This window comes from Dipteris shenzhenensis, chromosome 3 (genome assembly GCF_047967505.1).
Source record: "Dipteris shenzhenensis isolate YYH24624 ecotype China chromosome 3, Dip_SZ_1.0, whole genome shotgun sequence".
Lineage (NCBI taxonomy): Eukaryota > Viridiplantae > Streptophyta > Polypodiopsida > Gleicheniales > Dipteridaceae > Dipteris > Dipteris shenzhenensis.
Genome location: NC_141598.1, coordinates 15,228,942 through 15,301,030, shown reverse-complemented (window position 1 = coordinate 15,301,030; position 72,089 = coordinate 15,228,942). Strand labels below are relative to the sequence as shown.

The window sequence follows — 72,089 nt, the reverse complement described above, 5'->3', positions numbered from 1 at the left end:
CTACAAACATGAAATGAAATTCCATTATAAGCGATTATTACTACTTACCTCAATGAATGCAATATTATTCAATGTACCTCTACCATTTCTAGTATGGCCTCCATTTCTCCAATGCTTTTTGAGTATGGAAATATATGTATGTGTGCCTCCAAGATAATTTGTGACCATACGTTGAATAGCTAGTGCTTAAGGTGCTGTATTTTTCTCTTACATGGTGAGTACCTTGGTCCATGTCAGATAACTCTCAAGGGAAAACATTGCCTCTCCAAATTAGCTATGCCTACTTCACCAAAAACCCTGCTAGAGTGGAAGTAAGCACACAAACAGATGCTCAAGATGACATTTTCCACGATCCTGATTACACACCTAGTGGAACCAATTCTTCCAACAATTCTGTGCATGGCACAGATGTAAGTGAAGTACAGCTCAAACTTACCCAATTGATGGTGCAATCACCTGCTGAAGAATTAATCAAGAGGAGTATTGTGACAAATTTCACAGCACGCTTATTTGTACAAGCTCAAAGGAAACTCAACTTCAATCCACTACCTCCACTTCCAAAAAGAGGACAAGAAGTTCCACCTCAAAGACAACAACAACAACCAAGGATGCAGAATCCCTTGGTGAAATTAGCTAAACTCATAGGCAAGAAAAGACAAGATCCAGACAGTCATGTTGGACAGTTTGAGACAAGATGGGCTGCAAGCCAGATTCGGGCAATTGCCAGACCTCACCAAAAAAGAGCAGTTTGCACCAACATTTAATGGTAAGGCAATGAATTGGCTTATGCAATATGGTGGAGCTCATTCTCAAACTTATGAGATGAATTGAAATTTGCATTTTTAAGTCTTTTTCATAAAGAAAAAACTCCAGAAGACATACTCAAGAAGCTTTGAAATATAAAGCAAAAACATCTGCTGTTAGTTAAAGACTATGCACAAATGTTTCAAGAAGACTTGGCACTAAGTCAAGGTCCAAAAGACAAAAGACGAAAAGACATTCTGACTTTGACACAAATTCTCAATCAGAAATAGATACTGATGCAGAAGAAGAGGAAAGTGATGCAATAGCATATGACACATCAGATGAAGAGAGTGATGAGGAAGAGACCTCCAAGAAGAAGAAAAGACAGCAGAGCAAGGACAAAGACAAATCAAAAGGCAAGAAGAAAATAGACAAGCTCTCTAAGCTAGAGCAAATGATCAAGGAGCAATTGGAAACTTTGAAAATGCCCCCACCTTCACCTAAAATTTCTTGTGCATTTTGTGGGAAGGGCAATCATGAGAAAGAAATATGTTGGTATAATCCAAATTACAGGGGAAGGGTTCCTCCTCATGTACAAAACTCAAACAACCAAGCCCCACCTGTGGTAGCCAATCAGATTGTAGTAGGCAACCAAGGACCACAGAGATTCAACAATCCACAACCAAGAAGACCCAATTAACAGAATTGGGGAAATCAACAAGGGCAAAACCAGAATCAACCATGCACATACTATGGCATGGAAGGACACATACAGGGTCCTCAATGTGAACTTTGGTGCAAGCACCAAGGAGAAAGAGGAATCCCCATTATCAACTATAATGCACGAGGTAATCAGAATCAACAACAACAGCCACCACCAGGTGTGCATATGGTGTACTTGGATCCTATCAATGAGGATTACAATAAACAAACTCAAAGAAGTCATAGTAATATACAAGCACTGGCAGTGACCAAATCTAAAGGTACAAAGCCCATGCCCGGCCTTGGAGATGCACCAAGAATGACAACAAAGCCAATGAATTGGCCCAATCAGGCATAGGTAAGAAATCAAGCTCTACAGTAAATATTAGAGAATAATGCAGCATCAGAAGCAAGAAGATCACAACTCCAAAACAAAGGTAAGACTAAGCTCGACCTTAAAAAACTCCAAACATAGTCCGACAGTCTTTTGACAAAAGACGTCCAACATCCAGCTACAGCTAGTCATCTTCAACATGACAACATACAACAATTTAACAAGACCCTAGACACACATAGAAAAGTACAAGCCTCCCAGAAATATATTCCAAAAGATAGACAAGATTTGGTGGTCCCAGAAATATATTCCAAAAGATAGTGGTGACAAAATCAAGATAACAAAAATCAAAGAGGAACAGACAGTTCCAATTCCAGAAACCACACTCAAAAATAGAAGTCAAATACAACAAAAGGACAAGTAGGAACAGGAAGATCCCACACTCTTCTTTCAAGAGCTTTTGGATTCCAAAGTGCAATAACATTGGATCAACTTCCAAATCTTGTTCGAGCCTTTAAGCATCAATTATGTCAGAATATGCAGTTTACAGACCATCCTATGCCCACAAATCAACCTCAGAGTGATGATTAAGAGGAAACCCCTGACATCTACACATCCAATATTGAAGATGTGGATTATCAAGTCCCACTCATAGATGTGGATTATAAAAGGCAAAGGATCCCTTAGGTACTAGTTGATGGAGGGTCAGGGGTGAATATCCTATCTGAGGATCTATTTAAAAAATTTTGATGAACTTGCACCAGCGCCATTTCAGGTTAGAATGGTTGACCAAAGGAGGATACAACCTCTTGGAATACTACGAGGACAGGAAATTACTATTATGGGACTCTCCTTCACACTTACATTTGTGGTACTCAGTATGGAGGAAAGAGATTGTGCATCTTCCATGTTATTGGGTAGGCTGTGGTGGTTGAGAGCTGCAAAAGTGAAACAAGACTGGGGTTTAGGAAGAATCACAATCAGGAAAGGCAAAAAGAAGTTCAAAATCAATCTCTCTTCAATTAGAAGCTTCCCAAAATAAGCTAAGCCACTACAAGCAGAAGGCATTAATATGATAGCAGAATTTAATGAGGATGAGGAGGAAATTTTCCTTAGGAGGAATCCTACAGTATTTCCCATCTTTGAAATTGATGTAATCAAAATTCTTTATCGGTATACATGCTCCAATCAACAAACAGAGCCATCCGACCTACATCCGACCATGGCAAAACCAAACATAGATGGAAACAATCGGAACCAGATCCTATCAGCACCAGCATCCAAAGTGACAAGCAGGCCCAGTGGGGAGCTCATAGCCTAAAAAGTTCAACAAAGGACACTTCAACAATGAGCTCATAGCTTGGAAAATTCTTCAAGTAGGTCTATGGTAGAGGATTCTATTTCAAGATGTCCATGCTCAATCACCTGTGATGTATGTTAAAGGATAAGGACACTATTTCCTTGACATCACATGATCCCCAATCCAAGATAGCCTTGGTAAGTCCTTTAGCATTAGGGCTTGGATTTCAACGATCTTGGACTCGATCATGCCTATCTATTGCACGAACCCAACATGGCTTCCAAGGGATAGTCTACACCTCTGCACCAACATGGCCTCACAACCACCAACCCATTTCGACAATGCTGCATGTCCAACCCATGCAACCCTCCATGGGCATACCTTTGTGAACCCCAGTTTTGAAGCCCAATTGGTACACACCAACCCTTGACCTAAGCATCCTCCAGGGTTAAAAATTGCAAGGACTCCATCAAAGCTTAAGTTCAGGTGATGTTGAGCATCGGTAGCCACAAGAATAGACCATGGACGAGTTGATGTGCTGAGCTAGCAGCAAGGACAAGACGGCCAAGGTGGAAAAGGTAGTGTTAACACCCATAGAGTATAGTCGTAGAATGGATGGTAATGATTGATTAGAGGTGATTAGGCTTCATGAAGGGAATACAGTTATAGACTTTATGGGGTTTGAGCCACAAATAACCCAAGTGGTTACAAACCTTACGGGGTTTGAGCTACAAATGGCTCAAGATCGGCCTCACTGACTCCAAGTTTTGAGCATCGTATATAGGTTTTGAGCCTCAAATGGCTTAGGACTCAGAGGCATGAGGTCAATACAAGTGCTATTTGGTGCTCTTATATGGTTAACACAAGTGCAATTTCTAACACACGAGAGCGGAATAATACAGGAGAGATGGAAAGGATAGTAAAGATGCCTTGGCACCCCATGGGCCCAAGAGCCTTATGAATGTAAAGAAAGGGAGAGTGCAAAAAGGAAAAGGGTTGGCCCTCCCTTCAAAAGCTGACATGTATAAAAGGCCAAATGGCTAACTTTGGTCTTCATCGCTCTATGCACAAGTTTGGAATACAAGCTCCCTCTTTTCTTCCAAGAGTGACTTTGGGTGTTCTCTTGTCCCCTCTCTTCTCCCTTCTCCCCCTTCCCTCTTTCTCTCATGGAAACACATTGCAACAATCCGAGAGCCGCTTAAGTGACACATGCAGATGGCTCGTGCTTGGCATTTCTCTTACAAGGAGTAGCTTGGAGTGGAGGCTCGTGCTTGGCATTTCTCTTACAAGGAGTAGCTTGGAGTGATGGCTCGTGCTTGGCATTTCTCTTACAAGGAGTAGCTTGGAGTGGAGGCTCCATCGGCATTCCTTCAAGATACACATCTTTGGCACTGCTGTCGGGGAGTTCAAGGTATGCTTTTGCATAGCATTTGCTTTCTCTCGTCATCTACCCATGGGACATGGTTTCAAGCTTAACTTGGAGCTTTGTTAGTGGAGTTGTAGGAGAGGAGTGAGGATGGAAGTGTGAGTTTGGACAGAAAAGTGAGGAAAACTATCATTTTCTGTTGGAAAGACTTTTTTATCATTTGAAGCTTGTTTTTTATGTTTTTTAGTGTTTTGAGTTGGTAGGAAGATAGTTTGGAATCTTGCTAAGGAGTGCATGGTGTTAAATCTCACAAAAAATGACCAAGAATGATGAATCATGCTAAAAATCAAAGTGGTTTTGAGTGCTGACAGTCACCTCTTTGAGAAATCTCTCACTTTCATTCAAATGTTGCTTTTCTTCCTTGTTTTTTGCATTGAGTAGGTAGACTAGCATCTTCCTTGTGTTTTTGCATTGAGTAGGTAAACCATGATGTGGCTAGAAGAACCTGGTTAACCACCACCACTCTGGATACCAAGTCAAGTTTGGTTGAGCTCCAGAAAAGGAGCTTTCTTCTTATGCTCTCCAACACTAGAGCAAACTGTTGTGAAGGAGAGATGCCCACCCCAACTTGGCAGCCCAAATATCTGACAGAGACACCCCTCTGTACCCAAGTAAAACTAATATCATTACCCCAATCTGGGGTGTCATCATCGCAAATCCAAAAACCATTAGATTTTTGCCAATTAATGTGTGCACTTGCAGGTAGTTTAGCATCCCCCCATCATAGAAAACCTTGAGCAGAAACTCCAAATTTGTCAAGAATCATCAAAAACCAGTCGAGGACACCATGTATTCCTATTCCCACAGATCGTCACCTTTGGCAACCATCACTCAAATGAGTGTCCTCACCTTAGGGCAAGGCCAACCCTCTACTACGCACACTGTCACAGATGGGGAAACCATGATACATCCCAATGCCGATTCCCAAGGGCCCTACCCCAACATACTATATCAAGTGAGACCCCCACTAGACTTGACGGCTCCTCCTAACCCTATAACACACAAGGTGCCCCTTTGGCTAGCCTAGGGCAGTACAGAGCACAATAGGCTCCCTTACCACTGCCCTTACAATAGGCCCATACTAGGTCCCCAACCCAATATAACTCCCATCAATCAAGTATTGGTAGAGGAAGTGCCGAATGATTGGGAGGAAGTGGATCCAGACCACAGACACCTTACGAAGAAGGGAGTGACACCCTAAGTCACTACCTCCTGCAAGAGGATTAGCAAGTACTAGTGTTCTAGATAGCCCCCTTGACTGCAAGGGCGAGAGACATGAGCTCTGTTGCTCAAAGGCCCCTGATCCAATGTTATACCTGCCAGGGCCTGCACCATAGGTCAAGTGAGTGCTCCTATATGGGCACCTCAAACCCTCCGATGTCATGCTTCAAGTGTCAGGGGCCGCATTTCTTAAAGGATTGCCCTTACATGGATCTTACCCTTGCTGTTCCACCCACAACACGCACTACAGCTTTGTGTGCTAGGTGCGGAACAGAACATTTATTCAAAGATTGTCCCTTGAGAAGACCAACAACTCCGGTCACCTTGCCTAAGACACCAGCCTTAACTTGCTAAGTATTGAACAGGGCTAGGTGGCATTGCTACCCTTGAAGGTCATCACAAGGATGTAGACCAAAGCCATAGGCAAGGCAATGAAGAAACATGCAAGGAAGGATAAAGAGCCCCTACCGCAAAACCATGAGGTGCCTCAACCCCTGCAAACCCGGTCCGATAAGGCCATACGAGTAGGTGAGGGAGCCGACCAGGTGCTCATTCAAGATGGTTCTGATGAGGAGACAGCCGCCCTTGCTACCTCCTCTACCTCAAACTTCCACCCAGGGTGACCCGGGTGTCCCTCCATACTCAGATGTAAACAAGCCAGTGCAAGCCGAGGCCTTGCACCCCCGCCTTCATATAAGGAAACCTATCCGGACCAACCCTAGAAAAACAATATGTAATAGAGGCTCAAAGCTTGGTACAGGATTGCCAGGAAAATTTCAAGCATAGACTCAAGGCTAGTAGAGGGTTGGATACCATCCACCTAGTCCACTTGACCATTCACCGAGGGGCAAAGGCACTCAGGGTGCCAGAAAGGATAGAAGAAGAGGAATGTTCTAGCTTCGGTAAGTCAGAGGCTCCAGATTTGATGCAGTGCATGTTCCAAGAGGACCCAATATTGCAAAGCCTACAGGAATAAGGAGACCTTTACGGTTTTGAGGATCTGCTATCAATAGGTACGGAGACCTCACAGGAACCCTATGATAGTGCCAAGTTGGCGGCCTTCTCTTGACTGAAGTAAAAATGCTGACCGCCTCCTTGTTAAGAGGGAATCTCGTCCTTTAGTGAGACCTATCCAACTAGATGAATGGAAGATTCCTACCCCCAGGACCTGCTAGCCCTAAGGCCACCAATCAATCACTAGAGGAGGGACAAAACTTACCCAAGGTCCCCATCAATAAGTTACGCCAATACTTCGAAGGTGATGACACTAATGCGGCTATTCCCATAACCTACCAGCACCAAAACATTGATGCCATCCAGGATGGGGAAGTGGGAGTGAGTGTCTGTACCAAGGGATGCTAGGTGAAGTGGGGAAAACCTACGGTCGAGCAAACCCATCTGGTGGTGAAATTAGCTGATGTGGCAGAAGTGCAAAACCCTTGGGAGTCCTCACCGATATTAACATCAAAGTATTTGGTTTCATGTACCTCATCATGTTCGTAGTAGTCATGGACTTTACCCTGGCAGCTAGGATATGAAGCCATCCTAGGCAGGCCCTTCTTGCAAATGTCCAGGCTTGTACATGACTAGCATACCAACAACATCTATTTGTGGCATGAGGAGCAAATCATGCGGATGGACTTGTGCACCTACAAGGTCCACCCATTGTCAGGACAACTCTTCGCCGGAATCTAACACAACCATTCGGAAAGCATCCCTAAAGTTGTTCTAACCCTGTGAGAGGGAAGAGGATGAAAAAGAGTCCGATGAATTTTGGTATGCACCTCTCCCCAAGCCAGAATTCTCTCAAGACTGGATGCACATTTTGGCCAACATTGATGTCCCAAAGAAAATAGGGTTCCAAGTTACAATGCTCGAACTCAAGAGGTTGAACTTAGTGGTTCCCTTTAGGATGTTCAACATGCTCAAACCTCATGAGGTGAGCAAGGGGACCATAAGGGTCAAATCAGACCTCCACTGGCTAGCATATGTTGGTGCCACTACTGCCCATCATGAGTTCTCCTCCAATTGGGGAGCCAAGGTAAGCAAGGTAACCTCCCCAATCGGCTCTATAAGTGCCATGAAAGAGCCCCCTTTGGGTCCAAAACTCCCATTATCCAAAAGCTCACAGCTAAGGCCAAGAGAACCCCCTCCCCCCATAAAGTAATAGAAGAGGAAGGTGGAGAGAAGGAGGATCTTGGACAGGTACCAGCCCACTACAAGGCCTACACAATCGAGGATCACAAGATCTTATACCAACAGGCAAAGAGATCTCGAGAAGACGGGTGCTCCCAAGGATATGACGGCCCAGCCCCAACGGTCAAGGAAAACCTAGCTCTGGAAGGTTAGGACCCCCAACCATCGATTATCTCTCCCCCAATGAGGAGAACGCTTTAATAGCTCTCCTTCAAGAATACAAGGACTGTATGCCTTGAAAATACACAGATATGAAAGGGGTGCCCGTTAAGTTGTGCAATACATGATACCCATGCTTGATGACGCCAGGCCGATATGTCAACATCCCTACCCTATGAATCCCAAATATGCGCTCATAGCGAGGGAGGACATCCAAAAACTCAGATGCGATATTCATCTATGAGATCAAGCATACCAACTGGGTGTCACCAATCATGATAGTCCTGAAGAAGAATGGAAATATTTGAGTATGCGTAGACTTGAAAAAAGTTAACATCACCACCAGGTGTGACCACTTTGCCATTCACGGAACATGTCCTAGAAAGGGTAGCCGAAAAGGAAGCCTATAGCTTCCTAGACAGATTCTCTGGATATAACCAAGTGTCCATCTCTCCACAAGATCAACACAAATCGGCTGACCAATGCACATGCCACCTTCCAATGATTGATGATCATTGTCTTCAAGGAGTACCTAAGGGATTTTGTGGAATTCTTCTTGGATGAGATATGCATGAGCTTGATGAGGGATGATCACCTAAAATACCTAAAACTAGTCTTGGAAAAGTGCTGGTTGTACTGTATATCCCTGAACCCCCTTAAGTGCCAATTCTGGGTTAAACACGGTGTAATTCTTGGCCATATAGTGTCTCATAATGGTATCTTCACGGACCATAAAAAAATCAAACTCATCTTGGAATTACCACCCCCCACCAATGCCAAGGGAGTGCAGTGATTTACTGGCCACACAAGCTACTATCGAAGGTTCATTCTATTTTACGCGAACATAGCCCGCCCAACCACTATACCAACTCTTATAGTCTTTGAGTGGACCGACGAATGCTAGAAATCCTTTAGAACCCTCAAACTAGTCGTGGCCACCACACTGATACTATCCGGATTGGAATCTAATATTCCACGTTCACATAGATGCCTCCAATTTTGCTATCTGTTGTGTGTTAGCCTCACCATGGGAGCATAACCTGGACTACCTGGTGTACTTTGCGGGTCAAAAATTGAATGAGACTGAGGTCAACTACACAACAACAAAGAGGGAGGGTTTGGCCATGGTCTATGCAATCAACAAGTTCAGGCATTACTTGTTGGCCAACAAGTTTGTCTTCTTTGTGGACCACCATGCACTACTGTACTTGGTCAACAAGTCATGCATGATGAAACACGTCACTAGGTGGATGCTAATCATCTTGGAGTTTGACTTCACAGTCGCTGTGCGTAAAGGGAAGACCCATGTCCTAGCCAACCAGCTCTCAAGGATACCAAATGGTGAAGCTCCGACGAGAGTCAAAGATGACCTTCCCGATGCTACCCTCTTCCTCATTGACATCATTGGGCTGTCGAGATTGGGGTCACTACTTGGCCAATGGGTTGCCTCTGGACAAAGCCCTCAAGAAAAACAAAGCCCGCAAACTCATCAAGGAGTGCCATATCAGCTAATTGTAGGCCAACTATACTGCATGGGCAAGGATGGCATCATGCGTAGATGTGTGTGCTAGCACGAATACATCGATGTGCTCAAAGAATCCCACTCTGGAATTGTAGGAGGGCATTTTTCTGCCGCCACTAACGTTATGGCACGTAAGGTGTTCCAGGTTGGCCTTTGGTGGCTGACTCTCTTCAGAGACACAACTAAATTTTTCAAGAGGTGAGACCCCTGCCAGTGTGTGCAAATTCCACATAAGGTGGACGTAATGCCCTTAACTAGAATATTAACTAACCAGTCCTTTGAGAAATGGGGCATAGATTTTATTGGACCTATAAGCCTAGCAGCTAAAGGAACAGGGGCCAGATACATTATCTTGGCCCATAGATTACTTCACCAAGTGGGTAGAAGGGAGAGCCACTGCAAAGGCCGATGCGAGATCCACAGCTAAGTTCTTATGTCCATTAGAGCTAGTCCACAACCAAGGAACTCATTTCCTCAATGAAACTATGCACTCTTGACCAATGAGTTCATGATTATACGTAGCAAATCAATGCCATACTATCCCAAGGCAAATGGCGTGGCTGAGAGCTTGGATAAAACTTGATGCAAGATCATAATTTGCATGGTGGAGGCCAGTCGTACCGACTAGGAGCATAATCTCATCGCAACCTTGTGGGCCTACCGCACATCTTACAAAGTGGCCACGAACTGCTGCACCCCCTTCAGCCTAGCCTTTGGGGTAGAGACAGTTATGCCAATGGAGTATGTAGTACCGAGCCTCCACCTTACAGCCAAGGAGAGGCTCAACGAGAATGCCTTGGTAGAATGGTTGATTGCCTTGAAAAGCTAGATGAGACGAGGTTGCGTGCAGCTTACTACCTCTGGGTGGAGAAGGCGTGGTGCAAAAAATGGTTCGACCACAATATCAAGAACAAATACCTCATGGAGGGTGATCTCGTGCTCCTCTATAGCATTCGCAACACCAAACATAAGCTCAAATACCGAGGCAGGGTCCCTACCATGTGGTGGAGATCACTCCACAAGGGGCGTGCCGAATAGCCACCATGGATGGAGTAGAAATGGAAGGCTACCTTAACGGGAGCTAATTGAAAAGATATTACAGACTACTCACCTTGCTTGCCCTTCAAGCCATCCATAGAGAAAAAGAGCTCAAGGCTGAGGTAGCCCGGATGAAACAATAGGGCATCAAGGAATCCAAGGCATGCAACACTAAAATCAAACAACGTAAGCAAATGGCATTGATTAAGGCAATGCTTGAACACCTAGGACTAACTAATGAGCTAACAATAGAACCAACCAGGTTTAATGTCCTATTGTAGGGTCCAGGCTTACGCATCCAAGCACTCATAGATCTAGGAGCGAGCCACAACTTCATCTCTCGTGATGTATGGGAGAAGCTATAGGTACCTCTAAACCTCATTGTCGTTTAGTACACGTTATCAACTATCAACTCTTAAGGACGTTAGGGTATGTGGACTTGATTCTAGCAGTTCTTCGCCAGGTAGTAGAGACCCGCTTTTATGTTCTCCCCATAGAAGCAACTAACAAACAGATAAATTCAGAAGGACCTAGTGTTACGCCATGAACTGTCAAATCGACTAGAGGGCCAGAACAACATGCCTCACAAATGGTGAGGACTGTGGTTGTTTTGCTTTGTGAAGCATGTCACACTCATCCTACTACACCATCACTATCCCGGGGTAAAGAATTTCTAAGTGAGGGTGGACCTAAGGCCCCATCCACCTCTAACGCTCAGAATCCTGACCCTCTGAAGAAAGTCCAACCCCGAAAGGAACAGAGAACCAACCGCAGTGATGGCCAGGTACGAGCGCACATTACTTCGTCATCATCATTGATGTCGCCCACTCAAGATGCCACGAACAGCAAGTACAAATGCGCTCAACGCTACTTCAATAGCAACTAGTGGCCCAAAAAGATTCAAGCAGAGTATGGCTCCACGATCACTCCTGGGACGACTCTGATGGGGGCAACTCCACCTAGCAGGAGGACATGATGCCATCCCTCACCTCGGCTCCTAGGCCCTAATCCACCCCTTCAACTGTAGCATCCCCACAAGTGCTAGATCACCACAAAGCTCTTGGAAATCCAGGATGGTTACAAAGGCAAGCCGGTCGTCTGGGTACCGAAGTTTGAATCCCAAACCACAAGGGTTCCAAAGGTAGTAACACAAGAACCTGTGTCAACCGTGGATGCAGTACCACAAGAAACTACCATTGAACCTGCTGCAATAGACAAACCCTGAGTCCCGAATGTGCCCTAGTACCACAAATTGTACAACTCAATGCGAGGATCACCTAGGATAGTAAGGAAGCAACATAAGAACCGACCCTTATAAATGGGGGAGCTACATAAGAACCTTCCTCCAAGCCCGAGGCAAGCCGTCAAAGGCTACTCCACTCATACCATCACCAACCGCACTGCTTGAACCACAAGAGCAAGGTTCTGTGCTGGTTGGGGTCACACAAGAACCTGCTTATTCCACAACAAAAGATCTCCCTGCAAGGATCATCACCACACCAATGCACCTCTAGTAACCAGAATGAGAGACAATTTAGAAACATGCTCTAAATGGTTGTAACAGGCTATGCGGCAGTGTGACATTCGTCTCCACCACATTCCACATGATCATCAAGTCCAGGTCTAGGTGAGTCTGTATGGTAGGCATGTCACCCACGATGCACCCGCAGCTCATAAGTCACCTCCCTACACACACCCACACATATTCACGATCAGCACCATTAGGTGATTATGGTTAGTACGTCCATTCTACATTTTTTTGTATTCTCGCACACTGACCTCACAGTCTGCCACACACCCCACCCGTACACCTCACGTTCACAACCACCTCTTCATCATTCCCCCCCCCCCACCTCTCTCTCTCTCCTCCTATTCTTCCTTTCCCCACCCCCTATCCTTTCCACTCTCCCCCTTCTTCCCTTTCTTCCCTTTTCTCCTCTCTCTCAGTCAGCATACTGCTATCTCACCAGCCATTACCATTTTGCTATCCCACTAGCCGTTGCCATTTTGCTATCCTGCCTGCCATTGCCATTCTGCTATCCCATCAGCCATTGCCATTCTGCTATCATGTCGACTAATTCCATTCTGCTATCCTGTCGGTCATTGCCATTCTGCTATCCCATTGGCCATTACCATTCTACTATCCCACCAGCCGTTGCCATTCTACTATCCCGTTGGCCGTTGCCATTCTACTATCCCACCGGTCGTTGCCCTCCACTCACCCCCATGGTTCGTCGCCCTAGTGTTTAAGGTAGACAGAGCACAACGACATATCACAGACTTCTATGTATTTGAGTTAGTAGCTCGAGGACATAGAGGGATGGGGGAGGATGAGGTAGCTAACATGCGGGCAGCTTGGATGACTAAGAGAGGGACACAGAGACCACCTGCATCATGGAGACAGACTAGAGCACACTCTATTGAGGCTCAACCTATCACATCGTTCCTCAGAGGAGGCTGTTTGAGACGAGGGGTCACTTTGAACTTAGCCTAGTAGGTTCAAAGATCGAGGAGACCACACCCTCTTCCGCCACCACAATGTGAGACAGCCACACAGATGCAGATCCGACGTATTTTTGCCACTAACATATGAGCCACCATAGTGTCGAGCTTCAACCTCTGAGTCCCAGCTCTCAACCTACTTAAGCTATAGCCTCTGATTTAAATTTATAACTGATTTTGCTTGAGCTATTGAGCTCCAAAGATTAGTTTAGCACTCAACAAGGGCCGTAGCGCACCTTTTGCTCTAGCCCATTGAGGCTTGTATGAGATTTTCCTTTTTGGTGTACTTTGTACCTTGTCCCATAGGCCCATGAGGCCTCCCACGAACGTTAACACATCTCTCTCTCTCTCTCTCTCTCTCTCTCTCATCTACTTGTTCATTTCACCCATATTCATACCATTCATCCACATTGTAGCTAGTCAATACAACCTTTTTTCCCCTATGCTCTCTCTCTCTCTCTCTCTCTCTCTCTCTCTCTCTCTCTCTCTCTCTCTCTTTGTTGTCTACTTGTTCATTTCACCCATCTTCATACCATTCATCCACATTGTAGAAGCCCGTAGCTATGATGCTCAATTTTCATTGCCCCATACCCCGTTAGCATCATAACATATACTTGATAGTTAGGATTGCGAGAGATGGTATCTTGGCAAGCACATGAGCACAGTGAGCAACTAAGATCAAACTTACTAAGGGGTGAGGGGGAAATTCCACATCAACATTGCTACATCTTCTTCCTTTAGGATGGTATGTCCCTACATCAAAGGCTTTGCCCTAGCCCCTTGTCCTAGACTTATAGGTCAAGAAACTACCAAAAGTCTATATAAATTTGAGAGAGCTAGAGTTGCAGCCCATGATTTGAAAATTATATACCTCCATGGGAACAATGGAAAAGATTTGAAATTAGCGCCTTAGGGAGGAAATGGTAATGGGAGAATCCCTTGGTGCTAGCAACTATGGAAAGGTCAATAAGGCTCAAAAATTTGATAGCCTTGGCCTATTAGCACACATTAAGCACAAGTCATATTATGGAAATAACTATGCACGTGATGATCACAAGCCAATTTTTGAAGTTAAGTGTGAGCAATCTATGTAGAGCTCGCAACTTGTGCTTGCCCAAGTCATTATATCAAAAGATATGAGAGGAATTTTTGGTTCATCATGACACATTTCAATGGAGAAATTATGGATGCATAGCTGAAATATTGCCAATCAAAAGAGGAATGTCTAAAAATTTCATTGATGCTTCGAGCCCACATTTCCCATCCCCATTTTTGGATTGGAAGTAGAATTACATTAACAAGAGACTTTCAAAAGATATAACAATCATTCTAGGCCTCATCTGTGTAGAATTATGATACATCTTGGAGTCCATTTTCCATAACCCAATTTTAACTTGGGAGCATTTAGCATCATTAAGTAATAATAAACCTAATCTTGGTGTGAGCACTCTATGTAGTCTGATCTCCCAATCTATCCCTAGGTCGTATTCTAGGCATAAATTCCTACATAAGCCTAAATAGAAATAGGAAATGTCTAATCGCTAAATCCTAACATAATTAAATAGGATCAAGTATTGCCCAAGAGCTTTACGCCCAATACCTAATTTTCCACATCTCAACTATTGAATGAAACGGGAGGGGACCATAAGGTAGGAGAGGACACACACACTTTAATAGCTGCACACAACTCAAATCAGTTTAAAAAATAGAAATTTAATACATGCCACAATGGGTTCGGTCCCCATGGGCTAGCAATTTAGGTCCTTTTTTAACAAGGCACTTAGGAAGTGCAGCTTACATGTTACACCAGTTACTGACCTCAAGCTTTATCTAACTTTTAATTTATTTGCATCAAAAACTAGGTAAAAGTCCAACATCTTAACAAGGATTACAAACATTTGAGATATGAAATATTTTTCTACAGATATCCCTTACAAGGATTACTGGCTAGCTATTGCAAATTTTTAGATTGAAGAGTAGCATAAATCATCAAGCAGCTTTAGGTTACAAACTAATCGATGCCAAGATTGCCACATCCAAAGCACATAATGTAACTCCATATTGGAATTTAATCATTTTTCACTCTAAAGCTCAAGCAACTTCAATGACCATAGCACTAAGGGACCACACACATACTGTGGCATCTATGATCTGGTAAGTTCTAGTAAGTGTGCTTCATGTATCATTTATTATTCTAATGCTCAAGTAGCTTCAGTGGTCACACACATACGATGGAGTCTATGATTTAGTAAGGTCTAGCAAGCGTGCTTTATGCTAGTCTATCTTTATTAATGTATGATTATTATAGGCTTAATCACAGTATAATCTTAGTATGTGTTGAAATGGTCTTCTCAATGGAGACAAATCTAAAGCGTGTATCTGAGATGATAACCATAGGCTACTTCTCCCTCGTAGAAAAATGCATAATAATTTTGTGTTGTGCCAAGAGAAATGCAAACAATGTATTCCATTCTACTATAGTAAAGGAAAGTTGCATTTTGTGAACTCCTTCAAAGCCATTGTGAACCCATACCAAAAGCCACAATTCTATATCAAAGAGCTTTTGGATCTATTGATAGTTGAGGATGATTGGATTTAGGACTTTTATATGAGCACAAGGACAACACTATATACACCCCTCAAAAAAAAGAAGCATTTTGTGGCCCCAGAGAGATCCTTTGCAAGCATCATTTATCTTATAAAGTGAATTATTTTACAGATGTAGATGAGGAGGTTCGGGCAAAGTAAAGTTCTGACAACGATAGAGTTTAAGCAACATTGAGCCCTAGTATCCAATTCAGATGAGAAAGGAAAGTTTACAAATCTAGTGGAAGACATAGACCTCAATCCTAGAGTAAAGAGACAAAGAGCATGATGATGAGCAACTATTAGAGACCTAGAGCTACTCGTTGTATATACATGAAGATTGAATAGGCATCTGCTCGTAAAAGATCTTTTGATTCATTATAAGCAATTTTTCATGCAACACTTGGTTCAATAGTTTTTTAAAAAGTGAAAAATCTGCATTTTAAAGAACACTATGATTAAGAAATCTAAATTGCAAAATTGGAATGTTTTCTAAAATATATCATATTGCCTATGCTGAAAAAGGTAGCATTCTATGCGCGCAATCAAAAAGAACATGTTTGGTTGTGTTCTTACAAGAATAGTACATCAACATCTGTGCAACAACACTAAACAAGGCCAATCTCAGTTATGCAAATGTAGCATCATTCCCACTGAGTTCATGAGATTCTAAAAGCAACAATACAAATACTAGGAGAGGGGAAGAGATGAAAGTTGTGAAGAGCAAAGTCATGAAGCATGCAATCGATCACTTTCCTGTGAACTTTCCTTCAAGTGATGAGGAAGCTCTCTTTTATGTATGGATGTACTTGTATAATTATAATATTTAACATACAGTTGTATTCAACTAAATTAAATGCTCTTGAGAAGCAATAGTATCAAAAGGGGGAAGAGATGAAAGTCTTGAAGAGCAAAGTTGTGAGGAGTGCAAATCAATGACTATCATGTTAACTCTCTCAAGTTATGGGTAAGATTTTCCTCTGTTGTATGCACAAACTTGCAATAATCTTCTTCAACAGTAGTATAGTATTAGGAGGGGAAAGAGAGAAAAGTTATGAAAAGCAAAGTCATAAAGAGTGCAATTAGTGATTCTCATGTTAGCTCTGCGAAAGTTCTTGCTTTTAAGTATGCATGTTCGAAGGATTGTCATGTAAGCTCTCCCCAAGGTAATGGGGGAGTTCTTACATTTAAGTACGCATTTACTTTCGATGAATAGAAAACCTTTGATAAACACATGTATAGTAGTGCACTTACTAGATTAAAACAAAAGTTCTCAAGAGTACAATTTTGTATACTTAATGCTTCTACTTCATCAATTTGGGTTTAATTCATTAACTACTTCACACTAATGTTAAAAGTGAGCAACATTCCATGTGACTACTTAGTTCCCACTTTTTTGCATTTCAGAAACCAAATTCATTAATTTGACAATTTCTTCTCACTACGGCTACTCTTTTACTAAAGGTTGTATATTTCATAGGACTCAGAGAATAGTTCCCATCACAAAATAATAGCATCAAAAAACGCATGCTCAACATGAATGTCAAGGCTAAATTGGTTTGAAAGATCCCAAGTATATTTAAGAGTGTTATTCCTTGAGGCGTAATTGTTGTACACTGCATACGTTCTACTCATGTAGCTAATATTAATGTTAAAATTTGTGGTAGCAACTTGACGTGATAGAATAAGCCTTTTTATACCCCAAACGGTTATTAATATTATCCCAACCATTCAACTACCTTTTTTCAAGATCAAAATTCTCATGCATTGCAAAGCATGCCAGTATGCATGCAAGCACAGCATACAAACATGTGCATAGACAGACATGCATGTATGCATGCATAAATTATCCATATCAACATGTATATATGTATGTATAAACCTAATTACACACAAACCTACATATGCAAATACATGTATGCATGAATACATGCATTATGTATGTGTATGCATGCATGTGTGTACACATGCATGTACATGTATACACGTGCATATACATGTACATGTACCTTTATATGCATACATACATTCGTGTGCCACTACGTTGGGAAGTTTATTCATGGAAAACTCCTTAGCAGCCGTATCACAGCAAAGTGTCTAGATTGAGATATTATGATCTATATATAAAAAGAAGCCTATTTCCTTGATAAACTCGTAAGCAAGAATATTGCAAGATATTTATACTGAGCCGTTCGAGTGCAATGCATTTTCCTACTAGAGAGCACAACATTTAAATGATCAAGGAATAGATTATATTTTTACTCTAGTTTCAATTTCTCATCCGCAATTCATAAATATGTGAGGATGAAAAAAATGGGATGCTATAGCTCCTTCATGGAAGGGAATGAGCATAATAGTAATATCCAGATCAAGGGCAAATGTTCCCAACAGTTCATACAAACCTCATACATACTCACCTAGTGTTAACCTAACTATTTCGGACCAGTCATCAATACCCTTTGTGACTGTCTGTGACTTCTTACCTGGCAAAAAACCCACTGCGTCATACATGACTGAATGGGTTTGGTACATAAACAGCACCCTCAAGTCAAAAGTAATCCATCAAATTTCTAAAATGCAGTTCTATTTCTCTGCTTCGGAAGAAAGTCCAGTTTCATACAGGACTTGATGAATTACAAGGCTTTGGTACATAGAACATCACTTTGGAGTATAAAGTTATGCAAGAACATGTACGAGATCGATTAATATAAAGTACTTTCTACCCAAGAGAGCTTTCTCTAACACGCCCTCTTAAATGGAGTCTCCCCATCAGCAAATATCTGGTTGAATCCAATAAAGGCCCAGGACATAATTCCAAGAACTAGCCAAAATATTGGAAGATTATACACAAACTATCCTGTCTAACATCATGTAACCTCTGTAAGTCATTGTTCTTCAGTCTGTTGTCTTGCATGCAACAACAATGCCTTTAACAAACAACCAGAGTTCCTATCTAATAGGAAAAATATAACACTACTCTTGATTATCCCAAATATTAGTCAGAACATTATTATCATTACAAACAATTCACGAGGAATCACATCACCTCAAGTAACAAATTCTATCACAGCACCAAAGCAATCCCAAAACATCCACATCAATAGTACTGCATTACAGCTTGCCCTCTCAAGAAACATTAAACTTTGAATAATGTCCTGGTTGGAGACTCACACCAAACCATGTTGGCCCAAACAGGGGACACAGAATAGGCGGTTTCATTATGAATACTTGATAGGGACTGTAGGCGTTTAAATCATACTGCAGCAAGGAAGAGAATTGATAATTGCTTCTTGAAAAGAATTCTCCAATAAGATGATTAGATGCTAATGCTGCGGTATGATTTGTTAAAGCCGAAACACCTGTGATGAATCTCAAGATTATGATTATCTGCTGCCACTAGACAAGTAAATGCGATGGATACTACTATTTGTCAATTTCCTGCGACAGGTTGGACATTTCTTTTGCGCTCGTATTGCTCCAAGTATGCATGCCCTGCAGAAAATATGACCACAGACTGTGGACGTCTCCTCTTTCATGCTATCCATACATATCGTACACGTTAAATGGATGTCCTTAGATGGCTCTGGGATTGACTGTACAAGCTTCCGCTTCTGAAAGATAAGAGATCATATCTACTCAGAAATGGTGATCATTAAAAAAGGACCTTGGCTTAAATAGATCGGAACAAAAACTGTCAGTACATAATAGATGTGACCAAGTCAGCTCATGGCTACCATGTCAAGTTGTGAAGTACGATAAGCATAAAACATTCCACAGCCAATAAACTGAAATAAAAGTAACATATGCATACAGATAAATTCAAATGTATACATACATGCATACATACATCCATGTGTGTGCATATGTATCTACACGTACGTATATGAACACACATGTGCATCCATGCATTATCTGTACATCCATATATCTGCAAAGCAGGCCCGAGTGTTTTGCGTGAATGTGTGCAAGTGTGAATTGCCACTTAAATAAAAAGTTCAAGCAAATGTCTCACATGACCACCTGGGCAAGAACAGGTAAACCAATTACTGCCTAAAATCAACTGTATACATACACAAGCCTTCATTTAGAGAAATCATGGATGGTAAGTAAAACATCAAGGTTGGTGGACAGAGGTGAGCAAGGATCAAGACGATGAAGGAAGTTTTTGATTACTCCAAAATCAGTGGAGACAAATGTGCAATATGCAATGGCATCACAAACACTCACCTAGGATGTTTGAGAAAAGGTATGCTAGACTATTCACGGTCTGACTTGCTATTTCTAATTATGACAGGGACCTCCAATAAATGACCAGTTTGCTCACATAGTACAAAGATCTTCCACTGGCTGTTTGGTCTTTCCCCCTGACCCCAAGAATACACGGAAGACTAGGGACAACTAGGCTACTTGACCTTTAATTGCTTGAAGAATCAAATAACATTATATTAGCTAATTCCAAATAATAAGATTTCAGTGAGCAGACCATACTTTTTTTTCTGGCAAAGAAAGGACTTCTAATAAGTATGACAGAAACACGCAGTGCAAAGCTCAAGGAAAATTGCATCATGCAATCATGAGAAAACAGAACCCAAATAGGGTAAAATGAAAGCCCTGAAAGAGAGCAGGAGAAGATCCAGTTGAGGCTGAAATGCCCCTCAACCCTGTGGGGGATTCCAAAAAAAATGGAGCCACTCCATTCTCTGAACACGACAGTCATCTTGGTAGAGGATGCCTGTGAAGACCCATGCATACTGCCCAAAATGACCATCAAGGGGTGTACTGTATCTGTCCAAATACTGACCAATGTGTGCACCAGATGCATAGAAACCATCTAAAGTCTCTGTGCATATGGATCTCTAAAAATGCCACGCTGCTATCCTCATCTATACAGATAGCCAAGAATGTCATCCAATGAACATGACTCAAACAAGTGTCATCCAGCCGAAATAGCCCAAGAAGAGTCATGTCTCCTGTAAAACACAGTAGACCATACTTTCATAAAGTTGAGAGAGGTAATCCATTTGGCAACCAGTTCCCATGCTACATGAAATTCTGAATTGATATGAGACTCGATGACACCTTGTTGAAAAGCACCATATGCTTGTTAATTTGTACTCCTTGTACACCTTTTTCTCATCTGTATATCCAATGAATTTATCCTTTTTATCATCTGTATATCCAATGAATGTGTTTTTCATTAACTCAGCGAGGATCTTGAACCTCCAAAACCAACAAAAAAAGGAAGAATAGGCTTTGTGACTTGAATCAATAGGCCAACATCATCCCAAAAGATGTCATACAAATAAATGGACTTAATGTCTCCGATTCACTGCAAAATTACGTTCACACCATCCATCCTACTCAAAAGAAACAATAAGATGCCTCAACCAAGTTTTTGTCTTAAAAAGCACCTTCAACATGATAAATTGTAAGCAAAGTGTGGGTTAGAATACTTCAAGAGATTGTTTAGGGATATCTCGCAAGAAATAGCCAACTTTTGTGATGGTGAGTCCCCAATGTCCTTCAACAAATTATTTAGCCCATGTGAAAATGTACTGTGCCATACAACGAGTGAAAGTAATGTCAATGTACTTCTCCTCAAGAATCTTCCCCGCTGTCCTATTGGAGTTCTTACCATCTGAAACAAACTGAATAACATTGTTTGCACCCACATACTCAATGGCCTCCATCCAAATGCCAACCAACCTTTCGACTTACTTTCCCTCCTCTAAATGGTCAACAGCTTTAATGAAAAAGTTGGGCCCTCTAGAGCATGCAATGATGCCCTCAATAGAGGCAGCTGTTACTGTCATTCCATCCATCTTCCATCACTGTTACATCAAACAGTGGGTAGACCGGCCACTTTACGACCTCTTGGACTGTCCAAAGGCTCCTCAACTATGGTAACACCCATCTTCGTGCTTCTTATCTATGCACCTCCACCTTCACAAAGCTTCTTGTCGCTTTAGTTCCTTAGACCATCTCTCAATGTGAACCATGTCTATAATGGGACTCAAAGCTTGCTCTATTGCGGCCGCCTCCAAAATTGTGGTGCGTAGGGCCTCACATGAGGGAGAAGTGTATGATTGTCCATATATTCTCCCGAAGTAAGGATTGTGGGCTTTTACTGTGGAGACATCCTCTAGATAAAAGAAACTTTCAATAATAGCATTTACATGTGCCCTCCTCCCAAGCTTCCATGACACCACAAGGCTCACCTGTATGGTTCTTGGGACTGGCAAAGTCGTAGCCCCACTTGTATGTGGGGATGAAACTCAAACAAGGAAACAGAAATAGACGCGGAAGCAATGCTCCTACACACATAAGGACCTGCTACATCTGGGACAGGCAATGGATCAAGAATCACAAGTCCACATCCAATGTTGACCAACCTCTTGGCAAGTGCCTTCAAACGCGTGAGGTAAACTGCTGAAACTGAAGGGAAAGGGGAGATTCCTTGCCTCCTCACACTCAATAAATGAGCCCGCACTCATTTGTGCTTCCACTTCTTGTATGCCATTCCATGTTCCCAAAATGTGTACTTTCGTGTTTCGGTTGCTGTTTCTTCTTGGCGCCTATGGAACCTGCTAGAGGTTTTGAAATAGTAATTCACTCTTTGCAGAACCTAAAAGAACACTAAAGCTTCCAAATGCCACAACTTGAGTTCTAGATCTTGGATTCACAAGCTCTCTAAACCACATCGTAGGGGAGGACTCCATCTACAAATCATTATGCTAAACACCTTGGTAGCAATGCAGGACCTAACAAGTCTAGCTTCAGCTCCCGTTTTTTAAGTTCTCATTGCTCAGCACCTCCCTTTTCTGCAACAGATGTAGATTCAGCTAGCGAGATCTTCTCAAAGGTCAGTACCTGTTTTGTTATGTGTGTCTGTTGCTAAGCTAGTAACAAGGACACCTGATAATGTCTTGTCAAAGCCCGTAGCAACGGGGTATACATCCTTTAATGATACGGAGTTAATTAAGATGAAAGAGCAAGTAGCTAATCATGATGTCATTGTGTTGTTTGACTCAGCGTCAACGCACAATGTAATTAACTCCAAGCTTGTAAAGAGGCTGAAACTAAAGACTAGCCCATCTGACTATGCATATACAGTTAGGATGGCAGATGGAAGTTCAACTGAAGTATGGGACCAAAGGGTTATCCAGTTGAAGCTTCGAATTCAAGACTATGCTGAGAAGCTTGATTTTGAAATGACAAAGCTTGCTCATGCAAACTTAGCCCTGGGTAAGGCTTGGTATTCTAGAAAGAATCCAGTCATAGATTGGAAAAAGCACATTTATCAATTCAAGATGAATGATGCGATGTATGTCTTACAAGGTGAAAAAGATATACCTTAAGGACCGTTGGTTTCTGTAATGGAAATTCGAAAGGCTCAAGAAGAGTTTTTGTTTCTTTGTACAGCATCGGTAGAGCCGATTGATGATTCTTCGGCTAGCACTAATGTTGCTCAAAATGGAGAGATCGCCAAGCTGGCTGATCAAATAGCAGAGGAGTTCTCTTATTGTTTTAGGGATGAGTTACCTTATGGGTTACCTCCAGAGCGGAATGTTCAGCATAAGATTGAACTAATCCCAAGGGCAAAACCTGTAAATAGACCTCCCTATAGATTAAGTTTTACCGAAGAGGCGGAGGTACGTAGACAACTGGAAGAATACCTCAAGCTGAAGCAGATTCAACCAAGTTTCTCACCTTTTGCTTCGCCAGTGATATTAAAGAAGAAGAAAGATGATACTTTTCACCTCTGTATAGATTACAGAGCATTAAATAATATCACTATTAAGCACAGGTATCCGATGGCTCGGATCGACAATTTGCTAGATGCATTACATGGAGCCGTAATTTTTAGTAAGATAGATCTTAAATGTGGCTACCATCAGATCCGTATTAGAGCCGAGGATGTGCGTAAAACCACTTTTAGAAGTAGGTTTGGACATTATGAGTTTTTTGTAGTGCCCTTTGGACTTACCAATGCTCCAGCTACATTCGCCATGCTTATGGACGATTTACTACGTTCGTATATCGGAAAGTTTGTAGTACACTTTATTGACGATATTCTTATATTCAGCAAAAGTATTGCTGAGCATTATGAACACTTAAGAATAGTATTCAGTACTTTGAGGAAAGCCAGTCTTTATGTAAATGAAAAGAAAACTATACTATGTATGGTAAGACTTGAATATTTAAGATTCATAATTACTCCTGAGGGGGTAGAAATGGATCCAAAGAAAGTGGTTGCGATACTGACTTGGCCAATGCCTCAAAGTTTAACCGCTTTGCAATCATTCTTGGGATTTGTCTAATTTTATCAAAGGCATATCAAAGGATATTCCGAAATAGTATCGCCATTGACTGATCTCACCTCAAATAAAGTACCTTTTATATGGGGACAGAGTTTTAACACCATAAAACAAGCCGTGATCTCAAGACCGGTGTTAAAAATAGTTGATCCCCAGAAACTGTTTTTCCTTGAAACCGATACAAGTGGCATTGCGGTAGGAGCAGTTCTCCTCCAAGAGGAAAGGCCAGTAGCCTTTGAAAGCAAGAAGCTTTCTCCCTCTCAACGAAATTGGCCAACTCATGAATTAGAGTTGTATGCTCTTGTCCATGCTCTAAAAACATGGAGACATTATTTATATGGGTCAGAGTTTTATGTTGATGTTGATCATGATACTCTGAAACATTTTTGTAAACAACCTGACTTGAGAGGACGCCAAGCTAGGTGGGCAGAACTCATGCAGGAGTTTAACTTGACGATTCGGTACCGAAGAGGGAAGGATAATAAAATTGCTGATGCGTTATCACGTATTATGCATAATATGAGTTTCACGGTATTAGAGAGTGCTCTAATGACCGAGATTAGAGAAACTCAAAAGGTGGACGAGTTCGTCCAGAGCCTTTGGCCTAAGACTCACGAATTCAAACCCGGGGAAAAGGATGATCTGGCATCCAGAAAAGGCCAAAATTATGCAAGATATGCCATAAGGGATGGTATGCTGAAAAGAAATAGCAAGGTAGTAGTACCTAATCACAATGATCTCAGGCAGAGAGTCATTCAACAATGCCATGATAGCCCATGTGCGGGACATCCAGAAGTTGAGAAGACATATGATCTCGTGAAGCGAGACTTCTTGCTCAAGTCGAGGTAACATGACCTCGGAAGGGTCGGTCGACATTTTCCTTTAAAGGATCAATGTTTGTATTATATTTGTTGAGCTTTACGTAAATGATCAGAAAGGAATTAAAGTCAAGGTCCTTCGTGAGGGTGATATGGCACTAGACTAGGTGGATCTAAGGCTAAAGGGTCTAAATGCATTAAATGTGCCAAGGGACAAATGATTCAATGATACCCCAAGAGAGGGGTAAATGATGCATTTAGGAGGTACCTTAGAATGAAGACATGTGGCATACTGGATCCATCTAGGGAATTGGAGCTCGTTGGGATTTGGCAAGCAGGAGCTTTCACGTAACGTAATCTTCTTGATAGCTTGCTACCATCGAGGTTGGCTCGGAGGATAATCTGTGTGCCTATGCCCGTGATTGATGTGAAATATTAGTATGCGTGTACCAAGCACATTGAAGTTCACTATCATTATGTTCAAGAGCGGTTGTCAGCAGGAGACATAGAGTTGTCCTATCTTCCCACAGAGGACAACATAGTAGATATGTTTACAAAGGCACTTCCTCGTCCCAAGTTCGAAGTCTTCCGACAAGCTTTATGCTTGGTTCCCTTTGTTACATGATCTGACATACCTTGTACATTCATAGGTGGCTATTGTGAGGGGGAAGAAGAGTGGAAGGGAACAAGAGAGTTAGAGTGAGAGAGAGTGACACACTAGTGCGGGTGTGAAGTGATAGTGAGCCACACCACAAACTCACTTATGTTTTATTAGGATTAGGTTTACCCTATGACTGTCTTAAGACAATCATAGGTGTCCTATCTTTAATTCTTTAATTAAGGGTTGGCAATGTGCCTTTACCCCCAACAACCTCCCACCTAAAGGCCAATGTGCCTAAAGGGGAGAAAAGAATAAAAATTACAGCAATATACAGTTACTGTATACAAGACCATAAAGTAAGAATGGTCTCATCCTAATCCCATGATGTGGCGGCAATGTGCAAACCGCTTTGTAGGCAAGCTCTTAGTGAGCAAATCTGCAGGATTATCATCAGTATGCACTTTCACAAGCTCAAGTCGCTTGTCTTCCAGTACCTCCCTGATGAAATGATATTTCACTTCTATGTGCTTGGTCTTCTGATGAAAGACCGGATTCTTTGCTAACATGATAGCACTCTGACTATCACAATGCAAAACTGGCATATCTCCTGTAATGCCCAAATCTCCCACCAGCCGAGTAAGCCATATTGCTTCCTTGCAAGCCTCAGTGGCTGCAACATATTCAGCTTCTGTGGTTGACAGTGCAACGCATTTCTGCAACCGAGACACCCATGATATAGCACCTCCTGCAAATGTGAAAATATAACCGGTAGTAGACTTCCGGTTATCGGCATTCCCTGCATAGTCTGAATCTGTAAAACCATGCACCAATGCATCCTGCCTACCATAGCATATGCACAAGTCTTTGGTACCTTTGAGATACCTCAAGACACCTTTCACTGCTTCCCAATGCCGCTTGCCTGGATTTGCCATATACCTGCTGATGACTCCCACCGCAAAAGCAATATCCGGACGAGTGGCAACCATGGCATACATCAAAGATCCAACTGCAGATGCATACGGAACCTTGGCCATTTCAGCCTTATCATCATCTGATCTGGGGCTGCCCTTACTGCTGAGTTTTAAATGTGGAGGCAACGGGGTACTAATGGACTTCCCCCCCTCCATTTTAAACCTCTGCAGTACTTTGTTAATATACTCTTTCTGTGACAGAAACAAAAGTCCCTTGGACCTGTCACGAGTAATACGCATGCCAAGAATATGATTTGCATCACCCAAGTCTTTCATGTCAAAAGACTTATGCAGTTGTTTCTTCAAAGCACTAATCTCATGCTGAGATTTACTGGCAATAAGCATGTCATCCACATATAGAATGAGTAGCATCAAACTGCCATCCTTTGCCCGTTTGGTGTACAAGCAATGATCGGTCTCACACCGATGATACCCTTGGGACTGCATGAAGGCATCAAACTTCTTGTACCATTCCCTTGGCGCCTGCTTGAGTCCATACAAGCTCCTCTTGAGCTTACACACAAGCTGTTCTTTCCCTTTAACAGCATATCCCTCTGGCTGACTCATATAGATCTCATCATGAAGATCTCCGTGAAGAAAAGCTGTCTTCACATCCATCTGACATAAATCCATGTCATCATGAGCAACAAGAGCTAACACTGCTCTCAAAGTAGTCATCTTGACTACAGGGGAAAAAATCTCATCAAAGTCAATGCCCTTCTCCTGCTTAAATCCCTTGGCAACCAATCTGGCCTTATACCGAGGAAAGCATTTGAATCCACTTTGACTTTGTAAACCACTTGCATGGCAAAACCTTTCTGCCTGCAGGTAACTGCACCAAGTCCCATGTATCATTCTGAAGTAGGGAGTCCATTTCTGACTGCATGGCTTTCTCCCACTTCTTTTTCTCTGTTCTTCCCATAGCTTCCTTGAAGCTGGAAGGCTCACCACAATCAGTCAGCATGATAAAATCAGCCACATTATTGGCTCCTGGAACAAACCTGGTAGGAGGCCGTTGTGCACGGGTGCTCCTCCTCACAAAATGTTCTGGATTAGGCTGCTGTTCAGCCTGTTCTTCATGCATGACGGGTGGCTGTACCACCATATCTGGCTGTTCTACAGCCCCATCTGTTGGCACATCCAGTGGTGCATCATTGGCAAAATTATCTGGCTGATTTTCAGCCTGTATACCCTCTTGAACAGGGTGATCTGCAGCAGGCTGCTGCTGCATATAAATAGGCATTCTTTGCTGTCCAACATCATCATAAATAACCCTCCTGTATTCCACAGGTTGCACGGGTTCCTTGTGTACACTATCTTCTTTAAAGATGACATCATTGCTGCGTATAATCTTCCGTTTAACGGGATCCCATAACCTGTACCCCATTTCACCTTCGTCACCATAACCCATAAAGATGCATCTGATAGACTTTGGATCCAGTTTGGTGCGTAGATCTTTGCGTACATGAGCAAAGCACTCGCAGCCAAATACACGTAAGTGCTTATATGAGGGAGGCTTGCCAGACCACACCTCCTCTGGCACTTTCAACTCCAAAGCCTTATTTGGTGACCTGTTAATAATGTGAACTGCTGTTTGCACGGCTTCTGCCCAAAAGCCATGGGGTAATGCAGCATAAGACAACATACATCGAACCTTCTCCTGAATAGTTCGATTCATCCGCTCACTTGCACCATTTTGAGATGCATTATGAGGGGCTGTGAGTTCCTGTTTGATGCCCTTAGCTTGGCAAAACTGCACAAAAGCATGTGACACATACTCACCCCCATTATCGGATCTGAGGCATTTCAGCCTACGACCTGTCCGATTCTCAACTTGAGCGACAAACCTCTTGAAAGCATCTAGGGCATCTCCCTTATGCTTCAAGAAATAGACCCACACCTTACGTGTGGCATCATCAATGAAAGTAATAAAATATTTTGCACCCCCTAGTGATAACTGTGGCATCTCACACAAATCAGTGTGCACTAGATCAAGTGGTGCTCTATTCTGGGGAGATCTCCTCTTATGAGGAGTCACAGAATGCTTGCCAAAAATACAATGATCACAAGTAGGCAAATCTGAAAAAGAGAGAGGCGGCAGGTAACCCAAACGTGACAGTTCTTGCATTCCTTTAACAGACATGTGTCCCAGCCGGCTATGCCACAATGAAACCTTTGGCAGCTCATAAAACATCATGTATGTCACTGTCACTGTCCTCTGCTGCAACATTCACTGCATCCAAGTCATCTGCCTTGGCCTTGCCTTTGCCTTTGCTTGCATTTCCTGCATCCTTTGTTTCAGCCTTCTTGGCTTTCTGATCCCGTATGAACTTAAAGCACTTCGACTTCACATGTCCCTTCTTGCCACAATAAAAGCATTCAATGTCCTTTTTGCCACGGGACTGACTGCGGGATTTGGACTTACTAGCAGATCTCCCCTTCTGCTGAGTCCTGCCTCTGTCCTGTACCTGCAAAGCATTTGAAGATTTGCTGCCCGCATTATTCTTCCTGCTCATCTCCTCCATAAGGAGAGAGCTCTCTACATCAGCATAAATAAGAGTGGCATTTGAGTTTGACAGGGTGGTCTTGAAAGTGTCCCAACTCTCAGGGAGGGTACACAGCAAGAAGGTAGCCTTGAACTCCTCATCAAGATTCAACCCCTGTGCAATCAGCTGTGTAAAGATAGCATTGAACTCACTCAAGTGTGAGGTCATAGCTGTACCTTCCTTCATGCGAAGATCAACCAGCTTCTTCAGCCAATAAACCTTACTGGCTGAGCTCTTTTGGGCATATAATTCTTCTAGTCTTTGCCATAGACCATAAGAGGTCTTTTCAGCCTGTACATTGAACACAAGAGTGTCTGAAATAGTGAGCATGATTGCTGCCCTCGCGGACAAATCAACCTCTTCCCAGTCATCAGCTGCCATATCAGATGGCTTGACACCCTTTACCCTTATGGGCTTCGCAATCTTCTTTAACAGAAGTACATTCAAGCACTGTTCTGCCCATAATGCATAGTTATGTGCTCCTTCCAGTTTCTTTATGTTCAGAATTGAAGAATCACCTCCTCCTGATGCCATATCAGATGAGGAAAGTACCTGACTCTCTGGAAGTAAAAAGACTGAATAAAAGTTCTGATTTCTCAGAAAAAACCTGCTCTATTCAAGAGCCAGAAGCACTTTCAATGGTGCTGTTTTTACTGTCAGTAAAATCTGCAGCAAAACAGTAAATGACCCTGCAAATACTGTACCTTCTGACAAACTGTTCTGAACTCAAAGAGGCATAAAAAAAACAGTAATTTCAGATAGGACACTTAGTTTGATGTGACACCTAGGACACTTAGTCCTAGGGTCTAGCTACAAGTACTATGTACTTTTCTTTTCATAATACTCTAGTTGACGTGACGGCTGCTATCCTCAAGACTCTTGTACCTTGTACTTGCTCTCTCGGTTATCGATCCTACATACATGAGCTTGCCTATAGATACTTTTTGCATGCATTGGGATCCTTTTTTAGAATTTACATGAGCACGTTGCTCTCCATTTCTTGACACATTAATTGAAGGCAACTCTAAATCTGAGTAAACATTGATTAACTACGGATGCACGCATGGCAGCACTCTTTGTGTTTTTTATGAGGCACTCTAAAGCATCTTCCATACCTTTGAACATGGCATGTCCTCTTCTTGGTGATCTTTGTGAGTGCCTAATACATGAACAATCCTACAAGACTCACACAAGGGGGAAGTCTTTACTAGGACACTTGAGTCATAGAACACTCATAGGGTCATTGGACGCCTTGTAATAGTATATGGCCGCAAAGCTCTCATGAGATTGTATGGTCACTTGCACATTGATCACCCAAAAATTAAACTGTGTTGTCCTAAAAAAATTTGATTTTTCGTAGCAGTTTCCCAAAGGAAGGGGCTTACAGAGGGAAGGTGGAAGGAAGGGCATAGAGAGAGAGAGAGAGAGAGAGAGAGAGAGAGTCTCAAAGCACTCTAGAAGGCTAACACATAGCACCACAACCTATTGGTAGCAAAGTATCCCAAATGTCTTTAATTGAAAAACTATTGCTTCTAGTAACAACAAAGTGAAGCTCGCAATGGGATGCAAACAATCCATAATGAACATTGCCCAAGTTCATGTTCTTGATACAAGAGCATCACAAAGTCTCACCATATTAAGATGAATCTATTAAACAATATCTCTTAAACAAATACATCCAAGGAACACCCATGGAACAAGGATGCCCTCTCAAGTTAGAAAGATGCTTGAAATGACATTCACTTGGGAAAAAAATGTTGTCAACAAAAATTCGATCAAAATTTTGGTTAGCACATGCCCAACCTCAATCATTTTTAGCAAGAAGTCTCTCAAAAGTACTATGTAAGATGTATGTCCGTAAGGTTTGATTTATGCCCATTCTTGAACAGAAGGATTTAAACGATAAAGAGCTATATATACGCAAATCATTTGGATCAAAAGGGACTAAACATGAAAAAGACAACTTCAACCTTGCTTACCCTTGAAGCAATATGAGTAACATCATCATCATTCCCAGAAGTCAAATCAATTGTAGAAACTTCAACATCTCCTCCTGCAACTCTTCCAGAGGGCAGAGCTAGAGTCGCTTCCTGTGATCCTCTTTCTACACAAAGATTGATCATGCAAAATCCTCAATTTAATGTTTGCATTAAATGTGTTAATGCCTCAAAGCAATGAGGCGAAAATCTCTCTCTCTCTCTCTCTCTCTCTCTCTCTCTCTCTCTCTCTCTCTCTCCACACACACGCACATACATATCTATAACATTCACACATGTAAGTATATGTATGCATGTAGGTATATATATGCATGTACATATGTGTACCATAGACACAGACCTATCTGCTAATTTACCCACAAATTGCATGCATGCATGCATGTGTGTGTGGGAATGTATGTATGTACGTACCTACCTACACACACACACACACACATATATATATAGAGAGAGAGAGATGTGCGCTCGTGAACACACACACGCGCACAAATACGAAATATCTTCGTAGCTCACACGAGAGCCACCATGGCATTTGACTCTGAGTTCAGTACTAGTTTTAAGTTTTGAGTTTCAAGTTTAGTTTAGCATAGTACTTAGCAAAGGGACTCTCCTTCAGCCCATAGTGGGTGTATGAGTTACCCTTGGATTGTACTTTCTTTCATGGGCCCACGAGGCCTTCTAAAGACAATAATCTCTCTCTCTCTCTCTCTCTCTCTCTCTCCCCCCCCCCCGCGCCAGGCCCTCCCTCCACCTCCGCCAGCCTCTCCCTCCATCCCCCGCCAGCCTCTCCCTCCACCTCCGCCACCGCCAGCCTCTCCCTCCACCTCCACCAGGCCCTCCCGCCAGCCCCACCAGCCTCTCCCTCCATCACCGCCAGCCCCTCCCTCTCCGCCTGCTCTTCTAGCCCCCGTGGGCTGTCCTCCTACCTCCGCATGCCCCTGCATGGGCTTACAGCAGGCCAACCTGCTGTCGCGACCCCCCGAATGCTGCCCTCTAGCCTCCGTGCGGGCTGTTAGCAGGCCACCCTGCTGCTCCTGCTGATCTGCTGCTGCAACAGGCCATCAGGCCTCCAAGGCTCCAGTGCCAACACCCGCTCCACCTGTGCCACCCCCACCACCTACTGCGCCACCTTCACAAGCTACAAGGGCCCCAAGGCCCCCCCGTAACCTGTAAACAGGGCCCCAAAGTTCCCCGTGATCTGCAAATAAAGCCTCAAGGCCCCCGGTCTGTTCGCGATCGAATCCAGGGCTCTTAGCCCCCGTGAGCTCATCGTGAGCTGCTGTAACCTGCGCCAGGGCGTTCAGCCCCCCCTCTCATGAGTTGCTGCAGTTGGGCAGCCCTTAGGTGGTGAGCAGTCCAACCAAGAAGGGCCTGCAGAAAAATCAGTAAAATCAGAAAAAAGAGGCCATGGAAAGCTTAACTGATCAGAAAACCAGAGGGGACAAAGACAGGAAATACAGCATAATTGGACCAAAGGGCAGAAAGTAGAGGATGGGAATGCCAAAGCATGTCTATCCACTATCAAAGAGGTATGTAAGCTACAAGATGCCGAAATTGAATGCTTACAAAAGAAATTGGAAGAATACAAGAAGGATGAGTTTTCAAACATACGTGTCTGCACAAGACAGACCTGATGGTTAACCTTGGGAAGACCAAGGTCATGATCTTCAACACACCTTACACAGTGCTTCACCGACATAGCTTTACATATCAGAGTCAACCAATAAAGATTGCGAAGTCCTACACATACTTGGGTGCACTTTTCACAGGGCCAGTTTTCACGATGACCCACGCAACCAGAGCACGACTCACACAAGGGCACAGTGCTTTGGCCCCACTAGAGCGACAGTGCTTCCAGGCGCACTTCTAGGATCCACCGACAAAGTGTTGGCTTTTTGACACTCTAGTGAGGCCAACTACCATGTATGCGGCACCTTTTTGGGGGGGTGATCTTTCAGCAACAGAATGGAGGAGATTTGAGCAGCTACACGTGATTATGGGCTCTAGGATGATTCGGAGTAAGCCCTTGGTCCCCCATCAGATAGTACACGCAGAGTTTGCCATGACCCCTCTCTAGGTTGATGCCATTTTTGAGAGAGTGACTTTCCTCCACAGAGTTTGGGACCTACCTTGCGAGACTTCCGAGGCTAGCACTAGAGTCCTCCATAGGACTAGCAGAGGGGAGCACGCATCACCGCATGGTTTGCCAGTCATGACATTCACATGGATTGGCTTACCCCGTTTCAGTATAGCATGGATGCACCGCCCGAGTTGATCCCACGGGATGAGATTAACGCATCATACGGTTAGCAGCTCCACACATCTCGCACTTGGGGGGGGGGGGAAACAGGAGTTCCCAACCAAGACCCACCTCTACTATGACCATTTTCTGAGAGTATCGGAGGATGGGCTCATCATCAAACCTCAGTATCTTGAGGACAAAGGAGTCTCACACACACTGAGGATTGCCATCGGATAGATGCGGGTCTTGTCCCATTAGTTGAGGATCGAGGCAGAGAGTTGCACGCATGCCTAGAGAGCAGCGAACTTGCAGGTTGTGCACCATGGGGGCGGTTGAGACAAAGGAGCACTTTCTATGTGTCTGCCCAGCCTACTATGAGATCCAAGGGCGCTACCACTACCTTTTTGAAGAGGGGCACGGCTTTGGCCCATTCTCACAATTGATTCACTTCCAGGACTAGGTCTATGTTGGGCTCTACTTGATGGAGATGCGACGACACACGGAGACACTACTCTGACATATCAGAGAGCAACAGGAAGGGACCAGGGTACTGAGATAGACTGAGCGCAAAGACAGGTCACGGATTTCTATGCATTTGACTCAGCTCCAGGGCAATCTAGGGTAGCCAACAAGAGAGATATATGGATCGGTGAAGAGAGCCGACACAGCAATGCTAGGCGAGGGACACAAAGACCATACACGACGTGACAGGCGACCAGAGCACACACGATCAAGCTTCAACCTATTTCAGCTCTCCTTCGGGGAGATCGACCAACGCGAGGCGTCACCCTTGACATAGCCCATCGGATCCAGAGATCGAGCAGACCACGCGATCCACCACCACGGGAGACAACCCAACAGATGCAGATACGTGAGCTATTTGCATCTCATCAGAGAGCCACCATGGAGCCTTGATACGTCAAGCCGGTTCATGCACTTGGGACTCTAGCTCTGAGCACTTGATATTATCATGCCACCCTCACGCTATTTTGCTACTATTTTGCTATTTTGTACTAGGATAGCATTTTAGTACTCAGCAAGGGCCTTAGTGAGCCCTTTGCCCCGGCCCACAGTGCCCATAGGCGCACGAGGCCTCTTGCGGCGGACGTTAATATCTATCTATCTATCTGCTGCTCCCGCTCGCCCACCTCTTCTCCCACTTGCTCACATCTACTCCTCCCATCCGCCTCTAATCCCTCTGCCTGCTGCAACTCCTCCGCTCATGCTCCGCCTTTGCCCCCACCGGCGTGGCTCATGCTGAATCCCACTTCGTAAAAGACAGCAAAGACACTCTCTTTTTCTCTCCCTCTCTCCCTCTTTTAGCAAATACACTAGGGCCCAAGACAAAATGTCGGGCTGGACCCCCCGAAGGTTTTTATTTCTTGAAGAGAGAAAGCTGTTACAAACGTTCAGCGTAGAGCTGCTTGCTACAAAAATCCAACGTGAATCAATATTACAAGAGCTTCAAGCTCATTTCAAATTGGCAACATGCCACTTGTCTAAAATCTAGACTAAGTCCTATTACATGCCACTAGGAGCAACTCTGGAGTCTTCGAAGCACTTGATCACGCGAACCGCCTCCTAGATGCTTGTTAGGCTCCCGTAGCGCTTAGGAAAATAACTCTTCCTAGTACCTGCAACAATTAATTAAAGCGCACCACCATGGCACCCATTTCTTGTTAGCGCTTTGCATGCACGTAACACACTGTGGACTAATTCTAGTCACGATGGGCATCCCCACTGAACACATGTGCACACATAACAATTATAAAAATATATATTTATTCTCTGGTTGACCGAAGTCAATGCTCTTGATCATAATTAAAGGGGCTTTGACCAAGGGTATTATAGTCAAGTCTCTCCAACCGAAGTTGGCACATCTTGATTAACCGTAGTTAACCCTCTTGGCGCATGCCAAGTCTCGTTGGCCCAAGTCAACACTCTCTGATCGTAGTCAACTATATGATTCTCTAGTTAACCGCAGTTAACCCTCTTGGTAATAAACCAATCTCCCCAACCAAAGTCAGGCTTACTTGACCAGAGTCAAGTATCTTTCACCGTAGTCAATTCTTTCACCATTAAAATAAGTCTTTGACCATAATTAACACATATGAAAACTCTTTAATTATGATCAGATAAATGGTCAACTGTACTTTGACTTAGGATATTTACATTGTGGTGACATCCCCTCGGCTTCTATTCAATTGACCTCAACCATAGTCAGCTCTGTGGTTCTCTAGTTAACCGCAGTTAACCCTCTTGGTAATAAACCAAATCTCCCCAACCAAAGTCAGGCTTGCTTGACCAGAGTCAAGTATCTTTGACCGTAGTCAATTCTTTGACCATTAAAAGAACTCTTTGACCATAATTAACACATATGAAAACTCTTTAATTATGATCAAATAAATGGTCAACTATACTTTGACTTAGGATATTTACATTGTGGTAACATCCCCTCGGCTTCTACTCAGTTGACCTCAACTGAAAAGCTTCCTTGTAAACATCCAAAAGCTATGAATGATCGGACAACATGTCTTCATCCATCCACTTAGCATCCAATGCCAGATAGTTCTTGAATTTTACAAGATACATATGAAACTCCTTGCCTTGAGGGCCTTTGCGTACAGTATGGTACACAATCTGTTCTGGCTGAAGGACCTCCTCCAGCTCATCCACTTCTGTTGGATCCTCTGATATTGGCTCTGTAGGCTCTGGCCCCTGGAATTTCTTTAGAAGACTGACATGGAATGCATTGGGAATCCTCCAATGGTCTGGCAATGCCAACCTGTATGCAACTTCATTTATTCTTTCTGTAACCCTAAAAGGGCCATAGTACCTGGAAGATAACTTTGCATACACTTTCTGTTTGCCTTTAAACTTGCCGAGCCTAGCTTTCTCGAACTTCAAAGGTATCCAATCCCCTTCCTTGAGATTTAACTGTCTCCTATGCTTATCTGCAGCTCTTTTATGCTTCTCTTGAGACCTTTCAATTGCTGTCCGGACTTGGTTGTAAGCTGTCCGGAGGTCTCTCACAAACTGATCAGCTGAAAATATTTCATCCTTGGTCCTCAGGATAGGTGGCAGAATTACCTTCCCATAAATGACCTCAAAGGGAGCTTTCCCTGTAGAGCTGTGTACTGTATTATTGTAAGCAAACTCTACCAATGGTAGGTACTTTTCCCAGTATGAACCTTGGTCACCCGCATAGCATTTCAGCATATCCAATGCTGTAGAATTTGCTACTTCATTTTGACCATCTGTCTGGGGATGGAACGAAGAAGAAAAAATCAAATTTGTCCCCATATTATCAAATAAAGCTCTCCAGAATAGACTGGTCATTCTGTGATCTCGATCACTGACAATGGACTTAGGCATACCATGGTGCTTAAAAATATGTGCCATGAAAAGCTTAGCCATATGATCTGCCTTTATGGTTTTGCGAACTAAAATGAAATGAGCTTGCTTGCTGAATCTATCAATGATAGTCCTTCCTAATCTGCTCCAGAGGGAGGCTTCTCTGGCTTTCCCTCAAAAAGAGGTTGTACCATCCTGCGAAACAAGGGATCGCTTGTTGCCTCTCCCAACTGAGTAATCAACTCTCTGTAGGCATTCAGGCCTGTAAAGCCATGATAGTGCTGCATTAACAAATCCATATCCTTTCTAAAAAGGTGTTTGAGGACCTTCAGTCTGTTGTACCTGGTTAGACTCTGCCATTCCCTCATGGGATGATTGGGCATGCTGCTGTGAAGCCATCTCTGCAACTTGTCTGAGATCTGCAACTCTCTCACACACACTATGTAAGCAACTGATGCACTCAGCCTTTGCTTTTCAAAGAGAAAGTACCTCAACAAGAGGTGTCTTGCATTCACAACTTGTGCCAATAATGGGCTGTCAACTCAAAGCATAAACCCACAAAGTTGCCAAAGCATTAACAACTGTATTGCCCCTTTTCTGGCTGCTGCAAACAGCACTCAGAATGCATCTGATTCATCTTTCCAGTGCACAAAGGCATACATTTTCTCTTTTCTGCAAATCTCTGATTTCTCTGCTTTTCTGCTGCTTTTCTGACAGTAAAAGTCTGACAGGTAGGTGAAATCTGCTGGCAGAAACAGTCTCTGCAACTGTCTTTTTTTTTTTAATGGAACAGTAACTGGATGGGTAACCGGCTGGTTACTCTAACCAGACTAACTAGCTCTGGTCTGGTTAGTCTGTGACTGGATGGTTACTGTCTGGTCAAACTGACCAGACTGGTTCTATTCTGGTCTAGTTTGGTTGGGCCAACTAACTGGACCTCTGACCAGGGTTAACTAACCAGAGTTAACTTAACCACTGGCCTGCCAGGCTGGCTGCCATGTGTCTGCTCTCTGCACATGCTTGTGCCATGTCAGCATGCCACGTGTCACTGCCACACGTGCCACGTGTAAGCGCCACGTGTAATCGGTTTGCAGGCTGCCACGTCACCTGCTGACACGTGTCTGCCACATCAACTTGGCTGGCTGCCACGTCAGCCTAAGGTTTGAGACCTTGGCTGGTTGGTCGGCGTCGCGTGTCACACCGGTGCACTTATCTCTTCTGGCTTCTGCAACACCTAGTGCCCGCTCACAGAATCGACGACAGAACTTGGAAATCCCATCAGAAAATTCCAAAATCACCTTTCGTAGGTCACGTAAAGCTCACACCTTCCATTTCTTTAAGCAACGAACGATGAAAGCACCTGTTCAGCCTCTCAAGCATAGCTTTGAGCGTCAAAGTCACTAGTCCTTCATCGTCTCCCGAGAACCTGGCCAGCCTTACACGAGTGTAGCTTACACCATCCCTGTGCAAAACTTGCACGCTTCCGTTGAGATAAAATTAAACACTGGGGCACACATACTCAATATCTTCCAAGGGCATCCTGTGTAAAACGATTCCTGGCACAGCACTTTCTATAGGATAATCCTTATGCAACCAAACAGATAAACGTTGATACATCTCTTCGTTTGCAATTACAATTTTATCTCTGTGCGCGTGCGCCTACGCAATGGAGCAGGCAGACTGCGTATACACACTTCTCCCGGTTGGCTCTTCATCAATTATAGACACAGCAGGTCTGACTGATAGCTGCGAGCGCTCGAAACGCCATGTTAGCCCACTGCTCTCCACAGGCCAACGTACTCCTTCGCTTGAATCGTCACCTTCTTAAGGAAAAGGGTGAGCCAATTGCTCTGATACCAATGAAATCCCACTTCGTAAAAGACAGCAAAGACACTCTTTTTCTCTCCCTCTCTCCCTCTCTCAACAGATACACTAGGGCCCAAGACAAAACGTCGGGCTGGACCCGCCCAAAGGTTTTTATTTCTTGAAGAGAGAAAGCTGTTACAAAAGTTCAGCGTAGAGCTGCTTGGTACAAATATCCAACGTGAATCAATATTACAAGAGCTTCATGCTCATTTTAAATTGGCAACATGCCACTTGTCTAAAATCTAGACTAAGTCCTATTGCATGCCACTAAGGGCAACTCTGGAGTCTTCGAAGCACTTGGTCACGCGAACCGCCTCCTAGATGCTTGTTAGGCTCCTGTAGCGCTTAGGAAAATAACTCTTCCTAGTACCTACAACAATTAATTAAAGCGCACCACCATGGCACCCATTAATTGTTAGCGCTTTGCATGCAAATAACACACTGTGGACTAATTCTAGTCACGGTGGGCGTCCCCACTGAACACATATGCACACATAACAAATATAAAAATATATATTTATTCTTTGGTTGACCAAAGTCAACGCTCTTGATCATAATTAAAGGGGCTTTGACCAAGGGTCGAGGCACCTTAATTATAGTCAAGTCTCTCCAACCGAAGTTGGCACATCTTCGTTAACCGTAGTTAACCCTCTTGGCGCATGCCAAGTCTCGTTGACGGTCAACACTCACTTCCGTAGTCAGCTCTGTGGTTCTCTAGTTAACCGCAGTTAACCCTCTTGGTAATAAACCAAGTCTCCTCGACCAAAGTCAGGCTTACTTGACCAGAGTCAAGTATCTTTGACCGTAGTCAATTCTTTGACCATTAAAAGAACTCTTTGACCATAGTTAACACATATGAAAACTCTTTCATTATGATCAGATAAATGGTCAACTGTACTTTGACTTAGGATATTTACATTGTGGTGACACATGCTCCTCCGCCCGCCTAGCTTCTCCACCTCAACTCTGGCTCCTCCGCCTTCGCTACTCCTCCGCATCTACTCCTTCGCCTCTATTGCCCCCTGCGTGATGCAGCTCCTCCCTCCGCTGCAACAGCTCCTCTGTCCGCGGCAGCTCCCTCTCCCCGCACCTCCCGCTTTGCCTCTCCGCCCACCTCTGCTCTGCCTCTCCGCCCTTGCCCTTCCCTCCAGCCCGCTGTTGCCCGGCCTCCTCCACAGCCCGCTTCCATAAACAGCAGCCCGTATTGAGCTACACTTCTACACAGCAGCACATTTCGGGCTGCGCTTCCACATGAACCTCTCCCGACTCAGATGATATCTCTTCTTCCGACTAAGGGGGCTTGTTATGCCCCCACGCTAGGACCTGTAAAAATAAAGTGAAAAAAACTACAGAATAACAACAGTCAGGTCTCAGAATGGGAAAAGGGAAGAAAGACAAAGAAAGAGGACAAAAACCAGCAGATACAATTATAGCTAAATGGTGGGCGGTGATTGGGCTAGTTGGTTGAGATAGGGGATGACGGGGGCATGTGTGGAATGATACCAGCTGGGTGTAGGAGCTGAGAGGGAGAGGGGAAAGAAAAGTTGAGAAGTAGTGTGGGACAGTGTGTGATGCCTCCGATATAGGTGACATAGGTAATGAAGCGGATGGGGAGACTGTAACTGTAGCCGGAGAAGGAGAGAGGGAGGAGATCAGTGTCGCTGGAGAGGAAGTCGATATCGGACCTCCTATCATGGGTATATCTGTAGCTGAAGAAATGGCTGCAGATGAGGCCATGGCTGAAGCTGAAGTTGAAGCTGAAGATGAGGAAGATCCCATCTTATGAATCTGCTCCGAGTCCACTCCAGTTGAGACGCTTATTCATATAGTTTTGTACCACGGCCTTTTCAGTTCCAGCATCCGCAAGAGTCTCTGCTCATGGAGGTACACAGCATTCGTGTACCCGAGGTGGAGTTGACTCGCTTCGCACAGGAGCAAGCCCGCTTCACCCAAGAGCAGGCTTGTGCCATGCAAGAGCAGGCCCGCGTCATCCAGGAGCAAGCTGGCCTCATCCAGGGGCTTAGACAGGACATCTTGCAGCATCAACAATGTGAAGAACCACACTTTTCGAAAATGCAAATGTGTGCAATGCATGCAGAATTTGAATGCCGATCGGCCCTCCAATGGGGAAGAGCGCCCTCGTGAGAGTACTTGTTTCTTTTTCGACCTACATGCAAGGTGGGAGAGAGATGACGGATGAATGCAATGTGGTAGAAAGAATGCTACGTGAGATTCACAATGAAAGGGTGATACCCTTTCATTAATGTCCCTTGAGATCACTCAAGTTCCATCTTCCCATTTACACCTATCCTTAGCCTATGACCCATGCACCTACCATTCAATGCACTCTAATGCACCCTTTCCCTTTCCTATTGCCCCTAGGACCTAGACACGTGTGTGCACATCTTTATTACTAATCATTGGCCAATGTTACATAGTTTTGGCGGTACTATTTACACCGCTTGATCGATCATAAATACAAACATATAACCGCACCATCAAATTGGCGCCTAACAATAATAAAGTTCTAATGACTAGTAATTAACTAAATAATCATTTCTCTTGTCATGACACTCCCTCCTGCTTGAATGAGCAGAAGTCCTCTTCTGGATTATTGCTTGTCTCTTCCTCTTATGTGCACTTTCTCTTGTTACTTCTGCCATTGCATCGCCTCTTTGTAAACTACGAGTGTCTGTGGAAAATCTGTAAAAAACTCTTCTTCCATCCATTGTGCATCACTAGCTGGCTGGTTTTTAAACTTCAGTAAATACATATATCTCTTCTTTCCACGAGTACTCTTCTCTTTATGGTACACCATCTGTTCCGGAGTAAGAACTTCAGTCCCATCTTCAAGTTCAGGTTCTTCTTGATGCTGAGTATCCGAAAACGCAGAAGTATCGCCATGGTATCTCTTCAAATTGCTCACATGAAAGATGTTCTTCATACGCCAGTGGGCTGGTAACTTCAGCTCATACGCTCTGGATCCTTCTTCTGGATATAAAGCTGCTGAAATCTGAAATGGACCATAAAACTTCGGTGCTAGCTTGACATGTTTGGTACTTCCTCTCACTGACTTGATTCTTCTTTTATCAATCTTCAATAAAACCCAATCATCCTCCTTGTAATAAACTTCTTTTCTTTTTTTATTGGCTGCCTTGGATTGTTGAACCTGGGCCTTCTTAATATGTTCTTTTACCTGCTCAATAACCTGTGACATATCCTCAGCAAACTGGTCAGCAGCAAAAATTCACTCCCCCAAGTGTGTTATTGGAGTGGGTAAACATTGCCCATAGATGATTTCAAATGGGGCTTTCTTGATGGAAGTATGTACAGTGTTATTATAAGCAAACTCTAACATGGGTAAGAACTCTGGCCACCTTCTAGGTTGGTCATGGACATACGCTCGAAGTAAAGTAATTATGGTTTGATTGGCATTCTCACTTTGTCCATCTCCTTGAGGATGGAAGGCTGTAGTAAATTTCAGTTTGGTTCCGAGATTCTCTAATAGAGCTGTCCAAAAGTTGCTAATGAAACGGCCATCATTATCGGATACAATGGATTTTGGTAACCCATGTAACCTGAAGATTTCCCTAATGAATAACCTTGCTGTTTCAGGAGCAGACAACTCTTTTTTACAGGGAATAAAATGAGCTTGTTTACTCAGCCTATCTATAACAGTGAAAATCTGCTCAAACTAGCATGAATGACTGCCAATAACTCCTTCTCATACGTGATATATTTCAATTCAGCCCCTTGAAGTTTTCTACTCTCATAAGCAATGGGATGCCCTCCTTGCATCAACACTGTCCCAATCGAGGTACCACTTGCATCCGTACATACAACAAAGAACTCTTTGTCCATGTCCAGAAGTGTTAACACTGGTGCAGTCACTAATGGTCTCTTAAGCTCCTCAAAAGCTACTTGGTGAACCTCTCCCCACTCATACAAGGAATGCTTCTTCAACAAATCTGTTAGTGGGGAAGCAAGACGTGCAAAATTCTTAATGAATCTGCGATAATAACTACACATCCTTAGGAAGGATCTCAGCTCATGTATGTTTTTGGGTATTGGCCATTCAATTATGGCCTTGACCTTTTTAGGGTCAACCCGAATTCCCTCGGCAGACACAATGTGTCCCAAATACTCTATTTCTGTCTTGAAAAACTCACTCTTCTTGGTATTTAGGAACAATCGATCCTTATCACCTTAGCAAGGTGATCCTTATGCTCTTCCTCATTCTGGCTGGACACTAGAATGTCATCAAAAAAAGACTATGACAAATTTTCCCAAGTAGGGTCGCAAAACCCTTCTCATTAGCGTACTAAAAGTGGCTGGAGCGTTAGTTAGGCCAAAAGGCATGACCAAAAACTCATAATGTCCAGTGAGAGTGCGAAAAGCAGTCTTATGTTCATGCCCAGCTTTCATACGAAGTTGATGATAACCAGATTTCAAATCCAATTTGCTAAAAACTTTAGCACCTTTAAGCATATCCAATAAATCATCCACTCTTGGAATCGGATACCGGTTCTTAATCGTAAGTTTATTCAAAGCACGGTAATCTATACACATACGATATGATTCATCCTTCTTCTTAACCAATAATACAGGTGCTCCAAATGGAGAACTGCTTGGTCGAATCAGGCCTTTTTGCAACAGATCTTCAATTTGTTTTTCTACCTCCTCCATTTCTATCCTGTTCATCCTATATGGGGCTCTACATGGAGGGGAAGCACCTGGCTCTAAGTCTATGGCATGATCATCTTCTCTCTCCATGGGCAATTCGAATGAGTCATCTCTTGAAAATCGATCCTCATAAGCTCTAAGGAACTCATTTCTCTTCCAATCTTCTTTTGAGATATGAAGATCTCGTGAATCCCGTATATACACAAGATTACAATCTACCCCTCTTTTTACCAATCTTTTCGCTTGGGTAGAAGTAATCAATGGAATTGTATACACGTCCCGATCCCCTACAATCCTTATGTTTTCATCCTTATGTACAAAGCAACAATGATGAGTATGAGGATGAATAGCAGGGTTAAAATCATACCGCCATGGTTTACCTAGTATCATGTCAACGTCTTGTAAAGGGGCTACTAGAAAATCCCTTCGATCTCTATATTTTTGTATACGAAAATGAATATTTCGTACTATGGATGTGTCTTCTTCATTGTGTCCCCTAAAAGCTCCTGAAAGCGACATGTTTTTTATAGGTTCTGGTTTAAGATGGAGTAATTTTGCCAATCTATCACTTACTAAGTCATAATTACATCCATCATCTAGGAGAACCACTATTCTTTGTCCATTCACGAATCCATACACCTTAAAAAGATCATGAGGCCCAAAGGTATTGGCTGAATGGACAGCATTCACTATTGGCTCAATAGTCACAGTAGATTTCGAGGGTGACAAGGTAGAAGCCTCACCCTCCTACTTGGATGCCTTGGCTTTCCCTTTTATTGAATTCGTCTTGGCAATCTTAGCCAAGAGAACGGGTACGTGCCCTAGCTTATGTTTCTTACAACCGAAACATTTTCCTTCCTTAATCAACTTCCTCTTCTCTTCGTCAGTCATAGAAGGAAATGGCACCCATCCAGGACGTGATTGGCTGTTCACATTCCTTACAAGAGCTTTACCCTTCCCTTTATTATTCTTAAACCGGTTTGGTTTCCTAAAAGTGGGTATATTATTGGTCTTAGATGATGACCCATACTCCTTATTGAAGGGTTTACGAGGATTCAATTTTCTCTCGGCTATTTCAGCCAACTTAGTGAGGTCTTTAAGCGTGGTCGGGTTAAACATTTCAACCTCGTACCTTACTTTTGGGCTTAAAGCTACTAAATACTTCTTTCTCCTATCTTCCTCACTCTTTTCGGGTAACTCTAGAGAGAGTTTCCAAAATCTGGCTGTAAAATCTGCATTACTCTCATTATCGAACTGCCTAAACCTCTCCCAACGAAAGGTTAGGTTCTCTTCATGCCTCGGTGGCATGAAAGTGGTTTTCAGTTGCTCCACAAATTTAGCCCATTCATGAATAGGCTCTTTTCCTGTTTGTGACAAGGACCACCACATTAGAGCATCCTTCTGCAGATGCAATGTGGCAAGAGCAAGCTTCTCTTGCTCGGTCTTGTCTTGATGGGCAAAGTATAGCTCAAAATGACGAATCCAATTGAGGATTTTGTCAGCCTCCCTTGCCCCATCATATTTGGGGAACTCAATTCTCTCTCGCGGTTGGAATTTGAACCTCTTAAAGGGTTACTCAACTCTTCATTCCCGAAGTTTAAAGTCCTCTTAGTCCCTAATCTTGTCATAATGGACTGCTCAATCATATTGCTAAGCTGGAAAACCAGCTTATTAACAGGAGTCTCCTCTCTTCCTCTTGCACTTGGATTAGAATCCATGTGTATTGGGTTTTGAGTTGAAGGCGTGAACTCATCACCTTGTTCTTGGCTGGTCTCATTTCTTCTTTCATTACGAAAGGAGAACTCCCTATCAGGAGGTTCTTGAAGGAGAGACTGCTGTAAATCTATTTGTGGGTTATCATACTCAACAATAATAAAGTTCTAATGACTAGTAATTAACTAAATAATCATTTCTCTTGTCATGACAAACAAGAGGTAGCAGCCATCCATGCAGTCCCAGCGAGTACCCCAATGGTCGAGGCACGAGCATGCAATCTGTAATCGAGGAGACATCCAGATGGGTAGACGTGGCCAAACGCGAATCTGTGAAGGCAACAGTAGAGAGCCAGTAAGGCTCTCAACATCAGAGTCCGTGATATTCCACACACCGATGAGCGATGCAACTACATTTGTGGCCACCACTCTTGGGATAGCTGAGCACAAGATTGAGAGGGCATGGTGGGTGGGGAGAGACCCGAATCAAGAGCAGCCCCTTATCATACGATTCCATGATGCACAGGCACGACTCTCACCTCTGCGGCGTAGATCAGTCTTACGGGACCAGTCATCGATATCCATGGATAAGGATCTCACCCCCTTACAAGTTGAAGAGAGGTGCACTTTAATACAACAACGGGATCAGACCCGCAAGCATGGGAAGTGGGTGGTGATTCGAGATGGACGACTCCTTACGAGCCCCCGTTGAGCATCTACCCCTCCTCCCACATAGAGGGGCGGGGTCTATGAGACTCTGTCTTGTACCATTTGGAACTGTAATTGTACCTTATGGTCAAAACTAGGGAACTTCTCAGAGTCTTATACCAGTCGTGACATTGTCTTTTATACAGAGACACATCAAAGTCCAAAGCGCCCACTACCAGTAGTCAGTAGGTACACATGGGAGTCTGCTAAGTGCTTACATAGATGAGACGAGGGACACAAGGGGAGTACGAGGATCAGGGGGAGTTGCAGTTATTTACAAGTCCGCCCTTTTGGGAACCATCTCAGTAGAGCGCAGACATACTTCTCAAATATATTTAACTTTATACCCTTACTAGAGGATCGTGCTGCCCTAGTCACCCGCTCACTACACGAGGCTGCCCTTCACACTTTCCCTCACACTACTCACTCCACTCGTCCACCACCACCTGGGACCATCCCTTGTAATAGCTGTTACGACGATGAGTGCAAGGCTTTACGCCATCAACTTAGATTCGCAACCCAAAACCACCTCCCGAACGAACCAGAGATTCTACGTGAGTACTGTCGATTGGTACATACGAAGAAGCTAGATTTTGTCCACCCGAAACAAGGAGGAACTACTGAATATTCTGTTTAGTAACAACTCTGAGGACTTTTGGTGGGGATTTCTAGAGGGGCGGTCCCTTCACTACTCACAGGTCTGCATAATTACGCACACGCTTTATGATATCCCAAATCAGCCAGCACCTAACCTCACACATACCCCGTCCCATATCCTGCACTCTTTATTGGGGGTATGAAGGATGCTGTGATGAATTCATTGCATATGGGATTAATCTCCTAGCCCCAATCTTAGCAAAGCTTTTTAATGAAGCATTTGTCTGGGTTTCCCACGCACCTGGACTGTTAACACTATTTCAACCATCCACAAGACAAAGGATCCCATGAGCCCGGAGAACTACGGGACCATTATGATCGAACATGTCATGTCCAAGATTTATGCATCAGTGCTTGATTCTGAGGTCAGTGGATTCGTAGAGATGCAGGGACTTAGAGCAGATGGACAAGTTGGATTCCGACGTGATCATGGAAGCATGGATCACATCCTCACACTTAGATGTATCATTGAGAGGCGAGGGGATGGAAACAGAGGGTTTACTACTGCTTTGTAAGCCTTTGATACAATTCCAAAAACCCACCTCATCAGGCGTCTGCAGGACTTGGGTTATGACCAAGAGATCATTTGGGCTGTCACGGCACTTTACGAGAGGGTTTTAGTCAGAGTTCCGATAGGGCCTGGGTATAAGGATCAACTAAGGGTGCCCTTATCACCAACCCTGTTTGGCCTCTACATTGATGAGCTTGAGATAGTTATACAAAAACTGGGGGGAGGGATGCTCTTTTGCTGGCACTCTGATTCAGATCTTGTTATACGCATATGACGTGGCACTCTTATCTTCCTCAGCAAAGGGTCTCCAAAGACACCTAGATGCACTAAGTCCTTTTGTGATTCCCATGATTTGAAGGTCAACCTTGGTAAAACCAAGGTCATGATCTTCTTCAACACATCCCGAGCCGCTATGCATAGGGAGCAGTTCACTTTCGACAAGTCACCGGTTCAGATTGTTTCGCCATATACATACCTAGGGGTCCTCTTCTTTGGACCTATCTTTACTATGAGACTAGCGATGCAAGCCCGACTAAGCAGAGGATACGCTTCATTGGCCAGACTAGAGAGACAGTGCTTCCATTCACATTTCCAGGACCCGTGGACCAAGGGCTTTCTTTTCGACTCCTTTGTCTACCTAGCGGGGATGTATGGCAGCCCTAGTTGGGGCCAGATCTGTCAGATATAGAGTGTGGGCTCGGGTGGAGCACCTACAGGTTCTTATGCTATCACGGATGATTCGCAGTAAGCCGGCAGTTCCTCACCAAATCATTCAGACTGAATTTGGATCACGTCCACTACAGCTTGATGCTGCATTTTAGGTTATCACCTACCTATATCGGGTTAGGGGGTATAGAGATTGCAATTCTAGACACGGCAGATTACCATGGCTAGCATTGTCCTCCTCTATGGCACTATCAGCAACAGGTGATCAAAGATGCTAGTTTGCACGCACAGAGAGATGGTTTGAGCGACTAGGACTCCACATGGATGGACTCCCCCCCTTCCAGTATAGCGTTGACGCGCCTTTTTTCCCTCTCCTGTCTCATGAGGTCAACCAGGTCATTCGCGAGGATCTTTTGCAACTACACACTTTCAAGACCTAGTTGGGACCGAGCGAGCTTCCAGTGAAGCTTAGCTTCTGCAAGGAGCATTGTTTACATATCACAACAGAGGGTTTTATCGACCCCCCACCCCACTCACTAAGGATCTATATTGCGCAGTTTCGGGTCTCTTCACATAGACTACGCATTGAGAGTGGCAGGGCTGAGAGTTGCCTAGGGAGAGGCGCTTATGCACATTATGTGAGACACAGAAGATTGAGTCAGAGAAGCATTTCATTTTCATATGCCCAATATACTATGAGATACGAGGACGCCTCTTCAAAGACAGTTCTAGGATATTGTCCCGCTTTCTCTCCTTTCCAGACCAGAGATGCCTAGCCGCCTTCATTCACGAGGTAGTCCGACACCGAGGGCGTCTACTTCGATCACGGGCACAAGAGCAGACCTCCTTGACAGACTCTTCTCAGAGCTCGATCGTTGATTTCTTTGAGCCAGACCATGCAGACTCCCATACCAAGAGGCCCCGTCACGATCGTGACACATAGCCAACAAGGGGACAGCTCAAACAGAGGGTGGATGCATAGATCACACTTGGGGATATTCCTTCCTTGTTCAGAGTTAGGGCTCCACCGATAGGGGTTACAGTAGCCCTTGTCAATCACAGAGCTACAACCAAGAGACGACACAAGACCACGTCCACGGAGAATCGCCAGCACTCTATCTTTGGCTTTATGCTCTCGAGCCGTCATGCGCGATGAGCATTTCACATTTGATGGGTCCCCTGTTGAGATAGTTTCATCATACACTTATCTTGGGGTCGTATTTTCCGAACCCATCTTCACCATGAGACCTGCGATGTGTGCACGCCTGAGCAAAGGATATACTTCATTGGCTAGGCTAGAGAGACAGTGCTTCCGTCTCACTTTCACGATCTACAGACCAAAGGGTTGCTTTTTGACTCCTTGGTCCGCCTAGCAGGGATGTATGGCAGTCCATGCTGGGGGCCAAACATGTCGGATACAGAGTGGGCCAGGGTGGAGCGGCTACAGGTTCTCATGTTATCACGGATGATCCGTGGTAAGCCATCCGTCCCTCACCAGATCATTCAGGCAAAGTTTGGGTCACCTCCATTGCAACTAGATGCTGCATTTCAGGTCATTACGTATCTATACCGACTCACGGAGTATGGGAATTACACATCCAGGCGTAGCAAGATACCATGGCTAGCACTGTCCTCTTCTATGGCACTTGCAGCACGGGGGACCAGAGGTGCTGGTATGCACGCACAAAGAGATGGTTTGCAGGACTAGGGCTCCACATGGACAGACTGCCTCCTTTCCAGAACAGCATGGATGCTCCTTTTTCTCCCCTCCTATCACACAAGGTCAACCAGGTTATCCGTGAGGATCTACTCCAGCCACACACATTCCGGAGTTGTTTGACAAGCAATTCTGGCTGTTTGGTTTTCATCCAATAAGGCATGGATATGATCTACTATTTTATTGTATTCATTATTGGGCACTATGGTAGGACCGTAACCATGGTGATCCCTCCCTAGCTAAAAATATCATTTCTTCCAAGCATCCTTAAGGAAATCATTTTATAATTGTCTAAATGTGCGGGATCCAGATTTCGATGGATCTACTAATCTTCAAAATCCATCATCTATGCATTGAAGCATCGGATTTCGATGGGATTTGTTACAGCGGGTTTGTAATTTTGTGTTTCAATTGTCTGTGCATTTACACATTGCATTGCATCTACAAAACTTATTGGATTTGCAAAATTTGCTTTAAAAAATAATTGCTAATCTAATTAACAGTTTAGCCTAAGTTTAACCCCCTAATCTAATTAATTTAACTAACCTAACTAGCCTTCCCTCCCCCTCCACCTCTTTGCCCTCCGCTAAGCCTCGCCGCCCCCCCTCCCTCACTCCCTCCGCTCAGCGCACACTGCCCGCTCTCACTCCATCCACTCAGCCCCCCCCGTGTATCGTTGTGGCCTTTTCCACTCCCTATGCGCTTGCTGCCTGGGCCTTCTCCACTCCCTCTCTGCACGCAGCATCCTCAACCACAGCCCAATCACCTCCCACTCCCTCGTCAACCAAGTCGTCAATCGCCCCATGCCCTCTATTCACAAAGGGGGCACCTTGACTGTGATTGGATTGCATGTGCCGTAAGGAAGAAAACTTCGAAAACAGGGAGTAATTGATTGTTGAAGAGACCCAAAGATTGATTGCAGGTGCTGTATGGACCAACAGAGATCCTGCCTCTCAGTGGTGAGCACAGGGCCGCGGGAGATGCGTCGACCGAGGACGGAGGGTACTCAAGACAAGGCCGCGGGTGTTTTATCCTTGCCCGTGCGATTTGGAACTCCATAGACTTACATGGACACGTGGCCAAATGGCATGCACATGTGTCCATGGAGACACGTGGATGGCCCCATTTACCCCCCCCCCCCCCCTCTTCCCACCATCTACTAATACGATTTTATACCAACTGGGGGGCCCAATTATCTTACCTTCTTGTCAATAATGATATCTTCCTATACTTGTAAATGGCTATAATGACAAATGGATTTCACCTAAAATGATTGCCTACATGCGCGGGATCTAGATTATCCTGCCGCCTTGTCATATAATGATATCTTTGTTCCTTTTCTTGGGACTATTCTTGTAATATAATGACAAATGAATTTCACCAAAAAAAAGTGTACTCGCACGTGTGTGTGTGTTTGTGTAACACACACACACATACAATCCACACACACATCTATACATTTATTAATTTATTTATTGACATATTTCTTTATTTATTTATATTTTATGTGTGTGTGTGTGTGTGTGTGTGCGCATATACATACATATAGATATATATACATCTATGTGTGTGTGTGTGTGTGTGTAATATATATTTATATACATATACATATGTATGTATGTATGTATACCTAGATGAATCCAGAAACATTCCCATACTCATTCTCTAAAAACACAACATAGTGCAGTTTCAATCTCACGATAGTCACTCATAAGATTGAAAACCATAACTCCATCACGCATAGCAAGGACTAGCTACTATGACATCATCAGCACCCAACAGTGGGTGTAGACCATAGTATAAAAATATGCTCTCACACATACAAATCCACACCCCCACACATACTTGAGCATCCATTTATACAAAGTCTTTGTACTGAGTTTCTGTCGCCACTGCAGAGGTCAAGCGCAGACTCAGCCATGACGAAGGCTAGTACTAAAGGAGAAGGCTGATCAAAAAGTAGTCCAAAATCTGTTCATTCAAGCTACAACTGCTTGTGAAGTCTACACAATTTCATTTTAGTCTCTCCCAAACGAGCATCTAAATCTAGTTGATAGGGCAACACACCATTTAAGATGGAAAGAATTATTGCAATACCAACTTGGACGAAAACTTCACAAGGTGAAATTTGCATGTCCGCTAATACGACAGAACATATACATAGATGAATCCAAGAACATTCCCAAACTCATCCTCTAAAAACACAACATAGTGCAGTTTTAATCTCACGATAGTCACTCATAAGATTGAAAACCATAAACTCCATCACGCATAGCAAGGACTAGCTACTATGACATCCCCACTAACGTCATCAACGCCCAACAGTGGGTGTAGACCATAGTATAAAAATATGCTCTCACACATACAAAACACCCACACATACTTGAGCATCCATTTATACAAGTCTTCGTACTGAGTTTCTGTCGGCACTCTGAAGGTGAAGGGTACACCATAGTCACAACAAAACGAGTTTCTTCAGGAAAGAAACGTTTCTATCCCAAAGAAACGTGGCCAAGGATAGTACTACTGGAAATTATACATGTTAGGCATCATTTGAACATGCCATGTATATGCGGGGACATATTTTAGACATTTTTGGCACTAAAAAGTACAATAAGGCGTTTCAAAACTTCTGCTTTTTTTTCGAAACGTTTTTGGTGACTATGAGGCAAACTCAGCCATGACGAAGGGTAGTCCAAAATCTCTTCATTCAAACCTACAACTGCTTGTGAAGTCTAAACGATATCATTTTAGTCTCTCCCAAACGAGCATCTGAATCTATACACATGTATATGTATATACACATATACATATGTATATGTATATGTATATGTATATGGATATATGTATATATACATGTGTGTGTGTGTGTATACATATACATATACATATGTATAGATATATATATGCATATGCATACATACATACACATATATATGTATGTATGTATGTATATGTGTATGTATGTATTTATGTATGTGTGTGGGTGTATGCGTGCGTGTTTGCCACAAAGGACGATAATGCATCCCTAAACCATATTGTGTGGCACCGTAATGTGAGATAGCCTCAGATGATGGGCTTATGAATCTAAAGGATGAAGAGTCCAATCTTCAAGCCTATCAGGAAGCTCATGTGGAGGCACCGGCAGAAAAGGCTGAATCATGTGAGCAATGGTTTGCCACAAAGGACGATAATGCATCCCTAAACCATATTGTGTAGCAGCCAGAGGGAAAGACATCACACACACGCGCACGCGCACGTACGTATACATACATACATGTATGTATGCATGTACACACACACACACACACACACACACACACATATTCAGCCTTTTGTGCCGGTACCTCCACATGAGCTTCCTAATAGGCTTGAAGATTGCCTCTCCATCCTTCAGATTCATCAGCCCGTCCTCTAAGGCTATCTCACATTACTTGTATAAAGTTTTGCTGCCCTCACCTTGGATTTTTGATAAGGCAAATCGCATTTGGTGTATGAATCGCCCGGCAAAGTGGTGGAAGAAGAGACTGACGCAGCTTTGGAGCTTCAAAGTTGCTCTTCGCCAACAAGTTTTTTTGGGACGCGTGATGCTGGGAGTTTTTCCGTCTAGGCAGCATTTGACACAGTCATATTGCTCCGACTGTTTGCCACAGATGTTTGGCTCCACAAGAATATGTGCCTCATCTCCTTTGGCATTGTCCATACACCCGTGACTTCTTGGGTCCTCTTCGACAATGTTTGAGAGCTAGATTTCCTATTGCTACCTTTGAGAAGCTGCATTTCTAGCTTTTTAAGATTCACCCACGTAGACAGGGGTTTGAATTGTATTTCATTTGGGTTCGTTACTGGACACTTTGGACTCTATGGAAGCATAAATATCTAACTTTTTCAACTTTTCCTTTCTTCCGACGCTCTCTGCAACAATCCTTCTTTCTTTGGTCCAAGTTCCCTCAACAAATTGGGGCTTTTGCAACTGGGCTGCAATTTTGAAGTAAAAAAGGCATTTGTTAGCTTTTCTTGCATTTGTCCACTCAGTGTGAGTGACATTTCAAAACATTTGCTAGATTTAGCAATCTGAATGGGCAGATCTTGAAGATTTTTTAGGCCAGGTACATATACCTAGGTGAGTCCAGGAACATTCCCAAACACATCCTCTAAAAACACAACATAGTGCAATTTCAATCTCACGATAGTCACTCACAAGGTTGAAAACCATAAACTCCATCACGCATAGCAGGGACTAGCTACTATGACATCCCCACTGACGTCATCAACGCCCAACAGTGGGTGAAGACCATAGTATAAACATATGCTCTCATACACAAAAATCCACACACCCACACATACTTGAGCATTCATTTATACAAAGTCTTCATACTGAGTTTCTATCAGCACTCCGGAGGTGAAGGGCAGGCTCAGTCATTTCGAAGGCTAGCACTAAAGGAAAAGGCTAATCAAAAGGTAGTCCAAAATCTCCTCATTCAGGCTACAACTGCTTGTGAAGACTAAACGATTTCATTTTAGTCTCTCCCAGACGAGCATCTAAATCTACAATTTATTGCAGACATTGCATGCAGGAGCATTGACATTGGCTCGAAATTGCAGCACCTTGAGTCACATTTGCAGGTTGCAACACAATTTGGGACTTTTCAAATTTGCCCTTTTTTGGCATATTGCCCTCTCAAAATTTGAGGCTTTTGGCACAATCTCTTGGAATGCTTGGATGGTACCATATATCCCATGTGATCGTACTTGGTGCGTCACCTATAGGCTATTAGTATCCCAAAATCTTTGGGGATACTAATAATGGATCAGAGAGACCTATCTCTTCACCCTCGACATTTACTGCCACAGTAGCCACCATTGCCACTTCTAGTTTATCTTCCACTACTCCCACAATGTCTGCCGCAGACCCTCCAACACTCGAACAGATTCGTTGCGATGAGAGAGATGCACAGGCACATACACTGACTGCTATGATTAGCAAGAGGGAGATTGTAAGCTGGTTTCTACTCCATTGGAGCACAAGTTGTGGGCTGCCTTATTCACTTATGTCATAGTCGGCCTGATTTGCTGTTTCCCAGTTAAGCAAGTACATGTATAAGCCCAGCACGCAACATTGGCAGGCAGTGAAGCAAGTCTTCCGTTACTTTAAGGCCACGAGACATGTGTCTGTTTTAATTGATCAATCTTCACTGTATTTGCATGCATTTGCGGACAAGTGATAGGGGAGTTTGTTATGACACCCACGTGTCACACAGTGGCAATTGTTTCATGCTTGGCTTTGCGTGCATCTCTTGGTTCAGTAAGAAGCAGCCTACAATTGGCACTTCTAGTTGTGAAGCTGAATACAGGGAAACCTTCACAGCCACAATAGAGTTTGGCTCCGTAAGTTACTCTCAAATCTTCATGCAGCCAAGACACTCCTACTATCATCTACACTCACAGCCAAAGTGCTTTAGTCAGTTGCAAGTAATCCAGTGTTTCATGCGCGGATGAGGCACATTGAGGTACATTATCATTATGTTCAAAAGCGCCTGTTAGCTAGCGATATATAGTCGTCCTACATTCTCACGCAGGATAACCTAGCAAATCTCTTCACGAAGGCTCTACCACGACCCAAGTTGGAGGCTTTTCGACATGCCTTACACGTTGGTCTCCCTATGCTATCATAGGTTGCTATATCCATTTTGGGCGAATATGTGCAACCATAATATATTTTTCATGGTATACCTGAGATGTATCTAGGATACTTCAGCCATCCCATGAAGGGGGTTTGTTAGAACTTAGCCCTGGTATGGCCTTGTAGGCTAGTTACAACATTATGTCCTAGTCTTGGCCAACTAGTTGACTTTGGATCCATATAGTGGCCACACTTGTACATTCTCATTGTCCATTTGCAAGTACTTCGTTTTGTTTCGGCTTGTTGTCTGCCTCCTCACATTCCATTCTACTCCATTGCTCGCCGCACCCAACAGTAACCCATAAGGCAACTCATCCCTAAACAATCACAAAACTCTATGATTTGATCAATCAAGTTGTACATTTCCTCATCCTGGGTTGCATCACTGCTAGCCGACAGATCATCAATTGACTCTACCGATGCCGTACAAAGAAACAAAACTCTTTCAAAAAACTTATGAACTTCCATCATCACCTTGAGCCACCTCACAAAACGTATCACACATCGTTCATCTGGAACTGATAAATATGCTTCTTCGAATCCATGGCTGGATTCTTCTTAGAATGTCATTCCTTTCCCAAGACTATATCTATGTGAGCAAGCTTGGTCAAATCAAACTCCAACTTTTTAGCCTAACCCGGACTACGAAGTTCTAACAGGGTTTGGTCCTATAATTCAATAGAGCTTCCATCTGCCACTCTGATTGTATACGCATAGTCAAATAGACTAGTTTTTAGTGTCAACCTCTTCATGAGCTTCGAGTTAACTACATTGTGTGTTGACGCTGAGTCAAACAACAAAATGACACATGATTGGCTACTTGCCCTTTCATTTTAACTAACTACATATGCTAAAAGCTGTATACCCCTTTGCTACAAGCTTAGACAAAATATTATCAGGTGTACTATTCACTAGCTTAGCAACAGATACACACAATAACATAGGTACTAACCTCTGAGAAGATCCCACTAGCTGAATCTGTATTTCACAGCACATTCTAAGACTACCTTCTCACTCATCCGACATTGCTTGTTCCATGGACTATCGTTCCATGAACGAGGCTGCAGACATCCAAAGCATAAGCCTTCTCTTCTTGTTTCCTTTTGTTCCAAGCTTAAAGAGGATTTTGACCAAGTCTGGGCTGCCAATTGGAGTTACTTTTCTTTCACTCCAAGGGTGGTACTTGGTTTTAAACGAGCCTCAATTGGCTTCGCGTGCTTCGCTTGGCAACTAGGCTGTAGGGCACCACACTTTCTGACCCACCTTTTTTGAAACCCACTCTTTTTTGGGAACTAGTATCAAGCCCCTGTCTGCACAGACTCACTTGGTTTACCTCTTGCATCTTCCCAATTCAGGGCTATGCTATTGCTTCATCCAGCATGTTCGCATACTTAGCTCGAACTTCCGTTTTAATTCTATCATTCACTCCAAACTTATAGTCCTTTACTTGCATCGACTAAGAAAAAGGTTCATATATCTTCATTAGACTTGTCATTATATTCAGCTATAACAAATTCTTCTGCCAAAGGTACCTATATTAAGCAAGATTGAAATGCTTTGTCAAGAAACAAAATATGTTTTCTAAATTCTTTCTTGAACCCTTCCCAAGTAGTGGATGCCATTTCATCGTTTTGTTATTTGATCCACCACCTATCCACTATCTCAGTAAAGATATAGGTCACCTTGCAGAGAATGCTTCATCTCACTTGTGTAACCAGCCCACAAAGCACACACAAGGCACGTGCCATTGTTGTGGGGCTGTGTTGAAATTGAAGCGGAATGCAATAGCCCTCCCCTCCGAAGAGAGTGTTTACTGTACTGAGACAAAAGGCAAATTACTTTGTTATAAATGAACAAGTATGACTATAGTGAAGGAAGGTGGAAGGTGGTAAGGGTGGACATATGCTTTGATGTGCCCTCTTCCCTCCTAGATCCTAGCATGCCCTGGAAGGCCCTGTGGTGGTGGATCTACAAAAGGTGGATGCTGAGGGGGAACTTTGGTCCCCTAAATGGGAGGAATAAGCCTCCTTCTGTAAGCTAAAACTGCCCAGTCAACTGAATGTAGCTAACAAACCACCCAACCTACCACGTGTCAATTATCGACAGTCAGTGCGCTAAGCTATGCCTGTGTGGCCCTAGAGTTGGCTTATCAACAGCCCATAGAGTTGTATGGCTGCTATTGCTCTGCAACTACTGTACTTCTCCACCTAGTTGGATCTTTCAAGACATATGAATTGCTGAAACCAAAGGTCGGGGAGGAATATCTCAAAGCCATGGAATGAGCTTTAAGCCATGACCAAGAACAATAAGTTCCAAGCCCTTTTGATGGTATTTCAATCCAACCTCATACTAATGCCACTATCGTGCACCTAATATGATGTTTGCTAAGTTGCAACAAAATTTGGAAAATTAAGGCAAACACTATTTTGTTGTGTTTCCTAAAGTATGACGTTTCAGAACATCGAAAACGTCTAAGGGTGTTTACACACTCAGCCCACCGAGGGCACGCCCAAGGATCATGGACGGGGAAGATTGCCCGCCCATGTCCAATCCACGGCCCAAATGCATTCAATGCACCATGGGCAGGCAAGGGTGGACAGTATGTGTAAACTCCCTAAGAACACCAACTTGTGTGTTTGCCCTACTGGCCCACCTGCTCACGCTGGTAGAGTAGGGCCCACCTGCTCACGCTGGTAGGACTATTGGGTGGCCTCCACCTAGGACTGGTTGGTGGCTTCTACCAAGATTTCTCATGGTGATGAACAATATACCTCGATGAATCCAGGAACATTCCCAAACTCATCCTCTAAAAACACAACATAGTGCAATTTCAATCTCATGATAGTCACTCACAAGGTTAAAAACCATAAACTCCATCATGCATAGCACGGACTAGCTACTATGACATTCCCACTGACGTCATCAGCACCCAACAGTGGGTGTAGACCATAGTATAAAAATATGCTCTCACACATACAAATCCACACACCCACACATACTTGAGCATCCATTTATACAAAGTCTTCGTACTGAGTTTCTGTCGGCACTCCGGAGGTGAAGGGCAAACTCAGCCATAATGAAGGCTAGCACTAAAGGAGAAGGCTAATCAAAAGGTGGTCCAAAATCTCTTCATTCAAGCTACAACTGCTTGTGAAGTCTAAACATTTTCATTTTAGTCTCTCCCCAACGAGCATCTAAATCTAAATCTAGCTGATAGGGCAACGCACCATTTAAGATAGAAAGAATTATCACAAAACCAGCAGGCCGCAACTTGGACGAAAACTTCACAAGGTGAGATTTGCATGTCCGCTAATACGGCAGAAGCATATACCTCGATGAATCCAGGAACATTCCCAAACTCATCCTCTAAAAACACAACATAGTGCAATTTCAATATCATGATAGTCACTCACAAGGTTGAAAACCATAAACTCCATCATGCATAGCAGGGACTAGCATAAAGCGTGCACCACAAATCCCTAAGATTTTTGAAGAGACAATCGAATACAAACAAGCTCTTGTGGCAATGCACAATCGTATTGCTAACAACACTGGCAATGGATAATATCCACCATTTGTTTTCTGCGTAACAATCCACTGACCCACCACTTTCAGTGGCCTACATGTGTGTCTACTGCAATCGAGATTAGAATGCATGCACACATGTTGATAAGCAGCTTTCTGTCGCAATCTATCGCACTTCATCGCTTAGTATATCTCCATCACTCAGTAAGTTCAACTAGTGTTTATATAGCGACCTGGAGCACTTCTTCGCTTGCTTGCTTGAACTTCGCTTGCTTCAACTACGGCGACTGCAATGCTTCATTAAGTGATGGTAGCTTCTCCACGGTCTAACACATTCATGGTCAGCTTAGTAAGGTGTTTCGTCAAATCCTTAGCTTTTTATATTCCGTTCAATGTTTGGGGAGGTCTAATGATTGCTTTTGTCTTCTCTCGCTATGCAGGTGCAGGTCTTTTCTCAAGAGCATACCCCCTCTTAGAGTACCTATCCGCTACCGCCTCTCTCTAAAGTATTCTTCTTTTTTTCCCTTGCATTCCATTCCTTCTTGCCACTCCATGAATGATGGTACCAACAACGATCAAGTGCAGTGCTTCTGTATGAATTGTGTGCCAAGAGAAGTGATCTTTTCTCAGTGCACCTCACGTTCAAGCTTTCTTTTGCTCTCTCCCTTAACGATACACTCTATCAAAGGGCACTTAAGTTTCATTTGCACAACTGAGTGGTATTGCCCCTTGTACCAACGACTTCAAGCTACCAACCAGGGTAAGAAGAAAAGAAGCTGTTTACCAAATCTGCCACAATGAGGTGATTTTCAACGTCTATAAGGCACCACGCTATGCACAAGAACCTGAACCTCTTTGGAAGCATGTTGCACAAAAGGGCGTCTTTGCAAAAGGAGGCAATAACAAGAAGCACAACGGTATTGGTGGTTCCAGTTTGAGTGACACGAAGACATTATCTCAAATGACCATGCCAATTGTGTTCAACAATATGCTGGAGGACATCATGGATGGATGCTATCCAAATTTTCAAATTTGAAGTTGCTAAGGCTAGGTGTTACTATATTTGCATCAAACTTCATCATGCTCAACCACTTGGTAAAGGTAAAAGCGTCCTTCAAGCAGATGGTTGTCAGCCAATATTGGGATGATTGGAGAGGTCAACCTCGTTTTTGGATGAAGTGGAGAAGTATGTGAGAGTATGTTGGCCTATCATGCGCATGTTACAATTAGTGGACAAGGATGATGCATGTCTTGGTGTGATCCCAAAAGTATTTGACCCAATGCTTGAGAATATAAAAGAGGTCCTAGCCAAAGAAAGCCATGAGACACAATGTATGAAGAAATAAGAGAGATCGCAAAAGTGAGATGGGATATGCTTGATTCTCCTCTCCATACAACAGCCTTTCTTCTAAATCCAAAATGGTTCTACAACAATCCACAACAAGATGCTAAAGTGATGAGAGGTTGGAGGCAAACTTTGGATAGAGTGGGAAAGGATGTTGTGGAGAGAACCTTTGAAACCGGCCTCAAGGCCAACAAGAGGGCGGTAATAGACAACTAACCAGCCAATGCTTTCAAACACAAATTGGGAGCTAGAGTGCTCCTACTTCAAGGACAAGGACACAAACTGGGCCCAAACCTTGGCACCTTTCGGTATTTCTTTATTAATTGGAGAAACAAGCAAATAAGATACACAGTGACTTCAATCTCACTTGCATTCAATGCATTTCCCACTCTCGGTAGGCATTAGTATCCCAAGCGATAACCCTAATGGGCTCTGTTCTCACCCCCCAAAGGCAACAGGCATCCATCTCTATATCAAACACCTCCACAAAACAAGTTGTTGCTAGCAGACCATGCAGGGTCACAAAACTCCCCTCACTGCCACAGGTGTCCAAGGGCTCACTGAAAAAATACCCAAGCAATGGGTGAGAGCATAACTGGTCTGCCTGCAACCTCGGAAGCAAGAAGTTGAACTGCAAGCATCCACTGTGAACCACCCTGCCAACTAAGTCTCTCCAAAATCACAGCCAAGAGCCACCACTATGAGGCATGCGTGAACTCATAACCAACCCGGAGCCTCCAACAAAGCTCATTCTCGAGCTTATGCATACCAGCAGAAAGACAATCTTCCCATGCTACCACGCTGGCGGCTGTCCATGCAACCAAGGCAACCTACCCGTGCAAGCTCAAACCCTACCCGCACACCCATGCTGTAGCAGTCCGTACAAGTCATGTAACCAAGGCAACCTACCCGTGGAAGCTCACACCCTACCCGCACACCCATGCTGTAACAGTCCGTAAAAGTCATGTCTTGGCCGTACAAGAGCAGTCCGTACACAGCCTATGCACTCGTACAGCCCATAATACAAAAGCCTGCAATTCGTACATGCTGTACTCAGTCCCGTGCAGCCCCGTACTGCAGTTCCATACGCACCAATATGTACAGCTCATATGTACGTTGACTTTGCAGCCACCAGCCCACGAGATGCCTTCGCCAATTATCCACTAACTGTGTTCGCAGCTCCGTACGTATGGAATCCCCGCTGGAAAGCCTTGTCTCCACCCACAATGTGTGTTTTCTGGATCCCATTCGCCATATGATACCCTCTCTCATTCTGTCGGCAACTACGCCTTCCTTTCCAGCAGCCTTTGATCCATGCACGTGGCCATGGTAATTTAGTAGGAGCCACGTCACACCTACGTTTCAAATTACTTCATGCCCCCTCTAGTGGGGCATTTTTAAGACCAAACCAATGACCTAACTTTTGAACCTTTGGGCCCTCTGTTCCCCTCTTTGGACCAAAGAAGAAATTCACCCCCAAGGCACCTCGTCGCAACCTTAATGAAGGATTAATTGTCAATGTATCTTGGCCACGTGGGTTCATTTGGTGAGCTCTCAGCTTCTTCACATAGAGTGTCTTTCTCCTCTTGCTTGGTGGGAAAACTATGTTTCACATACCCCTCGCTTGCAAAAGTTGGCACCAAAGAAGAAATTCACCCCCAAGGCACCTCGTGACAACCTTAATGAAGGATCAATTGTCAATGTATCTTGGCCACGTGGGTTCATTCGGTGAGCTCTCAGCTTCTTCACATAGAGTGTCTTTCTCCTCTTGCTTGGTGGGAAAACTATGTTTCACATACCCCTCACTTGCAAAAGTTGGCCACACGTACCGAGTTCCTCTACAGTAGAGCGGGATTGGTCCCCCTATGGGTTCATCCATTCAATAAAACGCAATCGGCTTGCACATAAGATGAGCTGAGAATCTTGTTTATGTGCACAACCACCTTAGGCTTCTTTCTAGAAGTGATCCATCGTATAAGTCTGGCCCTACTCAGTAGTGGGATGTTCATGAGGGGGGAGAGGAAGACAATGCAGTTTCCATGTAATCTGAGTTTTCAGTAATGTTGTAAATGCATCCTCAAGTTTTCTTTACTCAGCATACACCCGTTGTCTCCTATTAGTTCAATTGGCATTTCAGAAACGTTTAAGTCCCAAATGTTTCCTCCATGGAAATGTATCATACAACTTTGGATGTTTGTTTCCTGCGTCGGTGCGACCTTGAGCAGCTGGCTGTTGACCCACCCTAAACCGTCGGAGTGGCTGATGTGGCCTTCATGCTTCTCTTCAAAATTATGGTACCTAGAAAGTTAACCTCGCCTGCTTGGCAGCTTTGGTGGAGATGATGTCTTCTGAACTCCTCGAATCTACGAGAATAAAACCCTTCTACCCACCAATCTAGCCATAAAACTGGAACATAGTGGGAAATATGTGAAGCCCCCCCTTCTGCTGATCTTCAATGTCATCGATGACAACGGACGTCATCTTCAAGGGAGCTGAAGCAGCTAGAGAACCAACTAGACTGGCCATTTTTGCCAAGAGCTTCTTGAAGTGAGACCAAATACTACTTTTTGTGGCCCAATAGAAACAACACTTCTCCTTTCTGGAAATCGACTGGATAGCTAAATCCACGAAGCTGCCATAGCCACTGCTATCTTTTGTCACCCGATTCTTCTTAGCCTACCCATTCCATTGTTGGAACCATTGTTGCTCCACGAGTTGGAGATCTAGTACTTCTTGCCTTGATTCCGTGAAATTGCCCATGAGCTCAAAATTTTGAGCAATCTCATAAGTATCTTCGTAATCCTGAGGCCTAAAATTGCTCTATGCCAACCATGAAGAAACTTACCAAGTTTGTCTTGTTCCTCCCTCTGTGCCACCTGTGTAAATCGGTTGGCATATTGGTTTACCGGTTGGTTGGGAACCTGGGAAAGTTCAAAGAATTGACTCTACAAATAATTCACATATTGAGGTTGCAAGAAGCGTGTTCAAGTATCCTTCAAAAAGGCCAGCAATGAGGCGTCTTGTGATCTACATCATAATGATCCTTGTACTACCAAGTAACCGCCTCTCCTATAACATGCATTCGATGCGGCTTGTCATCTCTTGTGGGCACCACCTCCACTCAATTCTCCCGTGGGCACCACTAAGAATAAACTCTCGAGTTGGGTGAGCCAAGAGATCAACACTAAAGGTTTGATTTTGCCAGCGGCCTGTAAGAAATTGAGCTTCTTCGAAAATGACAGTTTGGCTGCTGATGAACCCTCTCTGTTTCCTCCCCTCCAAATGGTCAAAGTATAGAAATGAGGAGCTAACAATCTTGTTCTTTGTTTGCCTGCTGACCCTCACGATTTCAGTTCTCTTGGCCTCATGAACCTCTCTCATCAATGCATTCGTGGGCCTCCTTTTCTGCTTGGGCTTCATGATCACGCTCTTTGGCAGCCTGCTCTCTATCTCCGCATCTCTTGAAGCTAGAGCATACGTGTGAAGAGGTTGTCAAATTGTTGCATTTACATCTGCATCATTGCGTGCAACATTGCCATCATAGAGGAAGCTGTCACCAAAGTCTCTATAGGTGGTGTTGTGCGCGATAGAGGAACTGTTGGTGGGGCTGTGGAGCCTATGTCCTTCTACATACATTTGGAAAGCTCGTTTTGGAACTCATGGTATTTCTACCAGATTGTGTCTCCACCATAAACTGCAAAAATCTAAATGAATCCAAGAGCATGCCCAAATTGATCCTCTAAAACCACAACATATAGTGCAGTTTCAATCCATCACGCATTGTTGGGACTAGCTACTCTCACATTCCCACCGAAGTCATCAGCACCCTACAGTGGGTTTAGACCATAGTAACTTATGGTATGTATACAGATATTTGTGTATTGAAAGAGACACACATGTATATCTATGTACATACATACGCATATGCATGCACACACGCATGCACGCATGTATATCTGTGTATACACATGTGTGTACATGCACGCGTGCACACACACGCACATGTACATGTGTGTGCGCACGCGCTTGTGTGTGTGTGTGTGTGTGTGTGTAGATACACACACAAACACACGTGTACACATGTGAACGTGTGCGCGCATGAGCGCGCGTGTGTGTGTGTGGACACACACACACTGTAAATACCTTCATAAGACTACAATCTTACAAATTAAAAATGTGTATAGAACAAGCAAAAGAGCGAAGGAAAGAAGAGAGTACACAATTGTACAATTGAGAAAAGCAGCAGGAAAACAAAGTTGATTGAGTGGAAAGCCATGCTGAACCTTGAACTCTATATCTAAAAGCCATAAGGTTACCTCTGTGAACAGACTGCAATTCAGTTTGAAGACAGCCTTATGGATAACCTTGCATCACTTTACCTTTCACGGTTCATCCAAAGGACAGTCGATAGTACACATGCCAAATCAATGGGTTCAATATTATTTCATAAACCAGCTGTAAAGTCAATTGCTTTTGGAGGACGTGAGGGATAATCTTACTCCCTTATGAGATTTCCTCATGTAATAAAACAACACAATAAAACTGAGATTGGAGGATAACTAATAGGTGGCACACAACAACCAACTGTGGTTCGAAAGAACTGAGCACTTCTTATATATCTCAACATCTGATGAAACGTGTTCACATCCGTTTCCCATTCAGCCACGACTTCACAAGCCCTAGGTTTCAAAATACATCGCTCAAGTTTCCTTTCCAGTATCGCAAATTGCATCATCAATTGTTATTCAGACATGCAAGCATAACCTCATGCATCATCCACAGACTTCTGCAAAAAGCATGTTAAAGACACCGTAAAAGAGATCCATAAATTTCTTCATCCAAGTAGCCTATGATAATCTCCTATTAATTTTACCAAATGTTAGAGAAGAAGATCTCCAAGTAAACAATTGAAACTATTTGCAATGGCTGTCTGTAAATAGCAACCTCTCGACAATCACTTCTGCCATCATTATTTAAAAAGATTAACACATATATTGCAACCCTAGCGGCAACACACAAGAGTCCTTGGATGTTCTCTAACAAATATCTTTGTACTTTATAGAGCAGAGGAACATTCCGCCTCTACAAAGAACTCCGCAAACTACCTCGACTCTTTGTAAAGGCTTCTTTCCTGAACATCATAGCTCTGAATGAGAAAAGCCCTTACGTACCACTGTTGCCCAACCTAAGCTCGAGGTCCGCAACATTTGCTGTAGGGGCGCTTCTACCACGAATGCTCCTTGTCCTCTTAGCCTAAACAGAAAAGAAAGCAGGGGAATGTATTTTCAAAGAAACAATTCAACATCGACAATCATAGGCAAACTGCTACAACTTTATTAGAAAATTGCATCGCTAGGACCAAATGCAAGCCAATTTGCTAATTCGATTGCGTACAACGAAACGCAAGGAAGACAAGAGCTTTCACGTTAAACATTAGCAAGCCGGTCTAGGCAAATTTCAAAACGCCAAGCATGCTGCAGCTTTTGTAAATGGAAAAGCAAGCAAGGGAGCCAAGAAGCCGAAAACAGGGCATTCATTAGCGAGGAAACGCACCAGAGCTATGGACCGCGGAGATGAGACTTGAACGTCGTCGTCGTCATCTTTCAGGACAATGGTAATTGCCTGACTGCTGCTTCCAGCTTCCGGTAAGGGCACACTTTTGGAATCCCCCGACCTACGATCATTATCGTGCGCTCGTCTTCTGGTAGACCGGGGGTTTGAAATAGACCCTCCCATCTCAGCAATGCTCATGGCTGATGGTTGTGACAAGTTTCTTATGTCTGGAGGTTCGAGATATCGCCAAATCTGGCAAAAATCTGCTCAACACATTACTCTATTAGGAGCTTTACGAATGTTCTGCGACGCTAACTCATTCCTGTGCGCATTAGAGACGGAGAAACATCTTTCAGATGAAATGCCATGAAAAAGGAAACATCTCGTGTGATAAAATGCTACGAAAGCGCACTGTTAAGAAGTGTTCCCACCTACATCTGCGTGGAGTCGCCGTTTACGGTCCGGAAACCTTTATCCTCCAATGCAGAGACGGCCGGTGGCGATCGACACACCTGCGAGGAGGTAAGAATGGGAATGATGTCCTGAAAGCATGCTGCGAAAGGCAAGAAAGAAGGGCAAGATGAAGCAGAAAGCAAATTTGAGAGTAACTAACTTAGAGGAAAGGGATGAAAGGATGGAGATGAAGATGAAGATGGAAATGAAGATAGAAAACTGTAGAAGAGAAAGTAGAAGCTGCTGTAGAGATTGGCCGAAAAGGATGGAAATGAAGATGGAGATGAAGAAAAGAACTATAGAGAAGAGAATAGGTGGTAATAAGAAGAAGTAAGCAGCTTGGGAGCTATGGCGGTCACTCAGGGTTAGGCTTATTCAAACCCAACCATAGTTCATGGAGAGAAGGCCGTCAGCCACACTCGGATGCTTGAGTGATGCAATCAGACTACAGTATACACGCAATCACTGTCCAACATAGGCACCGTCCAACAGGAGGTTCGATATCCAATAGGAATGAAGAACCCTCCTTCTCTTGCCTGTTGGATCTCTATTCTAACATGTGCCCATACCTCCGGGTCAGCTTCAGGCTCACGGATGCAATCAGACTACACTACACAGGCACGCACCGTCTCGTAAGAGATGCATTGGATCTCTATCCTAACATGTGCCTGTAACTCAGACCGGTTCCGAGGAGCTTCAGGCTCACATGTGCCCTTGATTCCGATACCCTCCGGCAGAAAATTTCTTGATGACGAAACTACCACATGTGCCCAACCTATGTCTCCTTTTGTTTTTAAAGATCGAGCCAACTACTACTGACAAGCACCAGGTATCCCTTCTTGAGGAGAATCGAACACGGGCAACCGCTCTTGTGCGCAAGCGCCCCAAATCGCCAAAGCTACAACAGCTGCTTGGCAAGCTCTTATGTCTTTGGGTACTCTCAGCTCCTTGGCAAGCTCTTGTGTCTTTCGGTACTCGCCTAGCCTATTGGCAGCCCCCCACACACCATTCCTTCAAAAACCCGTGCATGGCCTTCAGCTATTGAGACCGCCATTGGTCACCTTGAGAGCGATCCCCCACTAATCACCTTGAGAGCGATCCCCCACTAATCACCTTGAGAGCGATCCCCCACATTTAATGTTGTGGGAGGTGGAGAAGAGTAGGTTTGATCGCACATCTTAGAGATCTACATGTTAGAATATGCGACTTCCATGGAGGGATGGGGAAGATCACACTGTACAACCCAAATTAGGTGTTGATCATGAGTGAACCATAGGAAACAAAAGACTAGGCAAATAATGATATCGATTCAACTTACAAAAGGACAACTTTTTATAGCATAACCTGCTTTGTGGATTTTCATAAGACGTTTGACACGATGCCTATAATCTCCTCCATGAAGCTCCTATAAAAACCATCTTGATTTTGAAGATCCATGCTCCACCAACAACAAGCTCTTACATATAAGAGATTGTCTTATATGTAAATACAAGCTCTTACATATATAAGAAATAGGGTCCATGTGCCAAAATTTTGAGAGATTGATAGTGCACGATGATGGAGAGATGGCACATGGAGGGATGGGTTAACCCTCATTTCAAGGCTGAGAAATCGAATGATTGAGCTTCTTGCTCCACTAAGGATGTCATGTCCCTTTCTTTTGACATCAAACTTGATGATGAACTGTTTAAATTCCAAATCTAGATTAAGCTCTCTATAAAGGCGAGCCCATTGAAATCGTTGTTGCCTGCTTGTGTGGCAATTTTGCTATTTGGATCTATGTAATAGAGGGGTCCATTAGCAAAGTTTTAAAAAGACGAGTTCGAAATTATTACAATTTTGAGTTTTTGCCCTTCCTCTACAAACCTTCCCTTCACGTAAGCCTAGGTAGTCCAAAAGCATTAGTCAAATGCAAGACTGGGGGAGGGGGGGGCGAGAGAGAGAGAGAGAGAGGGGGGGGGGGAGAGAGAGAGAGAGAGAGAGAGAGGGCGAGGGAGGGAGGGAGAGAGAGCGAGAGAGACCACTCACAAGTGTTCTCTACAAAAACACTCCAACACCTTATCCCCAAAATGAGTGGGTATAAATATGTAAACCCTATCAGGGTTGGCATGACTAATTTAGAATTTATCCAAAGATGTATATTAATCATTATGCACACACTTAGCATAGGATATATACATATATTCAACATACTATAAGCATTGGTTTTTAACCATTTTTGCCAATACTAGCATTCATTTAAAGATCCAAACTTGCCTTTTCCTAGAGCCTTTATGAAGATATCGATAGTATGATCCTGTGATCGTACAAGTAACATACGAATTGCGTTCTCCTCAATGTTCCCAAACAAGATGATCATGTGTCCAAAACAAGATGAATACTAGCATTCATTTGAAATCCAAAATTGCAATTGAACTAATGCTGGCATTCATTTAAAATCCATACTTGCCTTTTCTTAGAGCCTTTATGATGATATCGATAGTCCAATCCTCTAATCTTACAAATAACATATGAATTGCCTCCTCCTAAATGTTCCCAAATAAGATGATCACGTGTTTAATTCGAACATGAAACCGTGGCAACATAGAAGTCAACAATTCTAGGCCTTTGCCACACCTTATGCATAATAATGCATAATCCCTACATCGAAAATGCCAAACGATTGAATGAAATCAACTCAATTTCATTTACCTCAAAAGATTGATATGATATGTACATAGCCCCCTAATGGCTTTTACCTAATTCCTCATTTATGTTGCTCATCTATGCTTCCTATCTACCTATCCTAAAGGCTCATAATCCTAGAAAATCATTCCGTTTATGTTGGAAAATTGCCACTTGGCTGCACACGGGAGCACTGAGTGGGGGGGTCCTAATCCCCTTCCTAGCCATGAAAGCCTCTTACACCCCATAAGAGCTTAGCTGGGATGTGAGGAGGGTCTTCCATCAAGGCCTTATATCCAAGGCCCATACAAGTGCATGGGATCTCCCACATGTCCTCGTGTGTGCCAAAGGAGCCTTTTTGCCCCTTTATTATTTCAATTTATTCATATAGGTCCAAGGTGGGGGGTTAGGTCCACACAAAGGCCCATATGCCAACACCCCTCCATGGTCCTAACACCATGAGTAGACAAGAACTTAACCAACCAAGGCACCAACTAATGCTAAACATCCACAAAGGACCATATTAGCCAATCAACACTGACCATACTTCACTTAAGCCAGGCCAGTCAAACAAGTGTCACAAGACAGGTCACTATCAACATCAATCAGGTCATTGCCAAATTCCCTGAATAGGCATTGTAGGCAGAGCACACATGTGGGCAATCACCTCTCGCAAAATGCCAGTCGCCCATCTAGTCAAAGTAGCTAGCTACTACCAACTCATCACAACTACAATAGTGCACCTGTGGGTCGTCACATCCTATGGGCATTTGCAGTTACTTTTCCGAGATCATGGCCCAATAGTCGCCACAAATAGCAGTTACCACACACACAACACACCATCCCAAAGTACACGTGGCCCTATTAAAGAGAGACTGTAAGGCCGCCCCTGCTCTGATACCATGTTGTAAAACTATCATGAACTACCACGAGGCTGCACATGGCGATAAGCATATTTAGAGGACCCTAATTTTGAATTGCTCATGATAGGAACTAGGTGAAACTATGATATTCTGTTTCTTAGGTCATGTTTTGCTTGCTAGAACTAGCAGCTTATTTGTAGAACTATCAACTTATTTGTATGAAGATGGGAACTAGTTGTACATAGGCTAGTGGAGGCATGAAGGAAAAGCACGTAGGCATGAAAAAGCACGTTGCACCTCCCAAAAATAGTAGCAGTTACTATTTTTGCCATAATTTTTGAACTGTAACTCAGATTTAGGAGCTCTTTTTTTGATGGAAAAGTGGGATTGAGCTCTATGCCTTTTTGAAAAAAGTTGTAGCCCAAATCTTTTGGAAAACATGTTGAAAGTCTAGATTACGGTAGGCGACCTATTTTTGTTATGGAAGGCATCAAAAAGCGATTGTTTTTGAGCAGTGGATGAAGGTTGTGAGTGTCGTAGGATTGGAAGAAGGATGATGCTCCTACTTTGTGCCAAACTAGAGTCTTCCTTGTGTATCAAAGCCTCTTTTGATCGTTGTTCCTATTTGTAGAAGCAGAAATTAATATTGTGGGTTATAGAAGTAAGATGTGTTGATGAAGTATATGAGTTGCGGGTGTTTGGTAGAGACCTATCATAAAGGTCACCCACGGTCCTTTGGTTTCTCTTATCATTGTTTTGGAGCCCCCGACAAGAGTTTCATCAGTGTCTGAGGAGAAGTACTCACGTCACTTATGTAGTTGTTATTGCAAGAGCAAGATGGCCCAAGATTTTCCCAAGTTTCGTGGATTGCCTAATGATGATGCTTCTCAATTCATCGAAGACCTAGAGTTCAGAGTGCTGCTAAAAGGCAAAGATAAACTAGGAAATCTATTGCAAATCCTAGGCTATTGTTCGCAAGGTGAATTGAGGATATGGTTTCAGAGTTTCGTTCGAGGTGTATCAAGAACCCAAAATTGGATAGCTAAATATTAGGAGGTAAGAGCTACTTTGTTGGTCCACTATGCATTTGTAAGGGATCCCAATCGGATTTGGAAGGAGTTATACAACTAACAAGCAAGTGCCCAATCAGGAAGTGGATCGCTACTTGAATTGCTTTATTGAATTGTGGCATCCAGAAGTCCCACTTGACGTGCTATAGATTGAGACATTTGTTCCCAAACTAATGTCAATGGACTAATATTGGTCTCGTGTTGAAGGTGGAGTTGAAGAATCCTCATCAGTTTAATGAATCTATTGAAATTGCACGTGCAATTGGGTTGAGACCGTGGATGAAAATGTGAAAGAATCATAAGGCTTTGAAGAGTCCGACAATTGATCTTGATGTGATCCAAGATTCAAGTACAGCACAATATGCTTTGTTAATGAATGCAAAGCTCTTTAACAATGTGGTAGAGTTTAAGATTGTTGATGTAGAGAAAGATATCAAGGAGCTTTATTGAAGAAGAACCAGGCATGCATGCTAAAAATGAGGTAGATGTTGATGCTAATAAATAGAAGTAGCCACTAATCTACATTTTGAACAAGAAGAAGACCATTCATTAATGGATGTAGAATTGTATGATGTAGAGGTAGCTGGTTGGGATGCATTTATGCAGCTACTACATGAGGTAGAGACAGTTATGGCTGATTTATGAGAAGAAATTCCCATGGAGCTAAAGGCCAACAATGGGGTGGTAGAGGTAGATGCTAAATTGTATGATGGAGAGGTAGATGCTTGGGATGCATTTATGCAGCTACTACACGAGGTAGAGACAGTTAGATGCTTGTGATGCATTGATGCAACTACTACTACACAAGGTAGAGATAATTATGGCTGATTTATGAGAAGAAATTCCCATGGAGCTAAAGGCCAACAATGGGGTGGGCATGAGCCATGTCAACCCCATATTGATGAAGTGGTAGGGCCAATGCAAACAAGGTGTGAGGATGATGAGGATGATTATGAAGAGGAGGGGAGGCCTTGTCACTCTCTGATGTTGATGTGTTTGATAGAGATGACCACTTTGTTCCTCCTTTTATCTTTTCTTATCCTTGTTAAGGCTGTGATGTTGATGTAGCAGAGGTTGTTGTAGTAATTCCAATGCAAGAACACAGGGCCGAAGTTTCACATCGAGATATGTCTCTTGATGCAATGAGTGTAGTGCAAGGCTATGAGTTGGATGCTTTTGACCAGGAGGATCTTGTTTGGAGCTTTGCTGAAATATTGAAACATTGGATTTGGAGATGGAATACATATTGCAGAGATTAAAACATGGCTGCAGTCTTTGAAGACATAGAGACAAGAGACTCAGCTATGCTTGGATGCATCACCCTAGTGATTGACCATGTATTGCAAGTGGTGCAAGCAAAATGGAGTTCGTGCAGCTTGTAAAGGTTGGGTGGCTTGAAGCAATATGACCAATATGAAAGGAAGGGTTTATTTCCTTTTAACACAAGAGGATGCGTCACGCAAGGCAAAAGGAGCTGCTCTACATGAATGTCCGCAGTAGCTGAGGGTTGGGCAAAAATGAGAGGCAGATTTCAAGGACCCTAATTTTGAATTGCCAGTGATAGGAACTAGGTGAAACTATGATATTCTATTTCTTAGGTCATGTTTTTCTTGCTAGAACAAGCAATTTAATTGCATGAAGATGGGAACTAGTTGTTTATTATAGAATTAGTCAGAGATAGGCTAGTGGAGGTGTGAAGAAAAAGCATGTAGGCATGAAAAAGCAGGTCGCACCCTCAAACAAAGTAGTAGTGAACATTTTTGCCCTCACTTTAATCGGTAACTTGGGTTTAGGAGGTCTTTTTTTTGTTGGAAATATGAGATTGATATCTACAAC

The 72,089-nt window shown here is 43.5% G+C and overlaps 1 protein-coding gene across 4 annotated transcripts; it reads right to left on the bottom strand.

The window, feature by feature from the left end:
- Positions 1–18,898: 18,898 nt before the first annotated feature.
- Positions 18,899–65,914, bottom strand: LOC147903415 (uncharacterized). Of its 4 annotated transcripts, none has more exons than XM_087372812.1 (6): positions 65,817–65,860; positions 65,639–65,715; positions 65,204–65,466; positions 64,822–64,903; positions 30,964–31,088; positions 18,899–19,341 (listed from the first exon to the last, which is right to left on the bottom strand). In XM_087372812.1, the coding sequence occupies exons 3-6, from the start codon at positions 65,399–65,401 to the stop codon at positions 19,114–19,116; spliced, it is 633 nt and encodes a 210-aa protein (XP_087228938.1). In that variant the 5' UTR covers positions 65,402–65,466; positions 65,639–65,715; positions 65,817–65,860; the 3' UTR covers positions 18,899–19,113. The 4 variants fall into 4 exon arrangements, with proteins under 4 accessions (XP_087228938.1, XP_087228939.1, XP_087228937.1 ...); XM_087372813.1 differs by having other exon boundaries at positions 65,204–65,469; positions 65,817–65,856; XM_087372811.1 differs by lacking the exon at positions 65,817–65,860 and having other exon boundaries at positions 65,635–65,713.
- Positions 65,915–72,089: the final 6,175 nt, after the last annotated feature.

What these genes read in the sequence shown, in the direction of transcription:
- LOC147903415 (XM_087372812.1), bottom strand. Translation starts at nt 65,401, where the DNA reads ATGAGCATTGCTGAGATGGGAGGGTCTATTTCAAACCCCCGGTCTACC. An exon ending in GCTTAGGTTGGGCAACAGTG is followed by an intron (nt 31,089 to 64,821) that starts GTACGTAAGGGC and finishes ATCTTTGTGTAG; the next exon opens with AAAGAGGATCACAGGAAGCG. An exon ending in TTACTCATATTGCTTCAAGG is followed by an intron (nt 19,342 to 30,963) that starts GTAAGCAAGGTT and finishes CTTATCTTTCAG; the next exon opens with AAGCGGAAGCTTGTACAGTC.